A 72,089-nucleotide genomic window follows, 5' to 3' on the forward strand; every position below is an offset into this window, starting at 1 on the left:
TTGGAAAACTGAACTTAATCATCTCTTCTACTATTAAATCTTCCCGGATTCACTAAAGAACAGTGAATTCCAGCTTCCATGGTACCTCAGTTTATCTCAGTGCATAGCTTACTTCATGCACTCATTGATTTAGTCTTTTCCTCAGCAAAAACTATAGCGGTAAACATAGCACATATGCATAGTCTAGGCAAGGAACTATATGAATGCTTGTGAGTAATATAGAAATGCTTCTATGAATATTTTTACCCAGTCTTAGGACCTCTCATAAATATTCATAACTGTATTACAAGCATTTATTTATTTTTGTTTCCCATATAATAAAAATATAAGCTCTTTGGAAGACTGATTGGAACATATATTTATTTGTATTCTTCACATTTAGTACAGTGCCTGATATAATGTCAGTGTGCAAAGCTTTTTAATGGGATTAAATTGATTTAATAGCCCTTTGGGATAGTAGCCCCTAATTGTATTTCCTCAGCCTGGTTATACATGCTTCAATTACAAACTTACATGACTTACAGTACAGTAGTGGGTCTAAAGCAGGATTACATTGGGAAAAAAGTGAGAAAGGGTGACTAAGAGAAGTACACAGTATCATAGCTTATTACTCAGAGAAACATGAGTCCTTTATTAGACATTAAAATGTGTCCTCTTAAAAATAAAATATTTAAAGCAATTATTTTTAACCTCTTAGAGATAAAATGCAACACTTAAATGAGAAATATGTAGACTGTCCAGGGAAGGATAGTAATAGTAATTGATCAGCAGAAGTCAGTGGAGAAAATTCAACTCACAGCTGCATAATATTACAAATACGCTTTCAAAACACAGAAGAAACCTTGGATATATTCTATCTGTCTGTTTAATTTATCAACCTTCTCTCTATTTCTCTATCATCTATATATCCATGTAGAATTAGAATAGAAAACCAGGAAAAAGGGATCAACATAAGCAATTCATTATTTTACATCTCTTTATAACTGTTTTCATAGATCATAGCTCAGCTTCTAAAGTTACTCAGTTCTTTCCTTATTTTCTAGTGGCAAGACTCACAAAATGAACAAAAGGCTTTGATTGACACACGTGTGTTATAAATCACAAGGAGCTCCTTTCCTCAAATTACAAAGTGCCTTGAGCAGGTAGCTTCTTTGTCCCTCATGGTCATTGTCCACATAGAAGATAAACACAATGCACAGTTCTGACCTTCTCTCTCCCTCCCTGTCTCTTTCTCTCACACTCACACACACACACACACACACTCACACACTCTCACACAACTTGTCTAATCTAGCCAACAAAGTAAGACCTTTTAATACATGTTACTGACAAATGCTGGATCCTATTGTAAGTCTATTTTTAGTTTTTTGAGAAATATCCATACTGTTTTCCATAATGGCTGCACCAAACTGCATTCCCACCAACAGTGTAGGAGGGTTCCCTTTGCTCCACAGCCTCTCCAGCATTTGTCGTTTGTGGATTTTTGAATGGTGGCCATTCTGACTAGTGTGAGGTGATGCCTCCTTGTAGTTTTGATTTGCATTTCTCTGATAATTAGTGATATTGAGTATTTTTTCGTGTGTCTATTGGCCATTTATATGTCTTCATTGGAGAATTGCTTGTTTACCATATGATCCAGCAATCCCACCCTTGGGCATGATTTTACTGTATGTTCATAGTGCACACTTTAACATATACAAAATAATTTTCTTTTAATGTGGACAAAATTTTACCTAGTAAAATGATACATACCATGTTTTATATCTTCACATACTAAAAAGTGGATTGATTATAACAACTCCCACTAAAAACTTTCTGATGCATAAAATGAATTAGCCATAATTTTTGTGGTCTCTTATGTTACATTTTTCTTACCTTCATTATGGCCTCTATGTTTGGCAAGTAGTATAAAGGACCATAATAAAGTTATTATTTTTATAATAAAATGTTCAGAAACTAAGAGGAGTGGAAGGGTAGCAATAACCTGGAAATGCTGTTTCAGATACATCACTATGCAATTTCAACGTATTGCAATTCCAAAACAAATCATGAGACTTGCTTTTTGTTTGCTTGTTTGTTCTAAGCAAAAGATGAATAAATTTACCAGTTATTGTATTCCAGAAGCCATTATTTTTTTCCTTGGAATTTTGGTATAGTTTCACTTTATGGCATAAGTCATATCTGATTTATAATAGAATTTTAATATACACACCTATATAAATAATGTCATATGTTGAAAATAGCATGCATTCACAAGGTACAAAAAAGGACAGTTAATTAACTGGCATTTTGTGGCATTTGAAGCTATGGAAATGAAGCAAATATCTCTGCCTTCAAAATGTCTAACACAAGCTTTTTATTTTTTAAATTAGTTAAATCAGTGTTAACTAGAAAATTTAAAATGACTGAGTACATCTAATTACCTAAGCACTCTGGGGAGTCGAGGTAGATGCTGAAGAAAATAATTGGTCTTCATTATATTCAGAATTCTCCACAAAGAATCAGTGCTTAGTGGCAGCTCTGTTTTGCTCAAAGATAGAAAATGAAATCATACACTTTATTGAATCTTCTTTTTTTTCCTGTGGATTTTTCCCTCCCACAAAAGGAAAACGGACTAAAATCCACCTTTTTAAAAAGAGTTAATGTTTGTTTTCTATATGGCATGCTTTCTATACAAGACATACTGTCAAATATCTATTTTTATTAACATAAGTGTATTTAAATAAATAGACAAGTTGTAATTGCCCAAACATTTTCATCTATGAACTTAGATAATAAGAGATAACAAGAAATATATTTTATCTTGATGTGAACACAAAACTCTATTTTGCCTAAAAGTCCTGTGGTAACACATGATAAAATATATGACATATCTAATCTCACAATTACTTTTTCCTCACATTTTATCCCCTGTGTAACAGCTTAATAAATATATTAAGAAAATAGCATAAGACAGTGGTTCTCAGAGTTTTGGGTTTCAAAAAATTATGAATAAGTTGAGAGATTTGTGTAATATAATTGCCAAATTTTCTCTAATTAGCTCAAACTATTAAAAGTAAATCAAATGGGAAACTCAAAAAAGAGTGAGGAGGAGAAAGAGAAGGATAAGGAGGAGGAGGAAACAAGAAACTAAAAAGTTAAAAATGTTATGTACCAGCATTTAAATTGCTAGTCAAAGAGTCTGTTGTCATCTTTGGTCCTCATTTTGTGGGAAAGGCATATGTCTTCCAAATTTCCCCTTCATTTGGAACATTTACTAAACAACAACAGCAAATATTATCTCCAAAAAACTAAGCCCAAAAATATATTCAGGTCTTTATAGAGCTTAGATACATATTATTTTTTTTCACCTATTTCAAAGATCATCAAAAACAGATTTTCTACTGTGACATATGTGCTGACATAAACAGTTGATTTTATTTACTGGAACTGCAAATTACATGATTTTGGGAGTACTTATTTGTAGATATTTGATAGTAACAGATACTATAAAGTACATGCACACTATAAAGTGTATGCATCACATCCAGTATAGCATAACAGAAAGAGACAGGCAGAACTTGGAATTGTCTATTTTGTGAGAAAGAAATTAAGAAAGCAAAAGTGTCAAACATAAACAGTCCTCTCAAATCAGTCTATGGTGACAAATGAACCTGAGGAAATTTCACTTCCTGTTAAAGACACAAGAAAGCTACACAGAAGGAATTCTGTTGAATAAAACTTTCTCATTAAGGAAGAACAATATCTGGAGAAGTAAAGTTTTGAAAGGAAAGAGACAGTAATGATGTAAATGGTAAATGGGAAGGTTAACTATCAAGAACTCTTTTTATCTCCAGCATTACCAAAGGTAGAGTGTCTCTAAAGAAGATTTCAAAGGAAACTGTTCCCTCTGGCTCTACACCTATAAATAACATTATCACTGTGGGGAGTGGGGAGATGAGGATAGCTCAGTGGTAGAGTGTGTGCTTAGCATGCATGAGGTCCTAGGTTCAGTCCCCAGTACCCCTATCAAAACAAATATATAAGCAAACCTAATTACCTCCTCCCCCAAAATATTTTTTTAAATTGCCACATCAGTCTATCATAACTTAATACTAAGGATGATTCTATTATTTCCTTTGTTATGATTTGCTCCCATGTGATAAACTTTCTGATTACAGCTTTTATTCTAATATATTCTTCTACAGGGAAAAATTGTACAGACTGATTGAAATAATCTTGTAATCACTTTGAGCTCTCACTGGGAAAAAAAGTAAGTGGATTTCATTTGTGTCTGATACTTGAACATGATCTTCCCTGCTTAGTAAGAAAAACAGCTTTTTTGTTGTTGTTGTTGTTGGCGTGAATAACATTTAGAACACACCTGTGTAACAGACACTTGGTATTTTTATTACAGTCAATCTCACAACTGAAATTGGAGTTGGCGCCAATATTTTATGGTTGTGAACTCTAAGCTCAGAGATGTTAAGGTAGTGCTTGACAGACACTAATAGGTAGAAGAGAAATAAATGGAACCTAATTCCTTCTGATTTCAAAGTTTGTTTTTGTTTCACTTTACATGGGCTACCACCTTATATTTTTGGCACTCTTTACTGGCATCTTCTTATGAAAATTAAAGTGAGCAATATGTTACTTAAAAGTTAAATATTTTATTATTTTTATATGTTTGATAGTTTTGACCTAAATAAATTGTAAATTTTCAAGAAGGCAAGAAGCATGTCATATATTTCTTCCTCATGTGGACTTAGACAAATGGTTACAACCTAATCCATTTACTCATTGATTTTCTTTGATTTCAAAAACAACATTAAGTAATACAGTTGTGCTTAATCACAAACTTATTCTTTTTGTTTTGGTAGGCTGTAATGCCATATAATCTTTTGCCTAAACTTTTCACTTATAAACTAGTTATTTTTAACAACTTTAATTACAATTTATAGAGTGAAAGAAAAAAATCCCAGATGGTAATTTACAATGAAAATCATTTATCATTCTGGGGTAATTAAAAATTTGCCACTTTTTCTCATTAGCCTTTCCCTGCAACTTAGTTTCTATTGATTTTTGTCTTGAATGGTTGAAAGAAAATTATTACAAATTCTATGTACTCTTGAACACTGATTTTAAACCAAGGTCTAATTGCTGAAATTTAGCTCCTATATTCATCAAATTCCACCTGAGCTTGCCATTATTTTTCTCTCTTGTAATTAGGCTCTGTCCAGTGCCATCAACTCCTATTAAAGCAATAAGTTCACAGTGATACAGGCCTTCCTCAAAAAAAGAGAACAATCTCAAATAAACAATCTAACCCATCAGCTAAAAGAATTAGAAAAAGAAGGGCAAAAAACCCCCAAAAGTCAACAGAAGGAAGGAAATAATAAAGATCAGGGAGGAAGTAAATAAAATAGAGATTAAAAGAATAATAGAAAAAAATCAATCAAACCGAAAGCGGGTTTTTTGAAAGAGTAAATAAAATCAACAAACCTCTGGCCAAACTCACAAAGAAAAAAAAAGAGAGAGCACAAATAAGCAAAATAAAAAAGAAAAGTGGAGAAATTACAACAAATAACATAGAAATACAGAATATCATACGAAAAGTATTATGAAAAACTATGTGGAACCAAACTGGATAACCTAGAGGAGATGGACAAGTTTCTAGAAACATACAGTCCACTAAGACTGAGTCAAGAAGAAACTGACCACTTGAACAAACTGATCACTAGAAATGAAATCGAATTAGCAATAAAAAACCTCCCTACAAATAAAAGTCCAGGACTGGATGGCTTCACCGGGGAATTCTACCAAACATACAAAGAAGAACACATACCAGTCCTTCCCAAACTCTTCCAGAAGATTGAAAAGGAGGGAATACTCCCAAACTCATTCTATGAAGCCACCATCACCCTGATACTAAAACCAGGCAAAGACACTACCAAAAAAGAGAATTACAGACCAATATCACTGATGAACATATATGCAAAAATCCTTACCAAAATATTAGCAAGTAGAATCCAACAGCACATAAAAAGCTTATACATCATGACCAAGTGGGGTTCATCCCAGGGACATAAAGGTGGTTCAACATATGCAAATCAATCATGAGGAAAACAAAATGACAACCTATGGAATGGGAGAAAATTTTTGCAAACAATGAAACCAACAAAGGCTTGATCTCCAGAATATATAAGCAGCTCATATGACTTAATAAGAAAAAACAAACAACCCAAAATGGGCAGAAGACCTAAACAAGCAATTCTCCAAGGAAGACATACAAATGATCAATAGGCACATGAAAAAATGCTCAATATCACTAATTATCAGAGAAATGCAAATCAAAACTACAAGGAGGTATCACCTCACACCAGTCAGAATGGCCATCACTCAAAAGTCCACAAATGACAAATGCTGGAGAGGCTGTAGAGAAAAGGGAACCCTCTTACACTGCTGGTGGGAATGCAGTTTGGTGCAGCCACTGTGGAAAACAGTATGGAGATTCCCCAAAAGACTAGGAATACACTTACCATATGACCCAGGAATCCCGCTCCTGGGCATATATCCAGAAGGAACCCTACTTCAAAAAGACACCTGCACCCCAATGTTCATAGCAGCACTATTTACAATAGCCAAGACATGGAAACAGCCTAAATGTCCATCAACAGATGACTGGATAAAGAAGATGTGGTGTATTTCTACAATGGAATACTATTCAGCCATAAAAATGACAACATAACACCATTTGTAGCAACATGGATGTCCCTGGAGAATGTCATTCTAAATGAAGTAAGCCAGAAAGAGAAAGAAAAATACCATATGAGATCGCTCATATGTGGAGTCTTAAAAAAAAAAAAAGAACATAAATACAAAACAGAAACAGACTCATAGACATAGAATACAAACTTGTGGTTGCCAAGGGGGAGAGGGGTGGGAAGGGACAGACTGGGATTTCAAAATTTGTAGATACTGACAGGCATATGCAGAATAGATAAACAAGATTATACTGTATAGCACAGGGAAATATATACAAGATCTTGTGGTAGCTCACAGTGAAAAAAATGTGACAATGAATATATGTATGTTCATGTATAACTGAAAAATTGTGCTATACACTGGAATTTGATACAACATTGTAAAATGACTATAACTCAATAAAAAATGTTTAAAAAAAAGATTTGAGGGAAGTTCTTGGGCTATTATTTTCTTTCTTTCTTTCTTTCTTTTTTTTTTTAGTTCACCATCAAATGTGTGAAGATAGCCTTTAAAAAACAAAATCAAAATCACTTTCTTAAGAAAACCGATAGTCTAATGTTGGCACAAATAAAGGAAATCCATCACTACTATCCACCAAGACTTGAAAGTATTAAAAATTCTAATGTTGCAAGGGCATTTAAATGTCATCCAGCACAGTTACATATATACTCCTCCAGGCCCTTCTTCACAACTGCTAGGCCTACCTTTCACTCCCAGTTGAACACTTCCAGTGGCTGGGAAGAAGATTACTTCCAGAAAAGCTAATTATACCAGTTTATAGCATTACCATTCTTTTGACTACCCCAAATCAGTATAATTTTAATTCTTGTTTTTATATCTTATGGTTTTCAGGAATATTTAGGTGCAACTTCAAAATAATTGTTGTATAATGACATTAGCTAGTTCCTCTTGATATTAGAATAAGTCCAAAATTGAGTCACATTTATTTTCCTTCTGATAAAGTGACATATACTACTGTAGCCATCTAATGATTGTTGATGTTTCCAGAAGAAAAAATAGCCTGATCTGTTACATGAAAAGCATGCGTGGTTGAATGACAATTTCTGGCTTTCAACAGATGCCCATAGATGGCCTAGGAGAAACTGTCACCTTTTCCTTTGCTTATTCTTACATCAAGCAGGAAATCTACTTTGCATCAACAATACATACAGAAAACATAACTGGGCTCTCAAAAACCTGATGAAAAGGGGAGACTCTAAAGGGTGAGCTTTGATTTCTCTTTTTATCCTTCCCTTTACTCTTTCTTTTTAGGGTGATCAGAAGGGAAGGAAGATATAAAATCTCTTTGATGATGAAATCTACAATGGAGTTTCTGATGGGAAAAGAAAATTTAGCTAACCACAGTTTAGAACATGAGAGTTATATATATGTGTGTGTGTGTGTGTGTGTGTGTGTGTGTGTATAAAGAGTTTTTTTTTTCATTATGTTCTACAGAATAATTAGTTTTATATTGACCAAGGACTACACTTTCTTTTTGAAAGATACACATTTCAGAAGACAAAGTGTGTCTCAGTTAGTTGCCCAGATGTAGTTTGTAAACTTTAGGGAGTGAAGATTAAAGTAGCATTACTTTGGTTTGCAGAAGCACGAAACTGACAGGGATTTGGATAAAATGCTCTTTGGGCAAGTTAAATGTATGCATAAAGGCCATGTCCTCTAACTTGTCTTTTTAAAAGATAAAAGAAAAATACTGCAGAGGGTATGAAATTTAGATATTCAGTGTTATGATTCAAGCACAAGTACCACATAATGGTTCACACAGAGTTTTATAGGATTTATCGCATTTGAGTAGACTGATTGATATTCCAATATTTTCCAGTATGAACTCTTGTAGAGTGAAAACTTTCCTGTGTTCCATTACTATGTGCACTCCTTGGCCTAAAGTCATCAAATAGAGCAGGAGACTTATTATAACCAATACTCCTGAGTGACTGTTTATATAAATTGAATTTTTGAATCTGTCAATGCGTTGCTTAATTTTGAAAATGAAAAGTTTGGAATATATAAATATGATATGTTCACAGATAACGTCAAATCTTTAAAATTCGATATTGCCTACCTTCCTGTAAGAAGTGATTTTAGAGCAACATAGCCTTGAAAACAATACTGCACTTGGCTTAATTTTTCAGTTTCATTTTTGATTAGGTATTGTCTATGTGCTTCAAAGGAAAAAAAAATGTGGAATCATAATTTCTCTTTAAAATAATGCATTTAGCAAAAAAAAGTAAAAGGAAAGAACATTTTTTACAATAATTAGCTCAAATGAAAAGGGACTCTCATATCACACAGCAAGACAATGATGATGGCTTGTAAACTACTTAACTTGGACATTTTTCCCCTGTAAGATCCTTTATAAATACTAAGTGTGGAATGTTCAAATCTGACTGGATATCATACATTCAGCAGGTTGTTGACACACTGATTACTAGAATTCTGGGGGAACCATTAACTTAAATGATAACACAAGGAAAGTTAAGTGCATTTCCTTTTGTGTTCTGAATGTTAATGTTCAGGTGAAGAGAGGAAACAAGGTACCCTGGCATTTGCTGCAACTCAAGGAGACCTACTTTTCCTCTTAAGTGAAAGCTGCAGTGGCATACAGAAAAGCCTGTTAGATTTTCACTCAGTTATTACATCCATTTCAAAAATTAAATTTCTTTCCTGACTGTGTTCAGAGAACACAGCAATTCGGAGCACTTAAATGCTAAGAAACGGAAACATTACATTTTCTTACTACTGACTAAAATGATGTTTAATTTTGAATCACTGGTGAATGACAAACATTTTTGGATGTAATGTTTCTAGAGTCACCTTGAATTCCCTAACCTTTTAATATGAAAATAAATTTTTTAGTAAATTAAAAGACAGTCATGCAGAGGAGGGTGATATATGTTTGGACTTCTGCAATTTTATTTATCGGTTCTTTACAAAGCATTTCTCAATCAAGCTTGTACTTATGAATTATAGCACCAAGTACAGTTTTAGACCATTGATACAGTACCTCTGTAAAATTGGTTCTGTTTTTTAATTAATAATAGATGGACTAAAATCCACTTATAAGTAATTTCCCCAAACCTTTATTTTTTTTGCGAAGAAATAAACTTTGGCAATATTATCTTTAAGTGATCATATACATTAGAAATGAGAATAATAAAACATCAATATATTGTAACTTGACAATGTCAAATAATTGGTCCTTTTTAATTTTTTTTTTGTTTTGGCTAAAAAATAAAATATCACGGTAAAGATATGTATAAGTCAAACATGATTTGCAGGGCACGTTCTCTATGGTCACTCAGTAGCAAATCAATGGCTACGTCAGTTACCCAGGTTACCTGCTTCTGTCATATTTTCCAACAGACCTGTGAAATTATGGCCATTCTGACCGGTGTGAGGTGCTACCTCGTTGTGCTTTTGATTTGCATTTCTCTGATGATGAGCAATACTGAGCATTTTTTCATTGTGCCTATTGGCTGTACTAAGTGAAGTAAGCCAGAAAGAGAAAGAAAAATGCCATATGATATCATTTATGTGTGGAAACTTAAAAAAAACAGATAAAGGACACAAATGAACTTATTTACAAAACAGAGACAGACTCACAAACATAAAAAGCAAACTTCTGGTTACTGGGGGGGAAGGGGAGTTAGTTGGGAAGAATAAATTGGGATTCAGGATTTGCAGATACTAACTACTATATATATAAAATGAACAACAACGCCCTACTGTACAGCACAGGGAACTATATTTCATACCTTGTAATAGCCTATAATTAACAAGAATATGAAAAGGAATATGTATACACACATATATATAAAACTGAATCACTATGCTGTCTACCATAAAGTAACACAACATTGTAAATTGACTATACTTAAATAAAAAAATAATAAAAAAATTTTTAAAAAGAAATGAGAAGTCATTCATAGAACTATGAGCAGGTAAAAGCTAGAAGACTAAGGATGCTGTTTTGAGGGGACGAGGAGTAGGGAAGTGGCTAGGAAATCAGTATATAAACACACGCTGATATATATGTCAGTATATGTTTATATTGTATACTGATATGTACATGTATATATTTTATATATATGTATGCCTGCTCTCTCTTTCCTTTGTACTCCGTATCTAATCTGTCAATACGTTCTATGTATATATATATACATACAAATAACTTGTAGGTATATACATGTACATATCAGTATAGAAAACATAATAAGCCCAGAGATGATAGTGGTTTGAATCACTGTGGAGAGAAGAGGCAGTGGGAAATGGGGGGATTCTTTATATACTTTGAAGGTTAACCAGACAAAATTTATTGACAGATTAGATACGGAGTCCAAAGGAAAGACAGCAGACAAAAATGACTCCAAGACTTTTCATCTAAGTGACTGGTGGGATAGAATTGCCTCTTACTGAGATGGGGAGGACTGAGATGCTGGAGATTTTGAGGATTTGACCAGGTGTTTGCTGTTTGGGCTTGTTAAAATACCCAAAGAGAGATACTGAATGTGCAGTCTGACACGGTAGGCTGGGTTTCAGAGGTGAGGTCTGAGGTGGAGGTGTTAATTTAGGAGCTGTCTACAGTTTGATGGCATTTAAGATTAATGACACTGAATGAGATTGTCAAGGAAATGGGTATAGATAGCAAAAAAAAAAAAAAAAAAAAAAAAAAGACAAAACAAACCTTAGGGGATCCCAATGATTAAAAGTTATCAAGATAATGTGGAATCTAAAAAAAAAAAAATGATACAGATGAATTTGTTACAAAACAGAAAAAGACTCACAGCATGGAAGACAAACTTGTGATTACCAGAGAGGAAGGTGAGGGGGGATAAATCAGGAATTTGGGATTAGTAGATATAAACTACTAGATATAAAATAGATAAACAAGTTTCTACTGTAGAGCACAGGGCACTACATTCAGTATCTTGTAATACCCTATAAGGAAAAAGAATATAAAAAATAATATATATAACTGAATCACTAAGCTGTAAACCAGAAATTAACACAACACTGTAAATCAACTCTATTTCAATAAGAAGAAAAATATTAGCAAGGGGGAAGACTAAAGGAAGGAGGCTAACAAGAGCACATCTTGGGTAGGAGGAAGGTCTGGTTTCTGGTGAGCTAAGTGTAGAAAATGTTTTATAAAATAGAGTGGTTAATGGTGTTCAATTTGTTTGTGGGTAAAAAAGATAAAGAATAATATGAAGCATAGATGTATAAATGTAAAGACAGAATATTTGTCAACCCTCTTGTGCTTAGAAACATTGTAAGTTTGAAAAACTGAAAGAGAGACATTAACTATTGAGTGTGATTCATACATTACTGCATAATCATATTCACTTCATTTTTGGTCTTCTGGATAAAGTTTATGTAATGATTTAGAAATAAAAGTCATAAACGGTGAATCTGAGTATTTTATCCTGGGGGCAATAATTTAGCAATTCAAAGTTGGAGTGTTGAGACTAGAAAGGCAAGTGGAGAGATTCATAGGAATACTTTCTAAAATGTCCTAAGCTTTCTCACAAGTCTGCTTTGAATAAAATCTTCATAAATATTTTATGTAGAATGTTTATAGTTCTTCCAAGGTTGAATAGCATCAAGCATGACCTCAAACCTTTTATAATAGAGTTGAAAGAACAATTTTATTTCCTTCTAAGAAAAAGCATAGACATGGTAAGTATATTAAACTAATGTTCAGAAGCAAGAACAAATTTTCAATCTTATCAGAAATGAGTTGAGACAGATTTTTTTAAAGCATCCATAATGTAATTTACATCACCTAGACTGTATGGTATTGGTATATCAGGAAAATAGAACAATAAATTTGAGCATTACTCCGTAATAACACCTCAAGCCATGATGCTGAATATTATAAGTCATGTGTAACTTATGGACACTAAAACAAATGGTGCTAATAATTGAGATCTAGGACAGGATTCAAGGGGTATCATTATTGACAGTGCAAGCAAAATTGGAAAAATTCACAAAATCATATTTTTAATACAGTCAATGTGTGAAATAATTTTTCCACATGTTTTGTTTTAATATAAGCAACAGAGCAAAGTTTAAGTCCTGTGAAATAGCAATAACAGAGACTTGGGAAAAAAGAAGTTAGATATCTCAAGTTTAACTTATGTTTGCAAAAATCAATCAGAAACAATTTTCTGAAAGATATTGCTCAAAATACAATGGTATCTTATGAGGAAGATTGTGTTTAAGGTAATTCTTCCACAGCTATGATTTAATTTGCAAGGATCTCTACTAGTTATTTAAATACATATAAAGAAACAATCCATGACTAGAACAGTCTTTTAAAGAATTCCAAAATGTTATATTTCATTGAAATAAGTTTGATGTATCTGTGTCATATGGTGCATTTACTCCAAAAATTCCCATATTTTTTCTCAAAGAACCAATTTGTATTTGAACCAGATAGTCACTACCAATGAATCTAAAACAAGGTATTTATAGGGGTGAGGGAAATGGCTAACTTTTATTCCATAGCCCCACATACAACCTAAGACACTTTTTATGGGAGGAATTTTTTTTTAAAAGAGGAAAAAAGAATGTACTAATAATCACTGTATTCTCACTCCTGAAAAAAAGGTAAAACAGTAAAATCTCAACTTAAAGCTGTAAAAATGGAAATGACAGTCTCCTGCGAAAATAAAATAAAAAGGGAAAATAAAAATTTAGATTCAGAGGAAAAAGATTGAAGATTCAAATTCCTCAGTAGCTCCTTCTATGACTTTGTCTACTCAAAGTCTCTAAGGTTAATTTCCATATCCGTACAATGGAAATTCATACCCTCTTCTGAAATATTTGGAGTCTCAAAGTTTGGATTCCCAAGGGGCTTCTGAGGGCTTGGGTTGATTTTTTTGCTGCCTCTCCATTAAGGCACCTGAGGATGAAGAATAGAAAAAACAAAAAGGGATTTGTGAATTCCCTCCCATTTGCAAGAGTCTCTTTCTCTGATCCTGTATCAGAACTCGAGTTCTCCTCCTGGAGTTCTCTATTCATGCTTATGGCCACTTTTGCTTTTGACGCTATGTTGTATTCAGGCAGGAGCTTCCAAAATAAAAAACAAGTGGTAGTTAGGGAGAGGAAACACATCGCTGGTTAGGTGATGCTTATCTATTTAGTGAATTCCTAGTGTAGTTTTATAGATATTAGCGATAAAAAAATTATAAAATCTTACCTTTGCCCTGTTGGGATCAAACCATAGATTATAAGACATGCACATATAAAATTCCTGCACATTATACAGAGAACTATTATATGTTTCTTTAAAATTATTTATCCACACATTTAAACTATCATAATTCATGGAAACTGTTAGTAATAAGGTGCTAATTAAAATAAATTTTAGGTTAGTTGAAAACCAAAACTCAAGTAAATAAATACCTTTTACAAGATAATCACATGAAACTAAACACAGAAATGTTAAACGTAAAAGCATGGGTAAAAAATATGCTTGGCAAAATATAAAAATTAAGAAAGCAGACAGTAATTTTACTGTCAAGATTGTATTTATGGGCAAAGTAATGAAATAGGAAAGCTTTTTCAAGAAATTACATACTTCTTGTAGGTACATTTCTTTTTTCACTGCCCACCTGTTCACAAATATTATTAGACTAAAATTCACAGTGATGAAAATCAAGATGCAATTACTTTTAAGTTAACTTCCAGAGTCAGTATTTCCAGATTTGCATGGCACATGGGTTCCAAAAGCTCTAAGCATTATGCAGCAATTACTGTGTGATAACTTTTTTAGAGCAAAGAACTAGCCATTGCTCCAAAGCTCTGTTAGTTTCCTGTTTGGTCAACTGTGTGTTTTGCATAGATAATTTCATTGAATAAATACTATAAAATTAAGATTTAGCAATCTTTTTGCAACTTAGAAACTGAAAGAAAACTTGAAGGGTTACCTAGAAGATAACTTGTTTACAATTATGAAAGATTGCACACATAACAGAAGTAAAACTTCTCATGATTTTAATGATGCTCCAACTCACCCAGAGTCCAAGAAAAATAGAACCCAGGTTCTCATTCCTATGCATCTGTGCATCTTATTATTAGGAAAAAGTATTCCTTGTACATTTTAATTTAATCAATTTTCAATTTAATTGAAATTATTATTCCATAATAAATTGGAACAGACAGCCAGATTTTTCTCTGACATGTCAAAGGCCTTCAGAGACATGAAATCCTATGACTTGTAGGGGAGGAAAAATAATTTTCCCTCTCCCCTTCTAGAGTCTTGGTGACACCCTCCTGTAGTGAAAGGTAGATTAACAAACTGACGTTTCACAATGTGTATACCTCCTGTGCGGGGGAGATACCCAGGAAAACTGAGTAACTCCCCCAAATGGGAGTTATCACCGCCTTAAATACCATCTCCAGCTAAAGACAAAAGATGCTGGGAGGGTGGGAGGCCAAGGAGGAATATTTTGAGTGGCTAATTCTTTAGACTGCAGCTCCCTACACGTTTAAAATATTTTCTTCTTTTAAAATGATTGAGACTCTTCTGATCTCTCACAGACATAGAAAACAAACTTATGGTTACCAGTGGGGGAAAGGGATGGGAAGGGATACATTGGGAGTTTGAGATGGGCAGATACTAAGTAATATATATAAAACAGATGAACAAAAAGTTCATACTGTATAGCACAGGGAACTATATTCACTATCTTGTAGTAACTTCTGGTGAAAAAGTATGAAAATGAATATATGCATGTTCCTATATGACTCAAGTATTGTGCTGTACACCAGAAATTATCAGAACATTGCAAACTGATTATACTTCAAAAAAAAATACTATTCTGATCAAACATTAGTTTTCCTTTTTTAAGTCATTTCTGGCATAAGCTTTTATTTTCATTAGAAAATATCTCAGAATAATTTCTGGAAGTTAAAAATAACTTATTTAAAAACAAAGTCCAAACTGTTGCTGAACAAATCACATTGAGCTATTCTATTATCTAAACACCACCTGCTATGGTTCTTCCTCCATCCAGCCTCCTCATATCTTTCTACAATATAAATATACTTTATTTCAATTAAATTTTATCTCCTAGACATGCATAAGCACACATAAAAATTAGTGAAATTATTCAAGCCTTCTATGAATAACAGTAATCACATGCTTTTTTATAAGAGCACTAATTAAATATAATATTAAAAAATACATATAAAACCCAAGCCATAAGTATTCATGCAGCAGGCAACATAAGTAAATAATTTTGAGGACACAAACACGATAATAACCATCACCAGAATATTGAAAAGGCATACAACACACACAATTCTTTTTCTCTTAGTTAAATAGTATGTTACATAATAAATATTTTGAATCAAATATTGTACATATAGGACTTTATACAGAGAAAGCTATAAAAACTATGAGTGGGCTGATTTCTGGCAAGAAGATATTAAAAATGTCTTTATAGGGGGAAGGGTATAGCTCAAGTGGTAGAGCACATGCTCAGCATGCAAGAGGTCCCGGGTTCAATCCCTGGGACCTCCTCCAGGTGGAAATCAATGAGGAAACCTAATTACCTCCCTGTCAGAATCAAAATGTCTTTATAAATCCAAACCAGAAATAAATAAAAGCATGGTTTATGGGGGGAAATTTATACATGTAAATAATACACAGTGTAGTAATTTTGATGACAGGCTGTCTATGGGGTGTTAAGGCTGCGTAGAAAACGGTTATCATTTATTACAGTTCACATCTTTATTTTCATATTTTTTGTTCATAGGCTCAGATTTAAATCATTATATGATTATATCATTGATTTCGTTCTCATTTGATCACTACAGCTTTGTTACTAAGAAAGGTATATTTAAACTTTTTGACCTTTAGAACATGTTTCTTCTAAAAAGGATGATGCATAAATTGATCAGTATAGTTAGATATTTGTTCCGGTGTAGAACATTAATGGATATTGATGGCCTTGTATTATGAATACATGAATTAATGCACCAGATGGCTTAATTGTTTCATAATTTTATAATATTGTAAAATGTCCATATGTTTACAATATACTCAGTTTAAACAATGTTCATTTCTAGTAAACATTAAAAAAGCTATAAAATTAATGAGCTGATTTAATTCTAAATATATGCATGATAGTCAAGAACTCATCCTGTTTTCTATAACTAATTATAAACTGATGTCTGCTTATTTTTTAAAGTTTTTTTAAGTGATTTTTACATAAATAATTAGTAGAATGCCATATTATTATTTCAAACCAATGTCTGTCATCAGTTCTTTTTAAGTGTTCATTTGTTCCCTTATGAAAAATATTTTGACACTTATATTTCTGACACAGTTCTATGGTGCTGTATGAAAGAACTAACAGTGTATGATATGAATCCTGTTTTCAAAGTGATTACAATCTAGATTAAGAATGCGAGGGAATGCATGAAAAGTGAATCAGATTCAGTTACTATGTGGAAGATATAAATGGATTTTATAAAATAGGTAATTTAGTAAAGGCATAAAAAATAAGTTAAGAATATTATGTGTGTGTGAAATGAGGGCAGAAAAGTTACCCGGAGGTTAGGAACTAAACAGACTTAGAGGTGGGAATCTGCGTAAATATATTTAGCTACAGCTCAGATATTGTGTCACTAGATATATTTGGGAGCTCAGAACAAGCCTGTATTGCAACTCAGCAGCTTGTATACGTATAATGGGGACTGTCGAAGAATATGCATAAAGTGTCTTGACAATATGATGTTTATTTTAACAGCAAAATTAGAGTTGGTTTAACATTTGTTTATTTCAATGTGCTTAACAGTGTCCTAGGGGGGAAATATTACTAAACATTCACTATAAACCTGGAGAAGTAGGAGCTGTTATTTCATTTCTGGCAACAAATGAGCGAACCTAAGGTTCAGGGAGGCAGCATAGCATAGAGGTTAAACCCGAGATGGATCTAGAACCAGGTTTTGAAAGCCAGCTCTGACACTAAGTGTGTGGTCTGCAGGTTCCGCCTTTACCCTGATGATTGGTACCTTTGGGAGAAGAGCCACTAGTCCACCAACAGTTAATTTATGGTTAATTGATACATTTAGCACCCCATATTTTCAGGAGAGATGTGTTATGGAGCATGCATCAGCAGGTTCCATTGAAATGGAAATTGTCAAATACTTACTTAGATATGTAGTGACGGTCTGTGTTCAAAACAAAACACTCAGTTTTTTGGTAAGAGATGTTCCTTCAACATTTTATAGTCCAGTGGATTGAATATCCAGTTTTCTCATTCATTACATCTGAAAAAATGAATATGTTTATGATTTTTATTGTTTAACAAGATTAATATAATTAGCAGAGAAGCCATCTCCTAGGCAAAATTTGAAATAAACACACCAGAAAATACTTACATCACTTCCGTAATCAGAACTAGTAATTATGGGACTAAGCACTGGAAACTAAGCCTTAAAAATAGCAAGCATTTGCCGATCTAATGCAGTAAAGTATCATGTTCTTGAATAGCATGTTCATGTGGTAATGAATGCAGCACACAGTTTGCTTACATTGTTTAGAAAAGTTCTCAATGACAGAAAAGGATGGTTTGGTATCTTTAGTATCTTACTGACTCAAACTGCCAGCCCCAGCAGTGTGAGTGATTTTGAGGATTTTTTTTCTCTAAAATTAGCCAATCCCTATCACTGTAAGATTTTATCTACATTAGGAAATACAGCCTGTTATTTCTTTTAAATATAGAAATCAACATAACTTACCAGTTCTAGAATGTTTTTTGTAACACATGAACCTACTCCCCTGTGCTTTGACAAACACCCCTCTATGTAAGTATAAACTATTGTTTGAAACTGTTACAAATGATTCGTGCCATTGCTCCTGTAAATGTAAATCTAAGAGGAATTCCTTTATCAAGCTTAAGATTATAAAAATAGTTACTTGAAAAATTTGATCCATTTAGTACATTTTCACATTGTAAATTTTAGCACATTTACATTTTATAGTTATAATCCATTTAGTTTGGCATACAATTCATTTTATCAGTATAAAAGGATACTATAAATGCCAATTACAGAGCCTTAAAATGTAGGTTCTAGAACAAAGCACATCCACATTTGTAGATGTACAGAAAATTATGTTTAAATGAAAAGAAAACTTTTATAGTGATCAAAATATCAGGAAAGTATGTTTAGACAATCCCCAGTAAGTAAATCTATTAGTGAAAGTGATGAGGAGATGACTGGTGTGTAGATGAGTGGTCAGAATGAAAGGAGGACACATAATACATGCTGCAGTGATGGACTAAATGCCAGACGATAGATGGTTGAAAAGATAATTGAGAAATGATAGGTAGATGTTGGCAGAAATGGGAATGAATTATAAAACTTGTTTTTCAACTGATGTTCTTCCTTTTCTTGTTTGTATTTAGAGCTCCTTTAGAGATAACAGAAACATGCAGAGAGAGACATGTGTTTATCCCGAGTTCTTTTAGCATAAATCAGACCATCCCTGCTTACCTGTGGGTCTCTTCCATTAGAAAAGAACACATGTATCATGCTGTTCTTTATGCTTTTTAAGGTACCCTTTCTTTTTTTGTGGGGGTGGGGTAGGTAATTAAGCTTATTTATTTAATTATCTTTTAATGGGGGTACTGGGGATTGAACCCAGGACCTTATGCACACTAAGCATGCACTTTACCATTGAGATACACCCTCCCCATGTTCTTTATGCTCTTTAAAGGAAGGGCTGAAGAGATTAGAAGAGTGAAAAGGAAAAAGAAAGATCAAGAGAAAATATGGAGGAAGAGAAAAAAAAAAGTGAGTGTTTCTGACGATCTCCAAGTAGAAGGGATTATAGTACCAGCTGTGTAGTGACCTAAAAATGAGCCTGGCAGTAGAAATTGAGAAAAATGGGAATTTGAAGATAAAATTGACATATCATATGAGTATCTGGGGTCCTCAAATTATTTCCTGTAGCCTGTTGTGTTCATGTGGTTCAGAAAGCATCTCTTCTGTTTTCCTGAATTAGGTGCACCGATTATGTGTGTGATCACAGTTTCAGTGAATTCAAATCACCTCTTTCTAGCAAAATAATCTGAAATGTGTACCATGTATTCCCTGTTAGGGAGTAAGTCCATAGAGGATGAGAATAAATATATAATTTTTAACAATATGTAATCATACAACAATAATTCAGAGCTTTGTTATACTAAAAAATAAAATTATTGGCTATCTCAATGTTCTCTGCCTAATTTTTCTGGATTTGTCGAGTCTTAGTTTAAAGTACACAAATATGAATCAAAGAAGAGAATATAGTTTACATAACCAGAACTTATTGTTCTCAAATAAGTAAGTACTCAATAAATAATTGATTATAAATATGTTAACAACAGTTTTTACTTTCTAGTTCATGTCAGTTTTCAATACTTATAGCTAATGATTATAGGTACTGATTTGTGTGTGTGCTAACAAAAATGTAATGATGAGTGCTTCTGTAACAAAAATGCAAATCATAAAATTTGGTGTTTTAATGTCATTAAACTCTATTTCCAGGAGTCTGGAAATTTCTTATTAAATATTTATTAAAATCCAGTTTCTGGGGTAGAACTTAAATGTGTTGAAAGAAATAGATACATTTTTCACACGAAGATCTTATTAGGGTGAAATTGTATTCTGCTCAGTCTGGGTAACGTGGCACATCAGTATCTTAAGCAACGGAGAACTTTTACATTTAATGTCTTCACTAGGTAATGGAATGGAATATGGAAATATTTCTACAGGTTTGGGGTCTCTTTTTTTCCTTCAGTTCAGTGCAAAGCTGAGATGATGCACAAGCATATTACTGCAGCTACATCACAGCACATAATAAATGAAATCATATAAGGAGAGATAAAAATGCCTCTTGATAGCTTCCTCTGTCAGCATGTTAAAAGATTATTGATGGTAGAAATCTAAAAGCTTGAGGACAGCTAAGGGACCAAAAGAGACAACTTAAATGGAAAAAATAAAAGCCATCCCAATTTGCTTCCCTCAAATTGGTGAGCGACTGAAAATGTGTCCAAATAAGGCTATAGCCAAGAAAGTAAATGCTTCCCTCAAAATTAAAAAAAAAAAAAGGTAATATCTATACAATAATAAATAACATTTTGAAGGAGGAGGAAATGAACCAACATCCCTGATACTAAAACTGTCTACTGATTCTTTCTGACTAAGAAATCCTGCAATTTGCTTTCTCTCCCATACTGCTTTTTAGGCTAAGCAACCCACAAACATTTAATAGCTTTAACCAGGAACAAGGTAATGAGCCGATAATCTCAGAAAAATAGGTAGACCTTCGGCAGTTCCCCCATGACATGATGCCAGAAAGATCCATCAAGCTAAAGGGGAAAGTAGCAACACCCAGTAAAGTGTCCTGATTTATTTTTACCTTTTCTGATCGTCCAGGTTTTTTGGTTTTTGTTTTTTCCCTATAAAATGTCAAGATCCTGCCTCCAAAATGTAGTCATAGTCTCTAAGGTCTGAGACTGCATTGACTCTCCTTTGCCTGGAAAAACAATAAAGCTGTTCCTTTTCTCCCAAAACTCTGTCTCTGAGTCTCAGTCTGGCTCTGTTAGAGCAGGCAAGTAGCTAGATATGAGCAGAGAAAGGGGGACATGGGCCAAATGGCAGAAAACTACACATCTTGTGAACAGCAGGGGTCCTTGGACAGACGAAGAAAAACAGGATCCTCTGGACTAATTGAAAAATACCTTCTGGGTTGACAAGCATCCTTGAGGCAGAAGGGTGGGACAGGACAGTAATCCACACCATCTTAATGTAACCTTTTGATCATTATGACTTCCATCCAAATGTAACCCTTTGTTCATTATGACCCCTTCCAACTTCCCAATTGAGACTAAATAAGGACAAAAAATCCCTCCTCCCCACCTGGGAAGGTGGAGATGGGATGAAGATCAGGAAGGATGACCTTGCCAATGAACATTCTGCCCATTCATTTTTACACCCATATATGGAGCTTGCCAAGGAAACTCAGGGCAGCTACCCACCTGGGTCTTTCCTTGGCAGCATACTATCTATCCCTTAATAAATCTTTGCTTTGCTTTCTTGACCTCCATGTCTTGTTTCTGAATTCTTTTTTGCTATAAGACAAGAATCTCTCACTGACAACATCTATTAGGGTGCAAAGGCTGGTTTTGCAGCAACAATTTTACACACATACTTCATAATAAATGAATATGACAACAGAATACTAATCTGATACAGCTCTTCTATAATAATGAAATTTTAGCATATTAAAACAAGGGCTAGAAATTTTGTTAAGCAATGAAAGATTAAAATAGACAGACATTAGGAGTTTTGGTGATGAAAAGGAAACATATAAAGGGAACAGGGAATGGACCAATATTTTTTGTGAAGTGACAAACTATGGGGTGGTGATTTTAAGATATTTTGAAGTAACTGATGTAAGATGACCAATGAATATGTTCAAAACTTCATCCTCTTTTCCTATTTTAATAATATGGCTTTTGGTTATTTTCATTTTCTCACAATCACTAGAGAAAGTAAACTTGGTAAAAGCCCAACTGAGGCTACATATTATAAATGGATAATTTTATTATATTGATTTTTAAGGATATACAACTAAGTTGAACTCTATTAAAAAAGCATATGTAGCTGTGAAGGTGATATTTTAAAAAAAGTGTATATGCTGGAGAAGATGAAATTTATTTCTGAAACCGAGAATTAAAAAAAAAAACTGTGCTTTGAGATATTTTTAAAATACTAAAAAGAACAAAGTTGTTATTAGGAGGGACTAGTGAACGGAGTTACTTATGCCTGTCTTCGGATCTTCAAAAGAGATCATTGAAAAATGCTATTCCAAGAGAGCCCAGAAATGAACCCACAAACTTTTAGTCAACTCATCTTTGACAAAGGAGGCAAGAATATACATTGGAATAAAGACAGTCTCTTCAGCAAATGGTGTTGGGAAAACTGGACAGCAGCATGTAAAACAATGAAGCTAGAACACTCCCTTACACCATATACAAAAATCAACTCAAAATGGATTAAATACTTAATCATAAGACAAGATACAATAAACCTCCTAGAGGAAAACATAGGCAAAACATTATCTGACATACATCTCAAAAATTTTCTCCTAGAAGAAATAAAAGCAAGAATAAACAAATGGGACCTAATGAAACTTACAAGCTTCTGCACAGCAAAGGAAACCAGAAATAAAACAAGAAGAAAACCTACGGAATGGGAGAAAATTTTTGCAAGTGAAACCGACAAAGGCTTGATCTCCAGAATATATAAGCAGCTCATACGACTCAATAAGAAAAAAATAAACAACCCAATCCAAAAATGGGCAGAAGACCTAAACAAGCAATTCTCCAAGGAAGACATACAAATGATCAAAAAGCACATGAAAAAATGCTCAGTATCACTAATTATCAGAGAAATGCAAATCAAAACTACAAGGAGGTATCACCTCACACCAGTCAGAATGGCCATCATTCAAAAATCCACAAATGACAAATGCTGGAGAGGCTGTGCAGAAAGGGGAACCCTCCTACACTGCTGGTGGGAATGCAGTTTGGTGCAGCCACAATGGAAAACAGTGTGGAGATTCCTCAAAAGACTAGGAATAGACTTACCATATGACCCAGGAATCCCACTCCTGGGCTTGTATCCAGAAGGAAATCTACTTCAGGATGACACCTGCACCCCAATGTTCATAGCAGCACTATTTACAATAGCCAAAACATGGAAACAGCCTAAATGTCCATCAACAGGTGACTGGATAAAGAAGAAGTGGTATATTTATACAATGGAATACTACTCAGCCATAAAAACCGACAACATAATGCCATTTGCAGCAACATGGATGCTCCTGGAGAATGTCATTCTAAGTGAAGTAAGCCAGAAAGAGAAAGAAAAATACCATATGAGATCACTCATATGTGGAATCTAAAACACAAAAACAAAAACAAACAAACAAACAAAAACAAAGCGTAAATAAAGGACAGAAATAGACTCACAGACAGAGAATACAGACTTGTGGTTACCAGGGTGGTGGAGGGTGGGAAGGGATAGACTGGGATTTCAAAATTGTAGAATAGACTACACTGTATAGCACAGGGAAATATACACAAAATGTTATGATAACTCACAGAGAAAAAAATGTGACAATGAGTGTGTATATGTCCATGAATAACTGAAAAATTGTGCTGAACACTAGGAATTTGACACAACATTGTAAAATGATTATAAATCAATAAAAAATGTTAAAAAAAAAAAAGAAAAATGCTATTCCATTATCCATACAGGAGTACAACAAAGAAAATTTAGCAGGTATTTGGTCTAAAGACCTTGGCAAGTCCTAAAGAGATGACTTTCCTCTGAGAGATTTGTACCTAAGTTTAAAACATTGGCTTTAATTTCTAGGATAGAGGGCATTCACATAAAAAGCACATAGAAAAACTTTGAATATGTGGAAAAGGTTAGAACAGGAAATATATTTTAAATAATGTTTATTTTCCTGAAAGAAGGGTTGAAGGGTAGCTTATTGTGATTTGTCCCAGCAGGTTCAAATTCAGAGAAGCAAAAATAGAGTTAAATAATGATTATTTACCCCAAAATGACACTAGCGTCAAATTCTCAAGTAGAAGTGATAATGTTGTAGCTATTTCTAATAATTAGCTGGTAATGTCAGGAAAGGTCCTGGTTAAAGATTACCAGAACTGTTGGCTGGAGAACACTTTCTTGCAGTAGCAATGGTGTTTGTTGAGGAATGAATCTTGCAAAATAGAGCTGCTTTGCAATTGATCTAAGGAGTTTCAGATTGAATAAACCATCTTTAATTCTACAGCTTCAAAAATTTTCATTGTGTGCACACTGAAATTCAGATCATAGGCAATATTCTTTGGGATACTATGTATTCTTTGTTATGTCTGATCTTTTGAAGTAATATACTTTGTATTTTTTAATTTTATTTATTTATTTATTTTTAGCATAAAGGGTGAGGGACCTTTTCAGCAAATGTGGTTAAGAGTTGGAGTTCAATATAGAATACTTTCAGGAAAAATTAAGTAAATCACAGCCAGGGAGAACTTCCTTTCTAATTTCTACCTCATCACTAAGGGTCAAGATTTGGTTTCACTGTTTGACCTAATCCCTCTCCTTCAGACCATGCAGTTTGTTTCTTCTTGTTTACATGGTTTTACTAAAAGTGAAAGCAACCATCCCAACTGGCAGGCATTTGCACAAGAAACAGGTATCTGTCAATCCAGAAATACAATAGCTACGCCACATATGAAAGTCAGATATTCCTAGCGGGTTCTTGGTAAAGTATTTGGACCTTCTAAATCACTCCCCCTGTTTCTAGAATAATCATTGCTGACCATTATCTGCTTCTGGAATAGGCGAGGAAACAAAATGAGAGACAGCTGTTTTATGTTCAGAACTGGTGTTCAGGTAGAAAATAATATGACTTGATATTCCTGATGGAGATTTATTCCAATCTGATTATTTTATTTAAAATAAACAAAGAACTTTATCTTATTTTGCATGCGCCAGTATTATACTTCCTTCAAGTTTAGGAATTTGCTTATTAAAATTGTGCTTGATCACTGACCTGTTAGTCTGGTCCAGGGGGAGTAGCTGTTTCTCTAAGTACTAGCAGATGAAGAGGGGCAGTGACATTTACACATGCAAGCCTTCCTGTGCCAGGAAACAATTGTTGTCACTCAACAGTGACAGATCTTCTGCTGCAGGGAATCGGGAAGGTATCACTCATTTTAAGCACAGGTACCACCCAATGCATAAAGAGTTTCAAGGAAACAATCAACACACCTCTCTTTCTCTCTGATTCATGTTTCAGAAATCTTTTTCTGAGTCAACGTCCCATTATTTCATTTTTTATCTTTCTTTGAAAATTGTATTTAAAATTGCACCTTTTTCTGAGCCCCTACCACTTTTCTCCTATTAGCCAATTTTATACTTTCCCTTCCCCAGAGATAATCACCATTGTCTGCTCTGTGTTTATCTTTCTAGATTTTTTTTCTTCCAATATATTTATTTGTCACTGATATATGTATGTGTACTTATATACATGTACAGAAAATGTATACTTATATATGTTTGCATAATTTTCCATTATGTGTGTGTATTATTTTTCATGAATAGGATCAGGTCACATGCACCATTCCATGACTTTCCTATCACGTAAAAACATTCCATGGAGATTATTCCCTGTCAGTCCATTTATTACTTTCTGATCACTGCATAATATTCCATAAGATGGCAGTAGCTCATTTAACAATTCTACTGGTGATCATTTGGTTACTTCTAGTTACTTATTAACATGCACAAATCTATAATGAGCTTTCTCTAGAAAGGGGACTCATAACAGAACTGCTGTGTTAAAGGCTGTATACAACAGATAGCACCAAATGATCTTTTAAAGGCGCTATAAATTTTTGCTTCCGCCAAAGTCTATAGAATTACTTGTCTCTTCACATTCTCACCAACCTTGAATGTGATTGACATATTTTTATTTTAAATTTATACCATTCTAATGGTAGAAATACCACTACTTCTTTGTTTCCTTAACTTCCTAGATGACTGTGGAGGTTGAAAATATTTGTCTCTGATTCTTAGGCATTTGTATTTCTTTCTTTTTCAATTGTCTGCTCATAATCTTTGCTCATTTTGTCTTATCCATTTAGATATTTTATTGAATTGTTGTAAATGAATGTTATATGTATTTTGACTAGATTTGGGGCTTTTATTAGATTCACTTTGTGATCTGAAATATAACAAAATTTCCTGTGTGATTTATGTGTACTTGAATAGAAAGACCATTTTATGTGTAAAGTATATGTTCTAAGCCAAGTTTACAGCCACATTATACATAATTTTTTCTCTAAATAGGACCAAAGAGGATCTTTTAGTGAACCATTAATGTTAAAACTCTAGGAGATTAGTGAAAATTTAGAAAATTTGCTCTAGACAATGTTAGAAGATGCAATGAGGAACTAGATAAAAATGTAAGCCAGCATTTAACAGCTGAATATACCCACACAACTGTGCAGTGTTTGAGATCAACAAGCAAAGACCTAGCTGAAGAATGCATATAAAACTGTGTGTGTGGGCGCAGGAGAATTTAGCAACACTAGCAGTGATTAACAAAGAATGGGAATAACCCAGTCTTTGGAAAACCACAGCAGAGTAATTATGATTGGTCTGACACCAAGAACCATCTTAATTGTAAAGCAGTATCTTCTGAGATCAGTAATTCTCATCCACCTCCAGCATAAGTCAGAGTTAGTGGTGATTTACTCTTGATTTGGACACTCATTCTAATACCTTTTCATTATACGATAAAAGAACATAACTAAAAGAAAACTATGTGAAGAAAATGAAGTCTACATGATTGAATAAGCTTGGTTACAAGGAGCTGTGAGTTGTTTTCTTGTGCGTCTTTATGATAAAGGGACTGGGATTCTCTGAAAGGGCCTCTCTCAGGACAGACATGAATTCCATAAACCACCCCCCTCCAAAATAAAAAATACACACATGCTTCCAGTAGCCCTGTGGGCTTTGTGAGTAACTAGACTGTGACTGTTCAAACGATGGTGATAATATTGGTTTTGAGACAGGATGGAAGGGGGCAGGGCACAGCCACTCAAGGAATGACAGCAATTTAACTGGTGGAAGCTTCAACTCTCAGTTGACCTTGAGGATTAAGCCAGAGGTTTGACTTCTAGTAGAACTTGAGCCTCATTATATGCTCATTGTAGCATTAGCATGGTAAATAACATGCCCACAGGCACCAAGACAGCCCCAAGGATAACCGAAAAAGGCCAAAGAATGGGCGGTGGCCCAATTCCTGGCAATCTCAGCCCCTTCCCCAGGGTAGCTGGAATGGTGCCACCTGTAGGTGTGTGAAGCTACTGAGCCCATAAAAACTGGCAACACCAAGCCTAACAGCCCTTTTTCTCTCCTTCCTCTTTGGAAACAGCCCGCACTCTGTCTATGGAGCGTGTATCTACTTTACTTCAACCTGAGCACCCAACTCCCACCCCTCTTTCCTTGCCTTTCTCTTGCCTTACACTCTATGCAGTATGTATCTCTCTAAATAAATCTACCTTTACGCAACTGTGGATCGCACTTGAATTCTTTCCTTATGAAGCCAAGGACCCACACCTGGTGGGGCACGTCCCAGGGGCTCAGCTGAGACCTGGGACATGGCCCTCCTCACACCCCACATCTGTTTTCCTGCATCAGTATGGTGAACTTCTTTTTGCCCCCTTTGTGCTATTGGGTGAACCACTAACTGATATACTTGCCTGCATTTATGATTACGGTCTGCTTGGAATATTCTGAGAATGTCCTCACAAGAGAAATATCAGAGGCAAATTTTAATACTGCTAGATATTGAAACATCTTTTTTTCTTTTTTTTCCCCATTTTACTCAAATATTTACTGTGCTGGAAATTGATCTAACTAAATTATTTCTATGTTTTAAATAGAAGTACAAAATAGAGGGAGGAAGAAAAAAGGCAAAACAAGTACTGCCAAAAATGTGTAATAAAAATGTGAAAAACTCATTGCAGAATCCAACCAATAATTATTATGAACATTCAACCAACAGTCAAATTATTTCTTTTATACAGCAGAACTCTTTTTTAAAAAATTAGTTAAATTATAATGTACAAGTAATTTTCAGTGAATTTTGTGAAGATTTTAACTTCTGCCAATGAAGATTGAAAAGTGGCTCTAATAATGCATTCTCACAAGAGTCAAGAAAGTATCTTTTTTACATCTGATTGCAGTTGTATCTTACAAATCTTGAGCTAAATTATAGCTATCATTCCTCTTAAATGTCATCCAAAAATTGAATTAAATTGCCTTAGGTCTTTTTATTGTTAGTGCAAAACACAAATTAATTTTTTTCCACATCTTGTAAAGGGATGGAGGTCAATGGGGAAAGAAAAAAAAAAAAACATGTATTCAGAGATATTTGAATAAACTCTTTTGTATCTGTATCTATTTCTGCTGCATTTGAATTGAAATTTCACAGTATAGAAATTTAAATCTCTAGATAATTATGCAAATAAGTTGTCACATTCAGGTATGCTATCTTTTCAGATTGTTTTGAAGATTGTGTTTATTGCTAAATATAAAGAATGAATAATGGTGGGGGGTGGAGGGGATGGGGGAGGGTATAGCTCAGTGGTAGAGCCCCCTGCTTAGCAGGCATGAGGGCCTGGGTTCAATCCCCAGTACCTCCATTCATTAAATAAATAAAGTCTAACCCTTGCCCCCCCAAAAAGAATTTAATTAAAAAAAAGAATGAATAATAGGGAGCATTTTCTTCTTGATGTCAAAATTCATGTTTTAGGAGAAGTAACCAGTTGAAAACAATCAATTCAATGCTGGGAACAGCTGCAGTATGCCATTATGGAACACAATAAATTCAAATTAATTAATCCAAAATGAATTACAAATTATTTTTGTAAACCACACATTGATCCTTAAGGGTTATTTAAACAGCTGAACTTGATGTCATTTGCCCCATCTGCCACAACAGATGCTTTATTCCAATATGAATATTAAATGAATTTTGAAGGCAATTTCCATAATTGTGAGAAACATTTGCAAAATGAAGAAAAGACGACAGTTTTCCTCTTGACTGGGAATAGTTTTTTTGTAAATTTTATCATGAAAGATATTAAAAATATAGAGCATAACATAAATCTGAGTTTAGCTGCAGAACACAGAAATAGTAAATATCCTTCACAAAGATAATTTTCAGCATCACCCTTTTCTCATAGATTATTTAAGCCCTTTACACATTAGTTGTACTTGTAATATTTTTTTTAAATTTTTTGGGAAGTAAGTAGATTGATTGATTGATGATTGATTGATTGATTGATTGATTTACTTACTTTATGGAGGTACTGGGGATTGAACCCAGGACCTAGTGCATACTAAGCACACATTCTATCAGTGAGCTACACCATCCCCCTCACTGCAATATTTTGATTGAATTTACTACCTTCTTTGTAAATGACACATTTCAAGTTTACCATGAGTTAAATTTGGATTCATGTTTTTCTTCTGATTTTGACAAAACTGTTGGAGAAAATCAGATTTGGCATATAGTTACCTTCTATTTTCGTTGAGAAAAATTCTCAAAGTCTTATACCACCATAAGGGGTTCCTAGCTTTGATTATATATTGAGATATTTAAGACACTGGGTGAAAGAGAGCTCTGGAGTGAAGAGTTTAAAATGAATGCATTGAAGAAATACACATGAAGAATAATTTCTTTGTGAGACTAGATTACTGAGAACCAAGGAGCAATCTTGGAACAGATGAACAAAATTGTATATACAATGATATTAATTTCAGCCTTGTTTGTGGTGGTAGTGACTTGGTGATGGTTTTCTATCAGAGAAAAATGGTAGACATCACATTGTAGACGGGCACTAGAATGCGTTATATAACAGGAGAAACAATATATGTAAGATAGCAATAGGGATAAATCATTAAAATACAGAGTTTAGTGACCAGAGTAGAAAACAGAATGTCAGTTTCAATTCATTTACTTCTATTCTCATTATGGTAATAAATTACTGCTCTATAGATTCTTGGTATTTTTGGATGCCAGATAATTTTAATTTCATATTGATGTTATGGGACACAGTTAAGACACTTGATCACTTTGCTTACTGCTTTTAAACTTTCTCAGGCAGGACCAAAGACATGTCTAGCCTAGAATTAATTATTCTCCACTACTGAGACAACCCCTTGGAGTATCTCATACATTATGAGGATTTCCAGCCTTCCTGGTGGAAACAAGCACTATTCATAGCCCTGGGTGAGTGTCAGGTTTAGCTACCTTTAATCCTTATTGGTAATTTTTAAGCATTAAGTTTTCTCACGTGTGTTTGCTGATCAGTACTCACCAGAATTCTCAAGGGAGAATTGGGAGAAGGAACCTTCTGCAGATATATGGGTTTTTTTCTTTATGCAACTCTTTCCTCTCTGATGTTCTGGCTTGAAACCGCCAGTCGTCTTGGCCTCCTTGGATTCTCAGCTCTGGTTTCCTCAATTCGGGGATCTGCCCAGACCCACTTGGGTTCCCTCACTTTGTGCCAGAGCCTGGAAACTCCTTTAAGAAAATAATCTTGGGCAGTCATAAAGTACATGTGATTTGTTCCCTGTCTTTCAGGGATCACTATACTTTGTTGCCTGATATCTAGTGTTTGGGTAGTCATTGTCTCAAATATGTTTTCTGCTTTTTCAGGTTGCTAAAAATGAGAGGGTAAATCTAGTCTATATAATGCAATCTTGGCCAGAAGCAGAAATTCTCCCGCTATAAAGTATCCAAGGCTCTCCAGAATATTTCCAGTGTTCAGATCCTAAGAGTTTTTGAAGGGAAAATACTGATGCTACTAGCAAAATATTTGAAGCCACTAGTGAATTAAATCTAACTAAACTCAATAAACCCTAGAAGCAGCTCCATCAGACATTAGATGAGCACAGCACTACTGATCTAAAGGGGGGGGGAAGATACTTATCATGTTGGGGTACAAATCTAATTAAAAATGCACAAAAATTAAAAAAATCTAAATATGCACAAAAAAGAAAATATATGGATGTCCAATAATTACATGAAATATGCTCAAGATCATTTAGCAATTAGGGAAATGCATTTTAAAATGTCAAAGATGATCTGTAACATCCTCTAAAATGGCTAAAAAGTACACACACACACACACACACACACACACACTAGCAAAGGGTGCAGAATTTGAGCAACTGGAACTCATGTCCCACATTGCTGGTGGGCATCTAGTAAAATGATGTGGGAGCTTTGACAGTTTATTATAAACCAAGGCAATCACCCTACCACCCAGTGTTTCTGCTCCTGAGTATGTGGCTAAGCATAATGAAACTGTATGTTCACAAAAATACTTACACAAGAATTTTCACAGGGGTTGAATTCATAATATCCCCAAACTGGAAGCAACCCAGATTTGTGTCAACATGAGAATAGTGAAGGAAAATTAAAGAATATTTACATAAGAAAATATTACGAGACAATGAAAGGAATAAACTTGATATATACAATGACATAATGCATCTCAATTATATTACTATGAATGGTCATATGGGGTATCTATATGGCTGCCATCAAAGTCAACCGTTGAGATACCATATTTTATATCTAATTGTTTTGTGTATCCTTTAACTGCTTGCTGTGGATACAGATGATTTTACTATTTTTGTCTTTTAATCTCCCTACTAGTTTGCATAAATGGATGATTTTTTTTACCATTACTGTATGTTTGCCTTGACTGTTGAGGTTTTCCATTTCATGCTTTTCTTGTTTCTAGATGTGGCCTTTTCTTTTCCATCTAGAGAAGTTCCTTTAGCATTTGTTATAAAGCTGACTTGGTGGTGCTGAATTCTTTTAGCTTTTGCTTGCCTGCAAAGCTTTTATTTTCTCCATCAAATCTGAACTAGAGCCTTGCTGCATAGAGTATTGTGGGTTGTAGATTTTTCCCTTCCATCACTTTAAATATATTGTGCCACACCCTTCTGGCCTGCAGAGTTTCTGCTGAAAAATCAGCTGATAGTCTTATGGGAGTTCCCTTGTATGTTCTTTATTGCTTTTCCCCTGTTGCTTTTAATAGTCTCTCTTTATATTTGACTTTTGTCATTTTTATTACAATGCATTTTGGTATGATCCTCTTCAAGTTAATCCTATATGGGATTCCCTGTGTATACACACACACACACACACACACACACACACACACACACTGGAATATTACTCAGACATTAAAAGAATGAAATACCATTTGCAGCAACATGGGAAATGGGGCAACTTCTGAAAAATTAAAACAAAATTTCTTGTTTGATTGAATTTATCTGTGATCGAACCAATATACAATATATTAATATGACATGAGGGAATTGTAGATTCAAATTTCAACCCAAGAAACAAATCAATTTGGGACTTTTAAAAATTTCTCTCAGTCAATATTTTCTAAACAGAAAGATCAGGATAACAGTATAATATTGTAAAAAGTAGATTTGAAATTTAAAGGACTATGACGCAGTAGATGCTCAAACCATTATAATTCTCTGCCAGTCTTCATTTTTTGTGAAGGATATCCATTTTCATTCTATTTATAGTGACTATACACTCTGAAGGGTCAAATATGTATCTTGCTGTACGTTGTCACATATGGAAGTGGCTGCCAAATATTTGTGCACTGCATTAAACATTATGCAGGGCTCCAACAATCTCATAACCTGTTCTTTCAATACAACTTCATCACCAAGGCTTAAAGTACTTGCTGAACTTGTAACTTGGAAAGAAGTAGGCAGAATGATTCACTGCTGTTCAGTAATTCAGACTTTACAAACGGAACGAATCAAAGAGGACGCTGCTGCTCTTCTGAGTCTCATTGCTTCTGTTTCATGATTAACAGCTTTGAAGATGGTCTCTTTTAGGAAACCTTCCATTTGATACTCACTCACTATACCTCATTTTAAAGTTAGCCTTTGCCTGAATAAAACCCAATGAAAACATCATATCACTCATTAAAAAATATATATATTATCAAATATATTGATAAGAATGGAGAAAATATAGCAAATTGTCAACATTAATCAGCTCTAAATTTATAAACAAAAGCAACAAAATGGAAGTAGTTTTTATTGTGATGTATGCAGACGTATGATCGATGCTGGAAAATTTTTCAAGGATAAAAATATTTTCCTTAAAGGTTACTAAGCTATGTAAAAATATCAAGTAATTCTAATATTCTCTCAACTAAATATTTTTAGCACATGCTTGTACTACATAAATAATTCCCTTGACTTGAATGAACAAACATAAAATTTACTGAAAATAGCTCAGTATGACTCAGTTCTTCTTTGGAAAAGAAATTCAATTGACTTCTGGGCTATTATCAAGATGAATGGTTGAGCTTTGAGCTTCTCTCCCCAGTTTAGGTTTTCGTAAATGTGAGGTTGTTCATTTTTTGAGCATTTAACTTATGCAAGTGAAAGGCTGTGCTATTCAGATTAAAGATACATATTGCCTGTAAACTCAAATGTCATGCAGCAATTAAAGTGAAAAGAAACCCTTTATGCATTAGGAATCTATTTCTGTCACCACTTTGGTTATCTGGTTTTTCTAAGGAACAGCAAAGAGCAAGACAGAACATATTTATGGGAAAAGAATATTAACGTTGTATTCTAAGTGTTGTGAAATACATTTTAAGGTTTATCCAAATCCATAAATGTGTAATGTGGTAATGACTTTTTATAATATATATATTAAGAAAGTAAATATCTTTTCAATTGACTTTAATTCCTTTGCCATGGTATTTCCTGGCAAATAGTGAAATGAATGGTGACTAGACATCTGGATGAGACTTTAGCTATTCAGCATCAAAAAGCAATTTGTAAAATCAACATTTAAAAAATCCAAATAATATAGTGTATCAAATTACTCAGGGAAATAACACAGCAAAAACATGTATTTTTTGAAAGGCTAGCCTATGGAAGCTTAGTGTTATTTCCCTATGTCATCTCCTTTAATCCTTACAGTTTATGGGTAGGTAGTTACATTTACATCTGAGAAACATGAGGACCTTACATCTTTAGGTACCTTCTGAGAGTCATACAACATGTGAAAAAATGGTTAAGATTATTCAATACACTGTGTTATTTCACTGTAAAATGCCTCCTATGTTACATGGAGTCTTTTTTAGTATTGAAAAGAAAGCTCTAATTTCTATGGTAATCCATGGCCAAATATTAGGACTAAATATATTAAGACTGTTTTTTTTTAGAGCAGTTTAAGGTTCACAGCAAAGTTGAGGAGAAGGTAAAGCAATTTTCCATATACCCCTCATCCCCAAACACACACATAGCCTTCCTCATTGCTAATATTCCCACACCAGAGTGGTACATTGATTACAATTGATATTTTCATTTTGTTAAAAATATTTTTAATTATTCTGAAGATTTCTTCTTTGACCCGTGAGTTATTGTATAGAAGTGCATTGTTTAATCTCCATGTATTTTGGTATTTTCCTGTTGACTTTCTTTTATTGATTTCTAGTTTAATACTGCTGTTGTCTGAGAGTAAACACTGTATGATTTCTATTCTTTTAACTTTGTTAAGATGTGTTTTATGGCCCAGAATATGATCCATTTTGGTGACTCTCCCACTTAAGCTTAAGAAGAATGTGCATTCTGCTGTTGTTGATGAAGTAGTCTACAGATGTCCTTTATAGCCAGTGGATTGATGGTGTTTTTGAGTTCAACTATGTCCTTGCTGATTTTCTGTCTGCTAGATCTGTCCATTTCTGAGAGAAGAATGTTAAAGTCTCCAACTGTTATAGTGGCTTCACCTATTTCTCCTTGCAGTTCTATTGGTTTTTGCCTCACATAGCATAATGCTCTGTGGTCAGGCACATACATGTTAAGAATTGTTATGTTTTCCTGGAGAATTGACCCCTTTATCATTATGTAATGCCCTTCTTTATGCCTGATAATTTTCCTCCTTTTGAAGTCTGCTCTGAAATTATTATAGCTACTCTTGCCTTTTAATGATTATTGTTAACATGGCATATTTTTCTCTATCCATTTACTTTTAATCCATATATGTCTTATGTTTAAAGTGACTTTCTTATAGACAATATACAATTGGGTCTTGGTTTTTGGTTCACTCTAATAAACTCTGTCATTTAATTGATTTATTTAGATCATTGACATTCAAAGTGATTATTAATGTAGTTGGACTAACATTGACCATGTGTGTTATGGTTTTCCACTTACTGCGCTAATTCACTGTTTCCATTTTTATTTTCCACCTTTTTTCTGTCTTTTATGATTTTAATTTAGCATTTTATACAATTCATTTTTTCCTCCTTTCTTAGCATATTTGTTATGCTTCTTTTTCAACTTTTTTTTTTTTTTTTTTTGTGGTTTCCTTAGTAGAAATATCCAGGTCTATTTTCAAATAACACTGCATCACTTCATGGGTAGTGTGAATATCTTATAATGTTCAAATAACCTTAATTCCTCCCACCTGTCCCTTATATCATTGCTGTCAATCATTTCACTTATATATTATGCATACATAAGCATATATAGATACATAATCAAATATATTGTTATTATTTTGATAGCAATATTTTTAATTTTTGAAGTGGACAGTTTTATACTTGTTCTTTTCCAAAGATTGGTTTCCTTATGTATAAACCCATCTTTTTTGCTAACTGGTAGCATACTTGGGAGACATCAAGAAAACTGATTCATTCTGGATAATAGTCCTATTATCTCAATGCTAGAAATCTGCCTTTGACAGCTTAAAACAAACAAATTTCCTTATCAGTACTTTTCATATAACATCACTTTTCAAAAATCAATAATCATATGAAATGTACATTTCATAAATGTATACAATATGAATAACTCTCAAACCTAAAATGGGAGTTACAAGCACATGTTTGTAAAACGAAAAAAAGGAAGAGGTGCGGTATTAACAATTTTGTCCTTAGCTTTTGCAAATGGCAATGGCAAACCAAAATAGCCAGACGTATTTCCAGATGGGTTGTACCATTAAAGACACTGCCATCAAGTCCTGCTTACTTAAAGTTACCACTGATTTTTTTTTTTTTTTTGGGTGACTGGGTATGGACATTTATCAAGCAGTTTAGTTTTTATTATAGTATATAATTTAACTTTAAATTATTTCCTTGATCTCCTGTAGAATTAAGCTTTCAGAATGTATGGCCTATGCATTTACTATGCCTTGGATGAGAATGTATGTGTTAGCCTAAAACTTGCATCTACTTAAACTTGTGTCTCACTGAATTGATCCCTCAAAAGCAAAAGGAATTAACTTGGTAATTTGGGGAGCATAGTATAAAATCTATCTTTCCAGTGCAAAAGGCCATAAGTCAGTACATTTTTTAACTGTGGTGTTTTATTGCTGTTTAGAGTTCTACTTGTTTTGCAATATTTCAAAACATGTTTATATTCTCAGAGACTTAATCGCCTGCAGTGCAATCTGTACAAGTCTTTAGAGGTAATTTTGGGATGAAAATCTTAAAGGAATTGCTGCTAGTAAGAGCAAAAAATTTCCATCCAAAGAAAAACCCCAAGGGTAATACATTTTCTTTACATATCCAATAACATTTTATGGGAAAGCTTTGTGAAAGCAGATATTGTCTGATTTTTTTTTTAAATAGCCATTCGAAGAGACAGAATGTCCTTACTGAAATGTAAATATATAATTAGAGTTTCATTTCTAGTGACTATATTAACTTCTTATTTAATAGTTTCTGAACGGAGAATAAGCATTCATTTAGTGAATGCATTTATGAAATCTTTTTAACTCAATGTATTAAATATTTTGAAGACACGTTGCCGTCTTGGCTTGGGTTGCACAGAAATCGTGACAATCGGCATCAATGGATACTCCCTGGTAGCGCCACAGAGACAGAAGGCGAAACTCAATTTGCCATTTTCAGAGCCTGGCTAGAGGCTGCTCAGCTATGGGCTGGGCAAGGGGGAAGTTTACAGCCGCACGTGATACACATTAGGCAGGGCTACGCTCAGTGTGAGGGTGATGTTTCGCTCTTGCTATTCAGGGCTTGGGTCAAAGATGAGAAAATTCTTTGAATTTTGCTGCTTTAGAATTGTGTTGCGGGAGGATTCTTAAAAACTATTTTAATCGCTGAAAGCTTACTGTTTCTAAGATGTTGCAACAGCAGGAGACAAATCGATTTTCCTTTTTCCTCCTTTGAGTGACACACACACACACATTTTAGAGTGTATGAACTGCCTATATTCACTAAACACTGTTTAGCATATGTATATGCATATACACCTCCTATATATGTGTATATTATATGTGTGTGTATATATATCCTATGTATGTGTATACTATATGCTACGTTATATATATACTAAATAAATGTATATATGTACTCTATATATAGTGTTTATGTATATATATACACACTAAATAAAAAGTTTAGTACATATATGCACACACTATAACACATACTAGATACAAGTACAGTATACATTCTATATGGTACATATGTAGTGTACTATATGTAGTATATAAATATAAATGTATGTATGTAATCATGTCCACATCTTTTTAAGCTCTGAAACTTGATAAAAGTATATTTGCCCTCCATACTTAATTGGTTGCCATTGGACAGTATGTCTACTACCCTTTGAGCTTGAGAATCAAACCATGGCATGATGACTGTAACCTGTATTAAGCATCAGGTATTTGGAATGCACTGCGCTAAGGACCATGCACAAATTTATTGATGCCACAAAACATTATGCAATAATGCATTATTATTATTATTTGATAATAATATTACTTGATATTTTAGGAAAAAGTGATATGATTTGATATTTTAGAAAAAATGATATTTCAAAAAGTTAAAAATTTAGCAACTTTATTCAGCTAGGAACTGTTAGAGACAAGATTCAACCCCAAGTTTTTATGATCACAAATATCTTCTTTCCATTATACCATTTGAGCCTGATCACATAGGCATCCTCTATCTAGCAGGGACCAAATTTCCCGATTTCCAGAGGAAAGCAGGTGTTCGAAAAAAACATATATTTCCCGTTAACCACGTGGTTTACAAAAACAGAATAAGCAGAGTGAGCCACATTCATCAGTTAAATGTTTCCTGGGAACACTCCAAGAGCCAAGTTCCCTAAGGCCAGACCAGAGCCAATCTTGTAAGCAGGCCTTTATAAGGAGAGCAATCTCAAGTTCACTAATTCTTTTTTGCATACCCACCAGCTGTAGATTAAATATATGAGTAGACAGACATCTTGATTTTCCAATTTGGATGTTTTCACTCTATTTTAGTTAACTGAAATATTGGAGCCTGGCTCAATTAGTTTTCCTAGGATAGTGAAAACATATGCCAAAAATTTGGTGGCTTAAAACAACAGAAATTTGTTCTCTCACAGTCTTGGAGGATAGAAATCTGAAGTCAGGGATTTGATCTCTCCAAAGTCTCTAAGAAAAAACTGTTGTATGTCTTTCTCTTAGCTTCTGACGTTGCAGGCTATCATTGACCTTTCTTGGCTCGTGGGCACATCACTCCCATCTCCGCCTGTGTCTTCACATACCATCCTGCATCTGAGACTGTGTCTCTTCCCTTCTTATCTGAGCATCAGTCATATTGGATTAGGCCCCCCCGTCCACCTTATTTCCAAATAAGGTCACATTCACAAAGACTCAGCTTTTCATTTTGGTGAACTAAATATTCCAAATATTCTGTAGAGCTATTTCACTATAAAACAACTAGATCTGTTTAAAACATGCTGTTTATACATTGCTAACCACTAAATAAACAAAACCAAGAAAAACAATCAAACCACACAAAATACAAAAAGAGAGTGAGAACAAGATTGAGAGAGTGAGAGAGGGAATTGAAGTCCTAAAAATATACTGAAATAAATGTGAAGAGAGTCCCCTGAGGACACCTGGTGCTATAATTTCATGAGTCTCTTTGAGCAGGTAGCAAGGTGAAGGAAATGACCTCACCAAGCCAGAGGTCTCTAAAGGGAGAAACACACTCACACACAATTTGATTTTGTATTTCTTTTATTAAAAAAATTTTTTTTTGCCTTTCCAATATAAACTTCTTAAATTTTTTTATTGTATAGTTGATTTACAATGTTTTATTAGTTTCTGGTGTATAGCACAATGATTCAGTTACATATGTATTGTTTTTCATATTCTTTATCATTGTAGGTTATTACAAGATACTGAATGTAATTCCCTATGCTAAACAGTAGGACCTTGTTGTTTATTTATTTTATATATAGTCATCAGTATCTGCAAATCTCAGACTCCTAATTTATCACTTTCCCACACTTTCCCCTTTGGGAACCCTACGTTTGTTTTCTATGTCTGTGAGTCAGTTTTTGTTTTGTAAATAAGTTTATTTGTGTCATTTTTTAAAGATTCCACATATAAGTGATATCATGTGATATTTGTCTTTCTTTTAGCTTAAAATACTCTTGTCAAAATCCAGAGACTAGATTCCTTCATAGTATGCTATTAGTATTTGATAGGCATGCAACTAATGTAATTAAAATGACAACTAATTATTTTGTTTTTTATATATTACTAATCAATATCTGGCTCTATCTAACATCTCAGAACTTTTTCTAACTACGTCAGAAAAAAATTAAAAATAGTCCCTAATTTTATTGAGCTTGTATCCTAATGAAAACCACAAACAGGAGGAGAAGGAAGAGGAGGGAAATGGGGAGGAGACAAGAGGAAAAACAGGAGAGGAAGGAGATTTTGCAGCCAAAAGAGGAGGGACAGGAGGAGAGGTAGAGGAGTGGAAGGAGAAAATAAATCTGATTCTCTGATAGAGACGACACTGCAGTGGGGAACGGCTGCTATCCTCCTGACAACCATTGCTGGGTACTTACCTGTCTTTCAAGCTATAGTATAAGTAAGTCTCCCTCTTGAAGAAATTATACCAACAAAGCCTATCAGAGTGCTTGGTATGGAATAGGCAGTCCATAAATATGTCTTAATAGAGCAAATGTCGGATGGGAAATAAGATCTGCAAATGTAGGTCATTGCCTTAAAACCTCATGGGGGAAAGGGGACTCTTATTTATTAAAATGCTTTGTAACATTTTAAATTCAGGACAATAGAGAATTTTATTATCAAGTGTTGCAAATTAGGAATATGTAGCAAGGTTTCCTTTGTTTGTTAATATAAAATGTTTAATTCTGTTATAAAAAGTTAAAGGTAGCATAGGAAAATCGATGTTAAATAATTATTCTAAAAGTTGAGAAAAATTTATAATTGAAATTTATGAATGCACCAGATTTCATGGGACCCATGGAAAATTAGACTATGAAAAATTGTATTTTTGACTTTGGCTCAGAGGTATTTTTGTGGCTTCAGAATCTGAGAACTGACTTTTTCTTTTAGTGACTGAGTATCTTTTAGTAGCCTTTCTACCAAGTCCCATTTTATCTCCCCTTTATTTACTCTTTATCATGATAATATCAGTTCTCAGTCATGGCTAAGTATATTTTTCAAACTCACTGGTGGCTGAAGCCACCGTTTTCCCATTCCACCTACGTGTCAAGAGTTGAAGAATGGCTGCAGGTTTACTCCTTAATTTTCCAGTGCTGCTTTCTCTACTGTTGACTCGTATTATAAGCGGACAGCAGACAGGACTCAGGCTGCACTGAAGAGGTAAATTATTAACTGCAAGGCCTTTCTCTACTGCTACAATCTCCAGCAGCATCATAAGAAACAGTTATTAGTTTCTCTTCCTTAGCTAGTTTGTGGTGGTCCTTTTCTGTATTTGGGAGAATATTTGTGATTATATAAAAATATAAACTTTGGCAGCAACTTAAATATTTTAAATTCTTTCACTAAAGTAGTTGCGTCTTTAAGTGATATTCCGAAATCTTAGTTATTCAGTTTCTCAGTCTAGGACTTAAAAACCAGCAGGCTATTTAAAAAAATGGATGCTTGGTGCAACAATAAATTCTGAATAAGGGTGTAAGATGTGTATCTGTTTATATATATACTTTATTCTATATTCCTGGAAGTGTAATTTATTTTCTATTTAACGGGATTAAAATTTATATAAACAGAAATCTATTCAAAATATATAGCATTACTTTTTGGAATGAAAAATGACCTTATGATGCTGATGTATTTTACTCTCCTCATTTTATCAAAAAAATATGAATGGTTATACTTTTTAAATAATACTTCCAGAAATTTAATTTTATTTATTGGAGAAAATATAAGGAAACCATGAGAAGTTACAGCTTTTATAGAATATGTACTTCTTAAAAACATATTTTTTCAGTTTTTCCTGTAATATAGATACAGCTTGTCAGAGTATACTGTAAAATCTGAAATATACTAATTAGAATTTCATGCACAGCTTAGCTTTAAAATGAGAGGAAGACTCTAGGAAATGAAAGCTACAATGTCTTGCCCAACAAGTTATTTATATGAATTAAGGGATACACATAAGAAAACTAAAAATGAAACTGGCAAAGTGCTAATTTTTCTGTCCAGAGTAGTAGAGGAAATTCTGATGATAGTGCCGTCAAAACTTTTTCCTTTGATAACAATTTATAGTGTACACTTCAGATTTTTCACAGATATTTCTTGGCAAGAGCCATGCAGCTTGGTGGAAAGCTTTATTTCTGACTCGAAGTTTTTCATTTTTTTCTCACTTTCTCTTGAAGGAAGAGTTTAAAATCTGAAGGCTTTCCCCAGTTTTAAACACCTTAGTTCCTGCCAAAGGAAAAACTTTCTATCTCCCATCTCTAAATGTATATTTATTACCATAGACTAAAGATAGAAAATTTAAACATTTGGGTATCAACAATTTTGGTAAAGGAAAAATTATAATAAGTTAGAAATTACATTAGAACAAACATTTTTATGTCAATAATTGCTTTACCTTGACTTTAAATCAAGATATCAGGAAAAATGACATCAGCATTTTCTCTGTTCCTGATTCATGTACAGAAAAGCTGTATTAAAAATTGAGCCAAATTTCTCATACTAAATTGAAGAACTCATTATTTTATTTACTTCTTCCTCTGCTCTTCTAATTAAAATTTGTCCCCATTTTTGTTTTAAATTTTCCTTCTTTTACATGCACATACTAATGAAAATAAATTTCTGAACACTTTAAAAGCTAAGTTTTTGACAAATTAGAAAAAAACTTTTAGCAAGAATCTTATTACACTGGCAAATAATTGATTTAAAAATACAAACAACTATTTTTTTCTAAAAATTTTGCTTTGATAAAACACTTGCTTAGAAAAATTCTTTGTGGTTTGGTGCTAGAGAAAATGTAGAGTTGAGTTGATCAATGAAATATATTCAACAAAATAATGTGGAGAATTGAAGTGGATTTTTTTTATCTTAAATATTTCAGTATATATGTATATATTGAAAACAGAATATCATTATTTAAAAAGAAGCACACTGTCATTATCAAAACATTTTTTACAATAATTATGAAGTGGATAACTTGATAGAAAAATAATAAAACTATTCTTGAGGAGAATAAAAGTTTACACAGAAATCATTTTGGGGTATTAATTACAATGTTCCATCTGTGCTTAGTATGAGTCTGTGTTCATAAGCACTGAGTTCCTGGTTAACATGCATGACAAAACTTCCCTAGCTGAAGAGAAGGAAGAACAGTTGATATTTACACTCAGGAATTCTTCAAGAACGTTTACCTCTATAGGAGTAGACTGTGGTTGTGGGTAAGCTTATCACATCAGCATTTCATTTATAACAACATACTTTCCATATTGATAAATAAAAATAACAGCATAATTTCTAACATAAATTATTGGAAATTCCTGGTATTTTGTCAAAATGGTCTTGCATATCACAGGGAACTATATTCAATATCTTGTAATAACCTTTAATGGAAAAGAATATGAAAACAAATATATGTATGTATACGCATGACTGGGACACTGTGCTGTACACCAGAAATTGACACATTGTAACTGATTATATTTCCATAAAAAAGACAATCAGATTGTATTTTAAGTACTTCAGCAATAAAACAAACAAACAAAAAGACATAATCAGAAGGTTACAGTCACGGGGAGAGTATTCTAAATAGAAAGGAAACTGAATGCAAAGACCCAGAGAGGAGAACAAGTTGGAGGTGTTCAAAGCACTGACAGGAGTTGAGGGCGCTGCACCATCCTGACATAGGAATGGCCGAGGAAAAGAGGGCAGGGAGCAGGCAGGACCCCAGAGACTTCCTCATGACTGCCCTCAAATCTTTTCATCTGAGGCAGAACCAATAACCACCGAAGCAGAAATTCAAATGGTTTTTGTCATCAACTTCGACAGCCACTAAAAATAGTATCAGTTAGATAAAAGGTTGTCATAAAATAGCCTTAACACAATTATACTCAACAAACTCTTTTTTCTGTCTTCAAAAGACAGAAGCGAATAGAACACTTTCCTAAAGAAAATTTCCAAATAACTATCACAGGGCAGTTTATGATTCAGTATCTCAGAAATGTGTCTGCCATATTCTTATAGAATCCCTGAGGGAAAAAGATCACTCCAGACTAGGGTCACCTGAACTAGGTTACCTGAAAAAAATGGCCCTGGGAGTATTGAAGAGGGGTTAAAACTGGGACAGTAGAAGAGAGGGTTGGTGACAGCCAAAGCCTGAAGAGATTTTTTCCCCCCTAAAGAATGAAATAGAAGTTTTTTCTGGGCTACAGTGTTTATGTGAAAAAATAGATGATATATCTGGAAAGAAATCCTTGGAGCAAATACCTGTGAGCCTGTTTAAAAATGCCTTCTCATTTAAAGAGCAGGATTTTTAGGGAAAAAAGGAGCTTTCAATATTTATGTAATCATAATGTTTTAAATAAACCAAGCACTTATTATCAAATATAAAGGCATTATTGGAGATCTATAGACAAAAAGAGAAGTGACACAAACCACCCCATCCACCCACCCCAACCCCAGGAGGAAGAGCATTCTTTCTACCTGGATGCTTGTGATTAATGTCTGATATGGTGTTAATGATGGCTGTGTATCATTGCAAATGTTTTCAACTTTATATACCAGGGAGAGCTTAAGGAGTGCTTTTGAATCTCTCAGTGCATTGTAAAAATGGGATAAATGTTCTGTTCCTACTGCACCACAGTAATGGTGCCTCGCAAATCAGGCTCACCATCATCAGAGCAGTTCCTCAGTTCTCCTAGCCATTTATCTCTAAGTTCTTCCAATAGAAGCAGAAGGCATAACTTTTACTGTTTTATTTAAAGACCAAATTGCTTTATTACAGTCTTGGCCAAAATACTATATTTTAAATACAAAAAACAAAGTGCACAAATTTTATGTTTTAAAGCATTTTATAGCTAGAAACTCCTATGAGTTAACTCTAATCAAATCAAGATATATTCAGTGCTTCTCTATTAATGTATTCCTTGTAATCCTCAATTGACACCACACAAATTTCTGCAAAACTCCATACACAGGCTGACACTGCCTCTCTTTTTCTTAACTTCTTAAAAGAGCAAATAATGACAATGACAAGCTTGTGAAATATCCTTTATAAATAATTGTACACCAAGCTAACTTATATCAGAATTGATCTTTTTATAAAATACATTTTTAAAATTAAAATAGATCAGGCAAATATTTCCAAAGGACAAAATATAAAAATTAGAGAATGTAAGGATGAAAAATAAGAAACTTCAATATTTAGGGGCTAGAAGTAAGATCACATAAAAAAATTGAATTAAAAATCATATAGTTAAAAAGAAAAAAATTTAAACAAATACTATGGATATTCTTGGGGAAAGGGCATTTGAGGAAAATGTCAATCGTATTGCCCACGTTCACGGAATGAGGACCAAAAAAGACTTTTAATATATCTAGTGTTTTGTTTAATAATTTATTGAAGTGAATTCACATGGCATGAAATTACCCATTTTAAAGTGAGCAATTTGGTGGAATTCTCTCTAGTTTTGCATCCCAGAATCTGAGAATTAGAAAGGATTTTAGATTTTATTTACTCTAGCAACAGATGCCAAACAGAAGCTCTTTTCATAACATAGTTGACATGCTAATATTAAGCTTCTCCTCAGGGTTCTAGTGTTGACTTTTCTAAACTACAAGTGATGTCCCAGAGGTCAAACTCGCTAAGATGCTCTTTTTTAAGCAAGGCCCCCTTGTTAAGACATGGCCTGGCAAACAGGAATGTCATCTTAAAGAAAGGTCCAAGATAGAAAATCTACCCACTGCAGAAGGCCTTAGATCAAATTAAGCCTCACATCTGATGTCAATAACCCATTATGTTATTTGTTTTCTGTCAAGTACCCAGTTTTTCTATGACCATCTACCTCTTAAACTAGTTCTACCAGGTAAAATGCAGGTCACCCAGTTGAATTTGAATGTCAAATTAAAAAAAAAATACTACTTCTTAAATAAGTAAGTCCCAAATATTGTATGTGATATACTTACACCAAAGAATAGATTTGTTGTTTGAACTTCATATTTAACTGAGTATCATGTAGTTTTATGTGCTAAATTTAGCAACTTTAATTAAAACTAAACTTAAGACTACACTTAACTTTTTTTTTTCCTTTTCCTCATTTTCTTCCTTCTCTTGCCTGCCTTTTCCAAGTTCACTCTTTAAGAAAGTAGGTAGAGGGGAGGGTATGGCTCAGTTGTAGAGTGCATGCCTAGCATGCACAAGGTCCTAGGTTCAATCCCCAGTACCTCCATCAAAAAAACAAACAAACAAAAAAACCCTTCAATTATCTCCCCCAAAACAAAAATAAAAAATAAATTTTAAAAAAGCAGGTAGGGGCTTCTGATAGGTGATATCATTTTTCTAATAATGTTTCTACATTGGCACATAAATTAAGACCTCCCTCCTTTTCAAAGTACCAGAGAGAATATCTTCTCCAGACTCCCAAGAATGTTTCTGATTTCTGAGTTTGAAAGGAAGAACTAAGCTTTTTTCAACTGAGTTCTTTCTAGAAGTAGATTTATTCCAGAGGTAATTGTCAATAAGATGTACAGATTTTCACGTGCAAAATTGTACGAAATTATGCCTTCCATGCTAGGAAAGGCTGTGTTTTTCCTGTGACCAAGTAGTTAAGTTTAATTCAGTGAAAATATTGAGAAGTCCAAGTGTGGCCTCTTAGCCAGGCTTCATTTTCCAAACAGCTTTATTTGCAAATACTTGACATTTAAATACTTGACATTTAAATATGCTTCTTATGTTTTATTACTCTGTTTGCTTTAAAGCCAGAGAAGAGAAAGAGAAATGTGAGTAGTTATTATTGCAAAAAGCCAAACAGCATATGGACACTGCCCCCTTTCCCACCTGTCTACAAGTTCTATAATATGAATTTATGCTGATGAAATCCAGAGGTTCTGAACCTGGAGTTTTGGGTGAATTTCATAAGATCTATAATTCCCTTGACAATATGTAAAATTTATGTGTGTTGCTATGAGTATGTTCCTGGTTGAGAGCTGTGTGTCATCAAATTTTCAAATGATTCAGAGATCCATGAATTGTTCTGACCCACTGAGAGCTATTTACTCCTCTGCCAGTCTTCTTTCAGTTCTATCCAGAGTTAACGAAACACCTCCTACTGATCTTCACATATCTTTCAGTTTATCTTCCATTCCTAAGCATTTTTTGTTTGTTTCTTTCTTTCAGTCTAAGCGTGATGTTCTTCCTCAGTCTTCTACAGGGTCCCATGCTGTCATCCATCATCACATTTATCTCAGTGCGTTGTAATGGTTCCTCTTTAGATTCATGGTTTTACCCAAATCTGTAGTTTCTAGTCCATTTTTTCTTATGCTTAATGTGATCAAACATGAGATGGAAGACCATGTATGTACATACATGTGGGGATGTATACGAATATGGATCTGGATTGTAGGAAACGGGATAGCCCCTAGATTAGATAACAGAACTGAGGTGTCTCTAAATTTAAGTCCCCAGCATCACTGAAAATAATTCTTTTTGTCGTTTCAAGGTGTCAATATTTTCACAGATAATTTTAAAAATTATTTTTTGCTGAGGATTTGCAGGCCCCTTCCTATTCAACCTTTTGCATAAATCATTAGGAAAATTTAAATCTGTTTCAAGCTTCTTTAGATTTTAAAAATCAACTTATAGTTGTAGTGCTTATAGGACAGTTTTATTATATGCCACATCATTTGGATCCATGATAATTATCTTACGATCATTGAAAACCAAGGATTTATGTGAAATATTATCACATTATTTCTATATTAAGTATTTTTGTACAGAAAAGCAGAATTGTCAGTATACCAATGCTCATCATTTCCTAGATTGCTTTCACGTTTAGTAATGCAAAATTACTCAGCTTTCTTGGAGCATTCAATCATTAAAAACCATCCTTTTAACCTTCTGTTTGAAACCAAGCATATATTATCTCTATTTTAAAAAAGCAAAAGCCAGAAAAAAACCTGCTTTGTCTCACTTTGTTACTCAGTGACTCATTTAGACTGAAAATGATTTGATCTTGTGTTTCATTTGGGAAAAATCACATTTTTAGAGTGTAATTAAATCAAACATGAGATGAAAGCAAGACACTGCTGTTGGGAAAACATTTAAAAATCAAGTTTGCTCTTTTAAAATCGTTGTTCTTGCTATTTATTAATGTTGCAGTGTTCCCTGTAAATGCTTATATTCGACCTAATAAGAATTACCTCCATGTTACTAATATGTGGATTTGTAAAGACTGCTTTTTAATATCCTCCAACTCTACACTGAGGTCCATCGTTACTTAATGGCTGCGATCCTTGGTCAAGGTACAAGGCCACTTGTACATGTAACTTGCTTCCTTGGAGTTTATTATTCTATGCTCCCAAATTCAAAAATTCAAAAAAACCCAGTATGAATGCCAAAGCTGTATTTTAGGACTCAGTGTCACATACTGCCTATCAGCACTATGTTCATAGAGGCTGACCAGACAGGATTTGTTAAAGTTGCCAGACATGGTTCATTTGAGATGAAGTTCATGTGATGGTGTAAGAGAGTCAAAGTTATGAAGCAGGGAACATAATCAGTGAAGAATACTAGAGAGATCGTATAATGTACGAAACTTTCTTCAAAAATCTGAATTTCTATGTCTTCAGCATAATCTATCCCTCTAGTGTTTAATCTTCACAGATGCATCTTCCTCCTATATTGATTTGCATTTGAATGCTGCCTCATACTCTTCTGCTGACTTTGTGTGTCATTTGGGATGCTACAGAGGTAGGCGTGTGAGCACAGCGTATGCTTTTATATTTGTAATGAGGTGGCGTTCTCTAGATTATGACTAAATTTTATCTGTAGCCAAAATTTGTATTGACAACTAATATCCTGTTGAATTTCTCATCCTGTTATAACTTTAGTCCTGTAAACTGAATACTCCTTTTTGGCTACAGAGTTTGGCTTAATGTTTATAGCTCGACATTCAATGGCAGTTTTCTACTTATAAAAATGTGATTGTACATAACCTCATAATGTGCTGAAATAGCAAAATATTAAATGATAATTTTTTTCTTATATTTCCCCATTTCCTGGTATATAATCTGGTTCCAATTTATTTAGAAGAATTTACAGATTTGTGGAGGCTTAAATGATGTATCAGAGATTCGAAGAAAAAAGATGGTCAGTGCTGTTTTTCAGGTTCAAAGTAGATTTAAAAAAAAAAAAACAAGACTGAAATATTAGTGTATTAGTTTGCTAGTGGGACCATAACAAAGTAACACATCCTGGTGGCTTCAACAATAGAAATGTATTTTTCTCACCGTTCTGGAGGCTGGAAGTTCAAGACCAAGGCGTTGGCAGGTTTGGTCCCTCCTGAGGCCCCTCCTTGACTTGAAGACGGACACCTCGCTGTGTCCTCGCATGGCCTTTACTTTCTGCTTCTGCATCCTTGGTGTCTCTGTGTCCAATTCTCCTCTTTTAAGAGGACACCAGTCAGACAGGATTAGGGGCCACCTGTGCAACTTCACTCCACCTTAGTTACCTCTTTTAAGGCCCTATCTCCAAATTCAGCCATATTCTGAGATCCTGGGTGTAAGACTTCAGCACATGTATGGGACAGGGACACAGTTCAGGCTATAACAATTTGAGTTGCATGGAAGTGCTTTTTGGGTCTTCATGAGTGAAGTCCTGGCATAAACACTAAAGTGTAAGAAGGTAAAATCCTCTGTTCTTAACATTCTGTCATCCAGGGAAGTACATGAGTTCCCTGGGATGGGAGAGGGAGGCCAACAAGAGAACAGCAGGAGAGATTCATACTTTTTTATGCCAGAGAAGCATCTCTTTGATTGTACCCCTAGGTGGGCAGTGGGTTGGGATAAGTACCTCCAGTAAATTTTGGGGAACTTAGAGTAGAGGGATTTGGACCTGTTTATCAACCAGAGATCCAGGGAATAACAAGCTACTGATGAAAACTGTGGGTCCAGCACGGTCCCAGAGCACTCACAGAGCAGCGACCAGTGAGTTACCTAGACAGAGGCTTGACGCAGCCTCGCAGAAATGTCTGCTCCTAAGCCACTGGCCAGCCATTTTCTTTTTACCCCAAATAAAGACAAAAAGGTTGACTAGAAAAGGTGTCCCAGGATGTGACAAGGATGATCCAGTCAAATGGAACATGAGAGCTGGTTGTCATGAGGACAGGGCTGCCACATGCCATGATAGTACGTGGAGACTCTGACTCCTGCAGATTCCAATAGGAGTGTATTTCTGATGAAAAATAGCCAGAGACGATAACTGTCCATCTTGGCAGGTGTCAGCCGAAGAAGACTTCAGGCCAGGTGCTTTCCAGTAAATAGTGGAGGGGGAATCTTCATTTGACTGAAATGACTCAAAAATCACCCCAACTCAATTTCCTCTCAATTCCTAATTGTGAGTTGAGTAATTTACAAGTAGGCAGAATGGTAGCTTCCAGAAAAGACTGGGATATTCAAAAAAAAAAAAAAGAGAGAGAGAGCAATGTTAAGTTTTTGTATGCGTAAATTGACTATGAATTTTTATCTGGCACACATTTTTTCCCCCCAAAACTGTTTAAGGTTTGAATGTTTGTATGTTATCTGGGGTGGGGCATACTTTTACAATAGTTTTTGTTGTTGTTCTAGTTGATTTCCTCAAAGCAAGGCAAATGAATGTCTGCTCTGGTTATAAACCTTAGACTTGGCAAAGCTTTAAGTGCTCTACTTCAGACACCATACCTAACTCTTGCAGAATCTGAATGCTGAGAGTTGTTTAAACAAACAAGAGTGAAAGATGTAAAAGTACTGTCTGAGTTGGCAGGTAAATGTTTACGTATCGTGTTTTCAGTGAACAGATAACAGAAGGAGGCTAAGTATATAGGCTCGCTCTTGTCAGTAATGTGATGCAGATTTGAGAGCATCTGATGCCTCGATTTGAGGTTGGGAGTGGATCCTGATAAACTTAATCTCAGAACAAAACCAACAGTGAAATATCAAGTGCCTCCTAAACTCTTCTGCTACCTTTCTGCCTCGCTTATGCACTTTCCTCCCAAATGGCACAGATCATAAAAACTGCCAGCAGTATGTACCTGAATAATGCATCAGGAGACTGGAAGTTACTAAAAGGAACGGAAAAAAATCTCAAACTGCTGAAACAGCGATACTAACCACCATTACTGAAAATGTCAGCTTATGACAGAGTTATTGGTAGTTTTTGTTACTTATGTGGACTAGTTCATAATTCATAAGGAAACATTATTGCTTATTTTTTCCACATAATAAAAGGAACTTACTCTGAAACGTGGCCAGGGATGGACAGCGTGTTTGTACCATCAACTTCATAACCTTAGACATGTTTACCTTTTGTTTAGGCTCAGTCTTCTCATCTGTAAAATAGGGAAAATGCTGTTTTCAGAGCTGTGCTGTTGAAATTATGAATTTAATTGTCCTTAATAATATAATTATTGTTTCCTAATTAGAACATCATCTTTATAAATTTCGGCACCAACATTTCTGATGAAGTCTTAATATTCCAAAAAGTATATTCCAAGGGAGAAATTTTGTGGCTGGAATAGTGCATACTTTGAAATTCTTAGGTAAGTTTACCCATTACAACTGAGGGATGCATACATTCTGGAAAATAAGAAAGCTGATTGGATAAGATCTAAATATAAAAATTATTAATGTATTGTTTTAAATAAATTGACTTGAATAAGTGGATACCCAATAAGATTTGCTAATTACCTTCTAGGAATTTGTTAGTAAGATTGCAAGAACAGATCCCTAGGCTGAAAAGGAGAAAAAGAGAAAAGCTAGACAAAGTTTTATAGCCCCCTAAATAAAACTGATTATGTTTTCAAAAAAAAGAGGGTTTGGGAATTAAATACGTGTTCCCCTTTGTTTTCAATTCTTGTTTGGGGACTGTTGTAGAGAATAAACAAGTGCAATTTTAACTTTCTCTTGATTTTTTATTTTTATTTTTAGTGAACAAAACGATTTCACCTGCCAGACTAGAAAAAATACTTTCCAAATTTATTCAGCAGTGTTATAGTCTGAATAGAATTTTGGTCCCTAGAAACCAGGGACTTAGGCCTAATTAATAGATTAAGTAGAATCTATTACTTGACCATCAAATCTCTTGAATACTCATATTTAAGTAAACATTTTTGATTTGTGTTAACAATTAAATTAGAATGAAATCCAATTAAAGTTCAATTAGCAATTGAAAGATTCAGATTTGCAAAATCTGGTGAATTCTAATCTTCATTCAGTGATTGATGTGCATGTTCAGAATATTAAGCTCTTACATGTTAGTAATAGCATTTTCACTTTCACATGCGGTGCACATGCTGAGTTAGTCAATGCCTTCTAATAAGTCTTATTCTAATAAAGCAACCTGGAACTGATAACTGATGTTATTATCAACAAACGAAATAAATCAGTTTACGTGAATCTCACTATTCTCTTTTTTCTTTACTGAATATAATTATGATAAAATATTCTGATGTACTCCACAAAGCAATTTCACTGTGGGTGAGCTGCTTTCTGTATGAATAGCGTGAATATTAATAGAATATTTTTGTAGAAATAACAAGATTTTTTAACTCTGCAATTTGTTATATAAGAAGAAGTGAATTCAAATGAAAGAATAAATAGCAAGAGCTATTTGAAGGGAAAAACAGAAATCTCACTTTAAGCATTATTTATGTGCCAAATAGCGTAAGACGTCAGAAAATGTTCTCTAAGCAAAGTTTTCCTAAACCATGGCCAACTTTTATTGAACTATACTAGTATACAGCAAATATAGTTCCAAAGCAATCAAACAAATGGACTTAAATACAGTTTCACAACACAGAAAATATTTGAAAGCATGACTGCTTCAAAATTCAGACTACATACTTCTTGCAGATTAGCATGAAGACTTATGTGGTCCATGTGTGGAGGCAGAAGAGTGGATGGCATTGGTGGATTCCATGCTGTGAAACCCCAAATGCCCACTCTGAGAGCAGCGTTAGGGTTACGGGGATGCCCTCAGTGGTAGGTGCTGCATTCAGTGCATGTCAGGTGAGATGCTCCCAAGAAGCATCCGCTAGCAGGAGCCAGGTCCCTTTACACAAAGCAGTCATCCAGTTAGGGGGCAAAACCTAGGAATAGGTGCTGCTCAGGACAGCAGCTGGGGCCTCAGCATCAGGAAATGGGTCAGCCTGTCCTCAGCACTTAACCAGGAGTCGAGCAGAGAACTTCAGTACCAGGACAAGAAAGCAAGGACAGAGACTGAGAGTAAGGGACTCGCGTGATGACTGATTTCAAAGACTGAAGGAAAGAGAAATAGGGATATCCTTCTTGACAGACTATTACCTTTCTGGACAATTCTGTAACTGTTCTGCAGTGTTAGTCATCAGTAGTCCCTAGGACTCTGTGTCTTTGGTTCAGCTTAGAGTATGTTCATGAAGAACCTGAACTCTGGAGAGGGGAGGGTACAGCTCAATAGTAGAGCACATGCTTAGCATGTGCAAGGTCCTGGGTTCAATCCCCAGTACCTCCATTAAAAGTAATAAACAAATAAATAAATAAATCTAATTACCTCCCCTACCCCCCCCCAGAAAAAAACCTGAACTCTGAAACCACACTGACTGATCTTAAATCTCACCTTTGTCAGTTTCTAGCTGTGTGACCCAGGCAATATACTTAACCTCTCTGTGCTTCAATTTTGTCATCTGTAAAAAAAAAAATGATAATAATTTGTCTAAAGCATAGAGGTATTATACTGATTATGTGTATTAACTCAGAGAGCATGTGCAGAACAATGCATATCATATTTTAAACACTGTGTAAGTTCTTGACAATATTGATTTCTTCACTGAAGTGAAGAAAATCGGACTATTTTTTCACTGCAATTTTAGGTTGTTAGACAATTGGAGTAATCGTTATTTAATGTCATGTTCTAAAAATAAATGTTACTCATCTGTAAACACAAAGTAGAGGAAAGTTGAAAAAGAGAAAAGAAGAAAATAAAAATCATCTCTGAGCTATGCTATTCCAAAATCATTAGCCTGGATTTGAAGATTAAGTAGGGTGATGTCTTGGAATTGATTAAAGTTTCTTTTGCTGTGTTTTGCTACCAAGGGATAACACCAGCTGTGCAAGGGACACATTCAAGAGCAAGCAAGCACGGGTGTCAGTGAAAGCAGTTCTTTGGTGCATCCACTGTTTCTTAATGAGCCACAGCAAAAGACTAGGGATCAATCCAGCCAGTGGGGAATGAGATATCTTCAAGGCCAGTGGAACCAAGGGTGGTAGGCTCTGGAGGGCACATTAGCACACACAGATTCATTCTATTATAAGGAGAATTTTACATTCCATATATTTGTAGTTGATTTCTTACTAAATCTTGGGACCTGTCTGCCATTCTATAAAAAGGTTGAAATCTAATCGATATTAGCATTTTAACTCTTAAAGCACTTTGCTTTCGCTGTAATAATGAACATGTATGCTTGGTTAAGGTCTCGTGGTATCTCTGAGTTGATCATATCCTTGACTTTTTAATGAAGATTCATAAGATTTCCATGGAAGAACTGATTTTTACCAATAGAAATTTGGAGAGATCTAGACATAAGAACTTAGAAATATGTTCTCAGGGAAGAAGCCTGAAGATTTCTGACTTGACTTTCATTTAAAATCATCTGAATAAAAAATAAAGCTGAAGTAAGTAATTGAACCTAGTTCAATCTGGACTAGATTATCATTGTGAAATTTCATATTGCTATTAATATTGACTTTGATAATAGGTGTTAATTAGATCATTTGAAATTTTAAAGATAACCACAAAAAGTATGTTATAAAATTAAGATATAAATTGCAAATAGAAGATGAAACTTATAGAATCCTACAGAAATATTTGAAAGTCATAATGCAAACATCCTAGCATTTGGGATTTTTGGATATTATTCAAATTCACTTTTCTATCACAAGAGTTAAAACTTTTAAATTAAAACACTTAAACATTTTAAATGTTTAGAAAATGAAGAAGTTTATCACTTTCAAGTATCTGGAATTTGGTTAGAGTTTATCATAAATGCTTTCAAAGTGAAACAAGATTATTTTAAATATATGACCTAAAAATGCAAATCAGTATTTGACTTCACCAAAGAAGATGTATAAATGGCAAATAAGCATATAAAAAGATGCAGTGCATCATTTGTCATGCAAATTAAAACAACAGTGAGATAACACTCATACCTATTAGAATGGCCAATATTCAGAACACTGACAGCATCAAACTTTGGTGAGATTGTGAAGTTACAGGGACTCTCATTTATTGCTAGTGAGAACAGAAAATGGTACAGTCATTTCGGATGACAGTTTGGTGGTTTCTTACAAAGCTAAACATACTGTTACCATCTGATCTAGCAATTTCTCTCTTGGTATTAACCTAAAGGATTTGAGAATTTATGTCCACACAAAAACCTGCATAAGAATGCTTATGGCAGCTTTATTAATAACTGTCAACTTGGAAGCAATGAAGATGTTTTTAAGTAGGTGAATGGATTAGTAAACTGTGGTACATTCAGACAATGGCATATTATTCAATGCCAAAAAAAAAATCAACTGTCAAGTCAGGGAAAGACAAGGAGGAAACTTAAATGCATATTACAGAGTGAAGGAAGCCAATCTGTAAAGGCTGCAAACTGTATGATTCCAACTATATGACCTTTTGGAAAAGTCAAAACTATGGAGATAATAAAAAGATCAATGGTTGTCAGGGGCTAAGGAAATGGGTGATACAGACTGGCAGACCACAGAGGATTTTTAGTGCAATAAAAATATTCTGTATGATATTATAATGATGGATACATGTCATTATACATTTTTTCAAATCCACAGAACATACAACACCAAGAGTGAACTGTAATGTTAACTATGGACTTTGGGTAACACTGCTGTATTAATATAGTTTCGTCTTGGTAAAAAAAAATGTGCTATTATGATGAATGATGTTGATAATGGGGGAGATTATGCATGTATGAGGGAAGAGGTTATGTGGGAAATCTTTGTGCCATTGTTACAATTTTGTTGTAAACCTGAACTGCTAGAAAAAATGTCTTAAAAAAAGAATGTAAACAAATTATGAAGCCAAATGCAAATCTATTTATTTCTCCCTAAATCCAGTTCTGTTTCCTTTTATAACTCATTCTTCTTTTATGGCTGAATAGAGCTCTCCTTTCAAATTTGCTCTCTAATTTATAATTTACCTTAATATATGTAAAATAATAATACTTCAGAAAGCATATAACAAAATTACCTTACATATATATGGACATATATATACAATTTATACAAAGGAATTTGTGGTTATATTTATGAATGGAATGGTGGTTATGGTAAATAGTAAGTTAGGAAATGTTTTAATTGGAGTAAGGTGGCTAATATTTGACTTGTAATTATTTGACTTGAGTGTGTGTTGTTTTAAATGAGTTTACAGCATGGCTGATTTCTATTGGGAAAAAAAAATAACATCGTGCATACTGATGAATTTCTCATTTGCTTAGGATTAAGAAATACTAAGGAATAGAGGTAACTGTGTAGGAAAACAAAGGACTGATTATAGAAAAAAGGCTTTGACTTTGTTCTTTGTGGATGACTACATATAATAGAAGGTTAATGCATAAAGTTGTATCTTCTCTTTTGCCATCGTTGATAGAGATTCAGGGAGCTGTAATTGTGAATTTTTAGTTTAATAACACAAACCTGACAGTAACAATGGACTGTGTCTCTACATTAATGAAGACTTTTTGCAGAACTTGAAAGATAATGTGTCCAGCAGGTGTGAAATAATGCAGGTTTTGCAAAACCTTGGAGAGTAAGCTAAATAGCTTCAGAACAATACAATGTGGGTGTCTCCAGGATAGGATGTAACTTGCTATTCCGTTCATCCACTTGTCATAGAGGATGGCATTGTCCTTACAAGTTAATTATTGATGTCCCTAAAGCTCTCTCCTAAAGGCAGTGCTATATTTTGTGTGGGTAAAAAGGATTTTTTCATGAACATATCTACAATGAAAGCCAGATATCAAAATGTGTTTTGCCTTTAATAAGTAGGGCTTCATGGTCCAATCCAGACTTCAGGAAAAATTCCTGTCTGGTTTGTTGTCTGCTTAAAGGATAAAACTGACAAACTCCTAAGATGATGAAAATTAACTGAGAGCTACTGATTTTTATTTCAAATAATTTAGACCACTTAAGGAAATTTGGTTCAAGAAAGATGAGAAAATTTTAAATGAAAATCTGATGGTCAAATGTCAGGAAGGGACAAAATGCATCCTCTCATAAGCCAGCAAATAGACCCACACTGAAAAATACCTAATTTCAAATGAAAATTTCACATGTTGCAGAAAGGATGCCCAGCAGAGAATGAAACATAAGGAGTGACCTGAATCTGTAACAATATAAGAAAGATTTGGATTAGTGCAAAACAACAAGAATCACAAAAACTGTGTTTTGGAGTGTTTAACCAGTATTTTATTTGCATTCAATAAAGCAACACCCACATAGGTTTTTAATAACAGTCAAACGAGATGCGTACTAAACAATGAAATGCCACAGCTCTTCCGGACTTCTTTACCCAGAGGCAAAATGAATTTCCGACTTGCCTGCAAGTCCTTCTCTCTTCTGATCCGGGTGTTATTTCTCTACCACACAAAGAAGTAACCCCCTCCATTCCTTTAGGATTGTTCACAGTTTTAAAGTAAGTTTCTCAGCTCCATCAGTCTTGGCTCCAACAGTTCTCTTGGATTTATTACTTAACTTGGATTTGGGGAAGAGAGCCATCCGTATGTGATAAATCACCACCTTGTCAGGAAACCCAGCGGTCTTTCATTCAATGTATCGATCCATATAAGGACAAATCACTAGTACTTAATATTTTTCATACATAAGTGGATATAGTTTTCCATTTCTTCAAGTTTTATTTCATTTCCCTCAGTAGAGCTTTAATATTTCCCCTTCTCTAGACTGCTTCGTGGTTCTCATTCACTTTTATAGCCAAGGTCTTTATGCTTCTGAACCTACTTTAAATTGAACATTTTATTCTATTATATTCCCCAACTTGTTATTGTGTGTATAACACACTTTAAAATGATAATTTAATAATAGACCTCCTTTGAGAATTGTTCTATTATTTAGGGTAGTTTTTTCCCCCTCCCCAGATGATGATTTTAATTTTTCAAGATGCACAGTAATAAATAAAGAAAAGATAAACCTTAGTGGTGTCCCACTTTTCAAAACGAATCTGTTTCATCTCCAGAATCCCCAAATGCATGCACACTTCTATGAGAATGACATGTGAACTAATGCACAGTCGGCCATGGTCTACCAGATGGCTGGCTGGTTTGCAAAAGGATGGGAATCAATATTTATTTAGTAGCAATGTTTTGTGCTGCACTGAGCTTTAGCTGCCTCACTTTATTTAATACACTGAAAGCCCTATAAGACATGTACTATTTTATTGTTGCCATTTGTAGCCCCTTAATTAACAGTTACTACTTTAATTAGATAAATAGAAAATAGTAAATTAAAACTCTCTCAAAGAAAACCTGAAAAGTGATCAACTGTGGCCTTATTTACTCTTTGTTTCTTAGTATTAGTAATTTCATCAGTCATAAAATAAGGTGGAAGCCTAGAAGAAGACTGTTAGTAAATCAAGTCAGTGGACTATAGCGATAATTGATAATAAAATCTTAATGTCTTCATTTTTGGAATATGGTAGGCCTATAAACTATTCTTTAATTTACTTACAAATATATTGCAGAATGCATTTTCTATATCACACACACACAAAGGGGGCATGCTTTTCTCACATTTCAGCCACTGCCAGTGGTCTAGAATTTTATATAAGATTGTAATTATAGTTCCTGGAATACATATCCTAGGAAAATATATATTTTTTACCATCTAGCCAGAAAGATGTATGTTTAAAGCCTTTAAAAAAATCAACTGATAAAATACATCAAGATAAATAGATAAAAAGAACTATAACTAGTGGTTTAATAAGTATGATTATTTGAACATTAAAATGTAGATAATTTTAGAGGCAACTGATATACTAGGTTTACATGTAAATCAAAGGGCCAAGAATGGTCAAAAACATCCTTAAGAAGGACAGAAGTTAAGAATCCACCAGGTATCAAAGATAGAGTTATCAAGATCTACATAGAGATAAAACGACTAAAACAATATGATGTTGCAAAGATGGAAAAATGGATCTTTGGAAAAAATAAAGAGTCCAGAAATGGTCAAAATTGTTATTTGCCTGATATATAACAAAGTCACACTACAATGCAATAGGAAAATAACGGTATACTCAGTAAGAATGTTAAGTCTACGGGCTATTTTTATGAGAAAAATTTTTAATCTTACATTATAAACAAAATTACTTCTGTATCTATTGCACATGTAAATGTGATTTGCAAACAATAAAGCTTTTAAAGCAAAACATTGGCGACTACCATTACTTTCCAGGGTAGGTAAATAAATACTAAACAAAAAGCATTGACTCTAAGTAAAAATTGTTAAATTGGACATTAACATTAAGGATTTTGCTTTGCAAAACAGAGCAGTAGAATGAAAAACAAACATAGAATGGCAGAAAATTTCACAAAGCATACATTTGGCCAAAAAAAAAAAATGTCCAGGTGTGTGTCTGTGTGTGTGTGTGTGTGCATGTATATGTGTGTGTTTAAAATCTACAAATTAATAATAAAATGGAAGTCAAATAGACAATAAAAACTGTAACAGGCACTTCATAGTAGATGTTCTGAATTAGCTAAAAACATATAATAAAGTCTTTAAAATGATTAGTTGATTAGGTGAATGTCATTTAAAACCACAAGACATTATTCTAAGAATGGAAAAGAAAGGGCAGACAATCCCAAGATTTGGAATAGACATGGAGAAACTGGAATGCTCATGCACAGAAAACAGGAATGTGCTGTTACCATTAAATGGCACAAAGGCTTTGTCTCTTCTTTTAAACTGGACTTTAGAATCCAATCTTTCCCTCAAGTGTGCACCCCACAAAGATGGCTACACATTTCTCTGGAAGACATATATAGTGACGCTTAGTCCAGAACCTTTCTTTATAGCCGAAAAGTAGAAATAAAACAAAATTTTATCAGCTTTAGGATCGTTACATAAAGTATGGTTTCTTTCCACAATGTGATCCTAAGATATTGAGAATTAGCAAATTACAACTGTACAAAAATTCATGGATGAATCTCACAAACACATTAAGTTCAAAAAATAAAGGTGGAGGAGACATATAAAGGAGCACATTTTATATAACCCTAACCATAAAGAGTTCAAAACAGGCAAAATAACTTAAGTTTTGGATCTCAGGATAGTTTATCCTGGTGCTTAGTAAGTGGAAGTTGGTGAGAGGGACCCTTCTGGGATGCTGGTAATTCTCTATTTCTTTATCTACGTGCTGTTACAGATATGTTCACTCTATAGAATTTAATTGATTTATACAATTATTAAGATCTGTGTACTTTTATTCTCTGCATGTTATATTCCTATAAAAAGTTAATAAAAATGTTACTATTAAGCTCTCAAAATACACCTGAAGGCCTGATAGTTGGACCTACTAAGGGGGATGGTATGCCATGTAAATTTCTCCATTTACAGTAAATACTCAGAAATGTTCTAAGGGTTATTGCCAGTTAATTGCCCCTGATGAGGAAGTAGGTAATTAGCCAGAGTATTCCAAAATATTAAACTAGCCCCAAGGGAATTGAAAAGGGAGCTGTCTCAAAAGGATGGATAGGACCCTCCCTCTGACCTGCAGGTTTCCTTTGCTGCTGGACACCTTGTTAAAAACTTCAAGGTCAGGGAGCTGTGTACCTCTGATTGCAGTTGCTACGACGTCCTTAGATATATTGGAATAATTTAGTCACAGAACTGTCAATATTTGCAACTTCACACAAGGATGGTTTTGAATATATTGCAACGGAATAGCATTGTAAACCTTAGGGAAAACACATAATATGAAGTATAAAATGAATCTTAAGATGGGATGTCAAAATATGAAATTTCTTCAGGAGAGATGTTGTATTTGCAAACAAGCATGCCAGGCTGCTTTGGGTAGTAGCACACTTACCTCTTTGTTTAAAAACATGTGTCTAAGAAATGCACTCTTTAGGAGCACTTACATCCCTTAATTCTAATTCTGTATAAAATAAAGTGACTTCAGCAGCCTCCTTGCCTGGAGACAAAGAGGAAGAATCCATTCCTGTACTCCCCACCTGCAGTCAAAGTCAAAGTCTGACATAGAACTTCCAGAATGGGTTGGACACAGCTGATTATATTGGTTATTAGTAACATCCGATAAAACTGTAGCATTACATTGTAATCTGGCCATAGACAATTCATAGGTCAATTCTAGTCATTGGTTGTGAATAATGAGGAAGGAGTTATTCTTCCAAGTTAGAAGGTTCCAAGAGCCCACTTGGTTGGTTGCGACCCAAGCCAAGGAGTCTGCAGTTCATAATAGGACTCTCTAGAGGAAAGAAGAGTAAAATATAATTACTAAGAAACTGTGCCAATCATAACACTTGAAGAAGAGAAAAAGAGAAAGTGACATGTGTGTTCTATAAGAAAATTTGGGATGCTTTTGGGTACAACCTGGTATCAGAAAAGTGCCAAGAAAATAACTTAAGACATGACTCAATGAGAAATTGGCACAAAGGACAGGGTTGTTGCAGCTCTTGAGAGGGGCTAGGGCCTCAGCGAGAGGTGTCCATGACTGGATAAGAAGGACTGACAAACCTACTGTGTGTACACATAATCTTTTCTACAGGATTTTTACATTAGACCAATGAGGATGCATTTGTTAATAAAAATGCAATTATCTCAGCATGAGCTGACCAATTGATGTTTTATTTAGAGCGTTACCCTTCCCATAGGACCATCTTTTTCCTATCTAATGTTTTCAATTGTCTCTCTCAGTTTCAAAACACAAGGCTTCATCCAAAGAAAGTTAAATTGTCTTTGAGTCTACCTTGTGCTGTTCTTTATCTAAAGAAATAACACATGAAAGAATACTTCGCCTGTGTTTAGTTGAAAAAACACTTGGTGCTAATGAATAAACATCTTATTTCTCCATCTCCGGACAATGCTAATAGCAGCTTGAAAGAACAACAACCTAACGAAACTCAACGCTAAATTAAACACGTAGGCGAGACCAGATGCCGTTACAAAGACAAAATTTGACAGGTAAGCTCAAGTGTGTCCGAAAGGAGTCCAGCTGCTCCAGTCCCAATATTTCAACATGTCTGGAGGCAGGCTAGGTAAGAAAAGAAAGTGAAAGGAGAAATTCACATGCAGACTCAGGAAGTTCAGTACTGTTCCCCTTTCTTCTATTTCTTGGCTGTCCAAAGCAACTTTTCCTGCTTGTGGATCTTTACATACAAATGGGTGTTTATGGGCTGTGCTTTCTCTATAGACCTATTCAAAGCCAATGCATTTCTTGAAGGGTGACTTTTGTTCATGTTTAAAATCCCTGGATTACACTTTAAAATAATAATAATTCAAGGATTACTGTTGCAAATTCGGAGACTTGAGTCTCTCCCTATTTCTGCGGGTAATTGACTCTTAATTCATGAAATTCACTTAACCTGTCTGGCTGGTCTCATCCATAAATCAGGATCCTTGGACTTTTGGAAATCATGGCCCACTCAAAAAATGATAAAAGAAGATACCAGCACACACTTCCAACTTTTATTTTATAAATAAGGGCAGTAAAGCCAACAAATATCTGAAACTATTAATTTAGGCTCCCACTTACCTCATCATTTTTCACATTATCCTCAGCTCAGTGCATAAGATTGAAAAGCATCTTACCACATCGGGCAAGTCAACTTCACCGACAGCTCTCAACTCAGACTTGCAGAAGTGACTGAAACTTTTTACTTATTTCCCAAGTAGTAACACAGAACTACCATGGAAACCCTCTGCCTCCCTTTATTTCACTGTTGTTATACTGGAGCAAATAGAGATCTGACAGGGGAAGTGGGACGTTCTTTCAATGTTAAATAGAAGTGTTCTTTCACCTTTTAAAGTTGGTCTGCAAATGCATTTAAGGTAAAAAGAACTGGGACAAAGGAAATTATTAGGAACCTTAATTAGGAATTTTGAAATATAAAAATGAATCATATTTATATTATATTATGATTTTAGTTCTGCCTCCATGTTTGTTTTCTAGAATATGAAAATTGTAAGTTCATGCAGCATGCTTTACACATAGGATCTACTGTGAGCCAGGCCCAGTTGCAGACTAGGAAATGTATCACAGTAAAATGTTGTCAGGCTGGGGTTTTGAAATATATATAGTTCTGTTTTGTTTTTTTTTTTTAATTATGCTTCACAGTAAATGGTTTAAGTCTCTTGGATATATATATTTCAATGCATTTTTACTATACCATGTATTTAGAAAACATATTAAATGAAATCAAAGTTGTTTTAAAAATGACTCTACAGTCAACACAACTTCCAAACTTCCAATATTTTAAATTAATGTTTGCTTCCTCAGCCTCAATACAATACAATGAAATTATCTCCTGGCCTCACTTCATACATGATTCTGTTAAAGTGAGTTGTTTACACAGACCTTCTTAACTAGATTGCAAGCTTTAAGAGGTCAGGAGAAACTCATGCTTTCATGAGTTGATACTCAATTTCTGAGCTTTTTATAATCACATAGTAGCTGTTCATAATTTTTTTTTGTCAAAATGTTTTAATTTTGTTTGGTCAAATGGCCTTTTAGTGTTGATTTTTAAACTTTGAGGCTGTTTTGATCTTTCAGTGATTTTCTTCATGTTATATGCCTTTTCTCTCTTCCTGCTTTTTTATCAACTCAAACATGTGCCACACTTCATGTTTCCAAACATGGTTTGTTTTGGTCTATTCATTCTGTCTCTTTTGAGGACAACTTTAAAGCTTATAGTAATTTAATGGAAAAGTTCAAAATGTGTTGAGTGGTAATCCCTCCCTAGGTGTTTTTTAAACAGCCATCTATAAAATGGTTATAACACATATTCTTGATAAACCAGCAGGGAGCATATGGATCAGTTTTTGAATTGTAATGCAATAAGAAGTAGAATGGAAGGATTTAACAGTATTCTTCAAAATACTTCGCGGGCACATTGCCAAAATACTTAAGCATATGGCTTTTTGTCTCCTTTTCCGATGAGTCAATATTAGTAATTTTCATAAAAGCATCTTACACAGTCAAAGGAGTCATGGAAGCATTTTTGCCATGAACAGAATGAGCTTATGTGGAATATTGATTCTTCATGTCAAACACAGCTGGAGTGTTTCACCAGTCATTCCAGACCTGGCATACAAAACAGCCTCGCCGTTCCTCCTACCTACTGAATTAGAACAAGATTGGTTAATAGGGACCTTAAAGAGATGCAGCTCGAAGGCTGAGTCCGTGAAGCACCAAGGGGGATGAAGAGGGTGGTATTAGTCATTTTCTAAACTACCCTGCTGAGGATGAATCAAAGCTGTTTTCCTTTCCTGGTGCTTTTCTGGGACCCATAATCCACTTCCGATGAGCCAGGTCACTGTTCCTGTCCCTCGGTCTCATTGCAGCTGACTGTAGAGCACACCATTCTCTGTGAAGGGATGAGACATCTGTTACAAACAGATGGGCTACTCCAAGTAACACACACCAGGTGACAGCAGAGCAGAGTGAATATTCCCCAATTCTCAGGGTTGATTTAGTCGGATGCTCCTCCTATGAATATGGTGCTTAATTTTGTGGGAGTTTACTGCCTTTCAGAGAATTGTCATGCTTCCGAGGACAGTTTAATGGCTCTTAATGCTTTGAGGTGTGTATCAGGAGTTTTTCATTTCTGGTTTGTATTTTATCTTCAGGTTTTCCCTAATATTTGCCTATATCATAATCATTAACTAACTCACATCTTACAATTTTGTTTTCACGAACCACTTACCTCTTCAGATTTTCAAAGCTTATTTTTCCTTCTGACTTACAGATAATATGGAAGTGAGGCATTCCTATGTTCTGTTCTCCAGCATTTTCCGGACCTAATTTGTATATTTATATAATTTCCTCTCTTTATAATTAAAATGTTAACATCAGACTTTCTGTTGAAAACTACTACATAGATGGCCAAATTTTATTCATAAATATTCCCCCTTGAATATATTTACATCAGGGTTTTAGAGTTAAACTGTTCAAAGTGACTTTGCAAATTTATAAGTTAGGGAGTTCACTTTTTGCTTCTGTATTAATAAAATGCAGAACTGAGTTTGCTATAAGCAGAAATATATGAGTGGCCTTCTTTATGTTATCTACAAAAGCACTTCCCAAAGGTTTTAAAGTGTATGAGCTTGGGAGGAAAAAAAAAAAAAACCCAGATACGCACTTTTCTCTGGCCTGCAAAGTTTGGGGTCATCCATTATCACTGATAAAATACAGCACAGTGACTAGCAATGGATTATCCCAATTCCTTCCACATTATCCTGTTTCATTTTTACTGAATATTTACCACCATTTAAAGTCATGTAAAGATAAAATTTCAGTGTGGGAAATAAAAGGCCATAGATATAAGGGAACATTTTCTGTGGTTGACAAATTCTAAATTCCTAGTAGCAAGTCACTCTTTCGGGTGAAAGTAGAATGGCCACTATCATGTCACCGTAAGACAAACTGTCACTGTATGAGAACTGGAAAGTACAATTTTGAATCCACAATTCCATGTATATTTCATATACTGACCTTAGAAAAACACGTATAGTTTGTCATTTCCCTGGCAGTGTAGAAACAAATCTACACCCAGCTGAATATATTTAGACTTGTGAATTGTGTTTCATAAAAAAAGTGAGAAAACAACGTTGTGATGTATGTCGCCATAAATAAGTATTTACATTTTATTAATCTTTAACACAACACTTTGGACTATGCTGTATCTTGCTGGTGGGAACGTAAAATAAAAATACCATCTTGGAGAACTTTAGGTGATTTCTTAAAAAGCTAAACACATATCTAGCCAATGATACAGCAATTTCATTTTAAATGTTTTCCCAAGAGAAATAAAACGTATGCCAATAAGAATGCTTACAGTAACCTTATTCATAATAGTACAAAAAAGAAAAGAGAAAAGCCATCAACAAGATATTGGATAAATGTATATTTTGTTCTATTCATATAATAATAAGAAAATGAACTACTGCTATGTGACAACATGAATTAATCTCAAAATTACTATAACAAATTAAAGGAGACAGCCAGAAAATGTTGCACCCTCTCTAATTCCATTTTGACTTCTTAACCAACTAAGTGGTTACCTCTTGGATTAGAAATATGTAAGAACTGACTGCAGTGGGGTGGAAGGGACATTTCTAGGTACTGAAAATGCTGTGTATCTTTTACTGAGTGGTCGTTTCATTGATTTATGAGAATTGTCAAAACTCATCACGTTGAACACTTAAGATCTGTGCATTTTATTGTATAAAATTATCATTCAGTTTAAAGAAGTCAAATAGCAGAGTAAACATCACCTGTGTTTTTATTTTAATACTATACTAGAGCCCAGAGCATGATTTAGGAACAGAGGTAAAATTAATAATTTCCTTGAAAGGGATGACTTTATTAAAACAGATAAAGTACAATGTCAGGGATATGTGCTCGTCTGATGAACACCATCCACTTCAAGGGTTTGAATGTTAACCTATTGCTCTGGAGTCCACACCTGTCAATTTTTCATTCATAAGGCAAACCTAAACCCCAAGTACCACTTTCCCGAGTTAATCTGTGCCTTATGACTTGCTTCATTTTACTATTCAGGATTCTATTAATTTTCAAGTATGCCCCAAATAAATAGCCAGAGCAGGCTTGTTGCACCGAAAAGAAAAAAATGCAGGCATATAAAAATGTTGCCCCCTTCATTCAACATTTTAATTAGGATCAGGAAGAAAACAAGAGTTTAGCTTAATTTGAGAAAAATCCACAGAGATGTCAAGGAATTTTTGCAGTTTTTCTGGTGCTGGTACATTATTTGCCAGGAAGACAAGAGCCTCAGAAACAGCCCCCAAATGTGACCAGTGAGGCACGTTACATCTTAAATAACAATCGTGCCCTGCTGTTGGAAGGCCTCCCAAATGTGACCAGCGGGGACCATTAGATCTTAAATAACAACCATGCCTCTCTATTTAGAGAATAAATCAGTGTTTAAAAGAAATCTGTCCATGCAAGCACATTGTGATTAAAATGAAGTGAAATTAAGTATAATGTGATTGGATTTTTTTTTTTTTTTTGGCAGTTTGTACAAAATATCAATTGCTGGTATAACCAGGCTAAATGTACTTTCTTGAGACATCATGCATGCAAGAAATGTTCTGGCCACTACCTACCCTAAGGGTCTTTTAACTCTACAGTACTTGCTGATTTGTGCTGAAAATGTTATGCAGGTTCGTCATATTGAATAAAAGACTCATTTGCATATAATTATTGATTGTTTGTTGCTCGATCTAAGCTAAGTGCAGAGATTTTCCAGGACTTCACTGCTTAAATCTATGCATTTATATAGTGCATGTAATGTTTGTAACAATTCCTTCAATTTCCATGGACCATTTCTTCTGAGGAGCTCAAGTTCACTAATACATGATCAGCACTATTTTCCCTTTTCCAAGGGATGGTGATCTATAATGAATATATGAAAAGCATATTTAAATAATCTCAAATTAGTGTGCACGTGATTCTGCAATAACTTGCTTATGAATGATGTGCTAGTACATTTCACTCATGGTTCTAGCTCTGAGAACTTATGACAGAATCCTCTGTTGTTTATCAATTTGTTTTATATAGTCTTTTTATTTTTCCTGAATGCCAGTCAAAACAGTCACTCTATTAATGGTTTCATTTTTTTAGTTCCTCCTGAAAAATCTAGTTTCTATAAAAAAAAATTGCTTTTCAATTGAACATTGACTTTCTCAATCATATCTTTTCCTTTAAAGGGACATGAGAAAAGTAGTTCACATATTTCATTACTAAAAATGTTTCCAAGAATTCCATAAAATTTCAAACTTCCACCAAAAGCAGCATAAAATATTTCATTCAGTAGTTTTCATAAGGTAATAAAACAATACTATCAAAAGGCTTTGAATATTATTTATATATTTGTCTCTGTGGTTTGCTTGTTTACTTATAAAGATACCTTATTATTCATTCATATCTTTCTATTATCACTATCTAATAGCTCAAGGCGAGGTCTGACATTTTTATTAGAAACTATAAAACTTTATATTAAAATGTCTTCATAATAATTCGGACTGTATTGCTTGACATCTCATCAGATCTTAACCATTGATTTTGAAGATCATCATTAACTTTATGTCTAAATTAGGTGATAAAGGACTTCTTTCTGCTAATGTTTTCATTGTTGGCTTGTCTTCATTATATGACTACTCATGATTACTGCTTGTAGCACTGCCTAATGGGAGACTTTCCCTCAGTACTGATCTTCAAGGGGTCGGGGGTATTTCAATCTGTTATATGTTCTTCATTTGAAGAGTTAGTGTTAGGTTTATGTCAAGTGATTTAATGGGTTTGCTGACCATTCCTGACTGTTGCCGTTATAGTGTAATGGCATATCTGTAAAGTAGGCTCCTGTCCTTTCCTTCGTCAACATTTAGTCAAAGGAAAACCTGCCTTAGATCATAAGGTTGAACTAGAAACTTATCAGTGCAACAGAGAAAGGTGACACAGAAGTCGATGCTTCTCTCAATGTGTTTATTCATTTTTTTTTTTTTAATTTCCAGTATGGACCTGGAGACTGTTACACAAAATGAAGTAAGTCAGAATGAGGTAGAAAAATACCATATGATATCCCTTATATGTGGAATCTTTAAAAAATGACACAAATGAACTGATTTACAAAACAGAAACAGACTCACAGACATAGAAAACAAACTTATGGTTACCGGGGGGAAAGGGGCAGGTGGAGGGATAAATTGGAAGTCTGGGATTTGCAGATACTCACTACTATATATAAAATAGATAAATAACACAGTTCTACCATATAGCATAGGGAACTATATTCAATATCTTGTAATAACCTATAATGAAAATGATAAAAAAGAATATATAAATATGTATATAACTGAAATGCTATACTGTAAAACAAAATTAATACATTGTAAACTGACTATATTTCAGTAAAATAATGTTTATTCATGTCTTTAGGGTCTGCTTGAATTTGATTCTTAATATACCTTTTCCAGCACATGATGGATGTTTGTCCTACCCACTCAATCAGGAAACACCTTGAGACTCTCCATTAGTCCCCAGGGTTAACAGTTGCTACCCTCTGTGTCAGGATAACATAACAAGAGCTCTTTTGCAAATGGAAAACAGCATTTCTCTAGGATGTTGGAGGTACACATTGCAACTCACTTATTGGTGTTTATCAGAGACTCCATATAACATTCTTCTATTTTCCAGACACTTTCAGGACCTCCACATATGCTGTGGATAAATTAGGACCTGCTGTATAACTCTCTCTCACTCTGAATCACATTTGAACAAGCAGTCTCACTGGCTAATTAAGTCAGAGCAGAATTCCCAGACATTATATATTTTGCTTACATAGTCCAAAGAAGCCCTTACTCCTCTTTCATGGTTGGTAGACGTGTGAAATATAGTGATTTGTCCTTTATTTCGGAGGGAAGCTTCTGGCATGCTGCAGCCACTTAATTCCAAAAACATTCACCAATAGAGCAGGTCCTTAAATCTTCAATTACTATCTACTGTAGGTGGTAATTATGATGGTAGATGGTAATTATTGCCTAATAGAACATCTAGTGTATATTATACCTTCTGCTCATAGGATTAAATTACCTAATATCATTTATATAATGGACCCATATGAAGTTCCAGTAAATATTAAAGTGAATGATCAAGATTTCTATGACTTTACTGTGACAAAGAAAGGCAAGTTAGCAGAACCCTGAAGCACTGTCGTAAGAGGGTGCTGCTCTTCTTTCCAGTTAAAATTTAAATGCTTTTGATTTTCTCTTTCTATTGGAATCAAGAATAAAAACTGACAAATCAAGAAACACATAGCAAGCGCCATAAGTCTTGTCTGTCTATTGCAGTAGCTGGTCACTCTAGGTGTGGTGGACCTATAACCCAGCTAGACATGCAATACTCTAGCGTCATCTGCCAGAATCCATCTGGTTCTTATTAGCATCACAGATGCTAGTAGATCATGATGGAGCTTATCATAATTGCGTTCTTCAAGTTTCTGTTGATGGAGGTCATATCTGCAATTTTTCCATGGAACTTGGTGTTTCTTTTGGTTGACTATCTTGACTTGAGTGAAGAGAAGCTTTAAGACATTTCCACTTCATCTCTTTTACCAGCATGGCTGTTACTTCCCACGTCAAGAAATTAATCCTCACTCCACAGGTGAAGTTTACACCAACTTATATATATATGTATATATATGTGTATATGTACATATTCACATATAAAAATATATATTTATATTTATATATATGTTATAATATTCTCCAAATTTTATACTTGTAAACTGAAGAAATGGATTAGCCTATGAGAGAGCTTTGGGTTAATTTTTTCATTTATCATCTGTCCTCCATAAACTCCTACTTAATTCAGAGACTATAATGCGGTACACCAGAAATTAACACAACATTGTAAACTGATTATACTTCAATGAAAAACAAAAAAAAAAGCCTAAAGTCTATAAGAACACTTAGTGTCTTTATTAGTGTCAACTCAAAACTCTTTGTCTAAGAGATATGAAAAATTGGGTATTCTGCTTTGCTAAGTGCATAGTTATTCTAGCAAATGATTGTAGACTCCTTTATGAAGAATTCAAATGATTATTTACTGTGTATGCTTGCATTGGAATTCTGGGATCTTTCCTCAGGAGAAAGACAATCTAAATACTGGGCTTTAGGTCTCTGAATTTACTTGCGTCTGGAGAATGGGTAAGGGACAGTAGTCACTGATATCAGCCTCTGCTTGCCAGCATCTGGTATATCACTATTATGCAAATTGAGCAATATTCTAATTGACTAACACTCTATCTTGCCCCTAGTGACACCATGATCTATTAGCCATTATCCTAAATAGCTATAATTTCCACTCTTCCTTGATATCTCTTGTAGTAATTATATCCACCTTGCTACTGACTATTAAGTAATGTCTTCTAGTTGCTCTACAGTTCAGTGGCAGCATCTCCCACTTCCTCCAGAATATAGACCACAGCCATCAACTTGCTTCACAAGCATGTCAGTGCTTCTTCTCCAGTATACTCTTTATCAATCTAAAGAAATGGTTGTCTTCTAGGTCCTCCTAAAGAAAAATTAAATAGTGCATTCTCAAGTCCAAAGAGTAAATCCATGACAACATCCTCACCTCCCTAAGCCTTCAGAACCCTTCTATAAATCATGCCCCCAAAGTTCAAGCATCTCCACCCATAGGCTCTTGCCATGTCCAGTTTTTAAGGAGCAAGGTGAATTGAGGCCAAGTGTCATTATCAGAATATTAAATCACAAGTCACAAGTGAGTGGCTTTTGTCAACTGATTCTTTTCTATCCAGTTTTATGCTCTGCAGTTTCCAGTCTAACACATCCAAGATCCACTTGAATGCTGTTCCCTCCATTAATACCAGCAGATACTAGCCAGTTCCCATAGTTCCTCCAGCATAAAGACTCTTTCTTTCTAGATCAGCCTGTACTTCTCCCCTCAGATTGTGCTAAGATGTGAGTCTGGTTATTGGCCCAGAGGCAATGAAAAGTGTCAAGGGTGGATGTTGAAGTGGACAAAATTCATTGTGTGCAGCACCTGCTTTAGCTGCGGTCACCACGTGATAACCAAGCATGGGGAGATTGTTCTGTTGTTGCCTGGAAGAAGGGACTGCACCTGTAAGCAAGTCGGTTTCAAGGAAATTTGAAAATACATGATTCTCAGGCTTTCTACATCTCTGGTAGTGACAGTTTCATTTTCAGGGCTCTATCTTTGCCATGTTGGAAATGTAAGGCTGAAGAGTCCTTGTCCTTTGCATCCTTCCAATTTTAGATTTGGATCCTGGGTCTGAGGTTCAGCAATGTGCTATAGAGCTCCAAGAGAAGAAATTCTCCTTTCAAAAACCTG

The 72,089-nt window shown here is 34.4% G+C and overlaps 1 long non-coding RNA gene across 1 annotated transcript; it reads right to left on the minus strand.

Moving 5' to 3' along the window:
* Positions 1 to 15,290: 15,290 nt before the first annotated feature.
* LOC116660427 lies at positions 15,291 to 29,792 on the minus strand. Its single transcript, XR_004315934.1, has 3 exons — positions 29,715 to 29,792; positions 19,591 to 19,593; positions 15,291 to 15,302 (listed from the first exon to the last, which is right to left on the minus strand). It is a non-coding gene; the product is annotated as an uncharacterized LOC116660427 (long non-coding RNA).
* Positions 29,793 to 72,089: the final 42,297 nt, after the last annotated feature.

Source organism: Camelus ferus, chromosome 29 (genome assembly GCF_009834535.1).
Source record: "Camelus ferus isolate YT-003-E chromosome 29, BCGSAC_Cfer_1.0, whole genome shotgun sequence".
Lineage (NCBI taxonomy): Eukaryota > Metazoa > Chordata > Mammalia > Artiodactyla > Camelidae > Camelus > Camelus ferus.